We start from the raw sequence: 72,089 nt of genomic DNA on the forward strand, positions 1-72,089 counted from the left end.
CTTGTACTTAAGTCGGCATTGTGGCTTTTGTATTTAATTCCGATGCAATTTCTGTGTTTCATCGTCAATAAGAAGGTCAGTGGGATACAGTAAACCTGAAGTGAAGCATCGGAATCTATAACTAGTGTCACAGAAATGGCTCAAAACATAGTCAGTAAGAAGAGTCAGTCTTCTTGTTGTTAAGTCGGCATTGTGCCTTTTGTATTTAATTCCGATGCAATTTCAGTGATTCATCGTCAATATGAAGGTTCAAGGGATACAGTAAAAATGAAGTGAAGCATCGAAATCTATAACTAGTATCACAGGAATGGTTCAAAACATAGACAAAAGAAGAGTCAGTCTTCTTGTACTTAAGTCGGCATTGTGCCTTTTGTATTTAATTCCTATGCAATTTCTGTGTTTCATCGTCAATAAGAAGGTCCAAGAGATACAGTAAACCTGGAGCGAAGCATCGGAATCTATAACTAGTGTCACAGGGATGGTTCAAAACATAGACATTAAGAAGAGTCAGTATTCTTGTACTTAAGTCGGCATTGTGCCTTTTGTATTTAATTCCGATACAATTTCTGTGTTTCATCTTCAATAAGATGGCCCTAGGGATACAGTAAACCTGAAGTGAAGCATCAGAGTCTATAACTAGTGTCACAGGATTGGTTCGAAACATAGTCGGTAAGAAGAGTCGGTCTTCTTGTACTTAAGTAGGCATTGTGCCTTTTATATTAAATACCGATGCAATTTCTGTGTTTCATCGTCAATAAGAAGGTCCAAGGGATACAGTAAACCTGAAGTGAAGCATCGGAATCTATAACTAGTGTCACAGGAATATTTCAAATCATAGACAGTGGCAAGAGTCAGTGTTCTTGTACTTAAGTCGGCATTGTGCCTTTTATATTTAATTCCGATGCAATTTCTGTGTTTCATCGTCAATAAGAAGGTCCAAGGGATAGAGAACACCTGAAGTGAAGCATCGAAATCTATAACTAGTATCACAGAAATGGTTCAAATCATAGACAGTAATCAGAGTCAGTCTTCTTGTACTTAAGTCGGCATTGTGCCATTTGTATTTAATTCCGATGCAATTTCTGTGTTTCATCGTCAATAAGAGGGGCAGAGGGATACAGTAAAGCTGAAGTGAAGCATCGGAATCTATAACTAGTGTCACAGGAATGGTTCAAAACATAATCAGTAAGAAGAGTCAGTCTTCTTGTACTTAAGTCGCCATTGTGCCTTTTGTATTTAATTCCGATGCAATTTCTGTGTTTCATCGTCAATAAGATGGGCAGAGGGATACAGTAAACCTGAAGTGAAGCATCGGAATTTACAACTAGTGTCACAGGAATGGTTCAAAACATAGACAGCAGGAAGAGTCAGTCTTCTTGTACTTAAGTCGGCATTGTGCATTTTCTATTTAATTCCGAAGCAATATCTGTGTTTCATCGTCAATAAGAAGGACCAAGGGATACAGAAAACCTGAAGTGAAGCATCGATTCCTATAACTAGTATCACAGAAATGGTTCAAAACATAAACAGTAAGCAGAGTCAGCCTTCTTGTTTTTAAGTCGGCATTGTGCCTTTTGTATTTAATTCCGATGCAATTTCTGTGTTTCATCGTCAATACGAAGGTCAAAGGGATACAGTGAACCTGAAGTGAAGCCTCGGAATCTATAACTAGTGTCACAGGAATGGTTCAAAGCATAGTCAGTAAGAAGAGCCAGTCTTCTTCAACTTAAGTCGGCATTGTGCATTTTTTATTTAATTCCGATGCAATTTCTGTGTTTCATCGTAAATAGGAAGATACTAAGGATAGAGTAAACCTGGAGTGAAGCATCGGAATCTGTAACTAGTGTCACAGGAGTGGTTCAAAACATAGTCAGTAAGAAGAGTCAGTCTTCTTGTACTTAAGTCGCCATTGTGCCTTTTGTATTCAATTCCGATGCAATTTCTGTGTTTCATCGTCAATAAGATGGACTAAGGGATACAGTAAACCTGAAGTGAAGCATCAGAATCTATAACTAGTGTCACAGGAATGGTTCAAAACATAGTCAGTAAGAAAAGCCAGTCTTCTTGTACTTAAGACGGCATTGTGCCTTTTGTATTTAATTCGGATGCAATTTCTGTGTTTCATCATCAATAAGAACTTCCAAGGGATACAGTAAACCTGAAGTGCAGCACCGGAATCCATAACTAGTGTCACATGAATGGTTCAAACATAGTCAGTAAGAAGAGTCAGTCTTCTTGTACTTAAGTCGCCATTGTGCATTTTGTATTTAATTCCGATGCAATTTCTGTGTTTCATCGTCAATAAGAAGGTCCGAGGGATACAGTAAACCTGGAGTGAGGCATCAGATCTATAACTCGTGTCACATGAATGGTTCAAAACGTAGACGGTAAGAAGCGTTAGTCTTCTTGTACTTAGTCCGGCATTGTGCCTTTTGTATTTTATTCCGATGCAATTTCTGTGTTTCATCGTCAATAAGAAGGTCTGAGGGATACAGTAAACATGAAGTGAAGCATCGGAATCTATAACTAGTGTCACTGGAATGGTTCAAACCATAGTCAGTAAGAAGAGTCAGTCTTCTTGTACATAAGTCGGCATTGTGCCTTTTGTATTTAATTCCGATGCAATTTCTGTGTTTCATCGTAAATAAGAAGGTCTGTGGGATACAGTAAACCTGAAGGGAAGATTCGAAATCTATAACTAGTGTCACAGGAATGGTTCATAACACAGACAGAAGAAGAGTCAGTCTTCTTGTACTTAAGTCGGCATTGTGCCATTTGTATTTAATTCCGTTGCAATTTCTGTGTTTCATCGTCAATAAGAAGGGCAGAAGGAATCACTAAACCTGAAGTGAAGCATCGGAATCTATAACTAGTGTCACAGGAATGGTTTAAACCATAGACAGTAGGAAGAGTCAGTCCTCTTGTACTTAAGTCGGCATTGTGACTTTTCTATTTATTTCCGATGCAATTTCTGTGTTTCATCGTCAATAAGAAGGTCCAAGGGATACAGTAAACCTTTAGTGAAGCATCGCAATCTTTAACTAGTGTCACAGGAATGGTTCAAGTCATAGACGGTAAGATGAGTCAGTCTTCTTGTACTTATGTCGACATTGTTCCTTTTTTATTTAAACCGATGCAATTTCTGTGTTTCATCGTCAATAAGAAGGACCAAGGGATACAGTAAACCTAGAGTGATGCATTGGAATCTATAACTAGTGTCAAAGGAATGGTTCAAAACATAGACAGTAAGACGAGTCAGTCTTCTTGTACTTAAGTCGCCATTGTGCCTTTTGTATTAAATTCCGATGCAACTTCTGTGTTTCATCGCCAATAAGAAGGTCCACGGGATGCAGTAAACCTGGAGTGAAGCATCGGAATCTATAACTCGTGTCACAGGAATGGTTCAAAACATAGTCAGTAAGAAGAGTCAGTCTTCTTGTCCTTAAGTCGGCATTGTGCCTTTTGTATTTAATTCCGATGCAATTTCAGTGATTCATCGTCAATATGAAGGTTCAAGGGATACAGTAAAAATGAAGTGAAGCATCAAAATCTATAACTAGTGTCACAGGAATGGTTCAAAACATAGACATTAAGAAGAGTCAGTATTCTTGTACTTAAGTAGGCATTGTGCCTTTTATATTAAATACCGATGCAATTTCTGTGTTTCATCGTCAATAAGAAGGTCCAAGGGATACAGTAAACCTGACGTGAAGCATCGGAATCTATAAATAGTGTCACAGGAATGTTTCAAATCATAGACAGTGGCAAGAGTCAGTGTTCTTGTACTTAAGTCGGCATTGTGCCTTATATATTTAATTCCGATGCAATTTCTGTGTTTCATCGTCAATAAGAAGGTCCAAGGGATACAGTAAACCTGGAGTGAGGCATCATATCTATAACTCGTGTCACATGAATGGTTCAAAACATAGACAGTAAGAAGCGTCAGACTTCTTATACTTAATCCGGCATTGTGCCTTTTGTATTTAATGCCGATGCAATTTCTGTGTTTCATCGTCAATAAGAAGGTCAGAGGGATACAGTAAACATGAAGTGAAGCATCGGAATCTATAACTAGTGTCACAGGAATGGTTCAAAACATAGTCAGTAAGAAGAGTCAGTCTTCTTGTACATAAGTCGGCATTGTGCCTTTTGTATTTAATTCCGATGCAATTTCTGTGTTTCATCGTCAATAAGAAGGTCTGTGGGTTACAGTAAACATGAAGTGAAGCATCGAAATCTATAACTAGTGTCACAGGAATGGTTCAAATCATAGACAGTAAGATGAGTCAGTCTTCTTGTACTTAAGTCGACATTGTTCCTTTTTTATTTAAATCCGATGCAATTTCTGTGTTTCATCGTCAATAAGAAGGACAAAGGGATACAGTAAACCTAGAGTGAAGCATAGGAATCTATAACTAGTGTCAAAGGAATGGTTCAAAACATAGACTGTAAGACGAGTCAGTCTTCTTGTACTTAATTCGGCATGTGCCATTTGTATTTAATTCCGACGCAATTTAAGTATTTTATCGTCAATAAGAACGTCAGAGGGATACAGTAAATCTGAAGTGAAGCATCGGAAATTATAACTAGTGTCACAGGAATGGTTCAAACTTTAGACAGCAGGGTTCTTGTACTTAAGTCGGCATTGTGCCTTTCTTATTTAATTCCGATGCAATTTCTGTGTTTCATCGTCAATAAAAAGGTCCACGAGATACAGAAAACCAGGAGTGAAGCATCGGAATCTATAACTAGTGTCACAGGGATGGTTCAAAACATAGACAGTAAGAAGAGTCAGTATTCTTGTACATAAGTCGTCATTGTGCCTTTTGTATTTAATTCCGATGCAATTTCTGTGTTCCATCTTCAATAAGAAGGTCCTAGGGATACAGTAAACCTGAAGTGAAGCATCAGAGTCTATAACTAGTGTCACAGGAATGGTTCAAAACATAGTCAGTAAGAAGAGTCAGTCTCCTTGTACTTAAGTCGGCATTGTGCATTTTGTATTTAATTCCGGTGCAATTTCTGTGTTTCATCGTCAATAAGAAGGTCCAAGAGATAAAGTAAACCTGAAGTGAAGCATCGGAATCTGTAACTAGTGTCACACGAATGGTTCAAAACAGAGTCAGTAAGAAGAGTCAGTCTTCTTGTACTTTAGCCGGCTTTGTGCCTTTTGCATTTAATTCCGAAGCTATTTCTATGTTTCATCGTCAATAAGAAGGTCCAAGGGATACTGTAAACCTGAAGTGAAGCATCGGAATCTATAAGTAGTGTCACAGGAATGGTTCAAAACATAGACAGTAAGAAGAGTCAGTCTTCTTGTACTTAATTCGGCATTGTCCCTTTTGTATTTAATTCCGATGCAATTTCTGTGTTTCATCGTCAATAAGAATGTCAGAGGGATACAGTAAGGCTGAAGTGAGGCATCGGAATATATAACTAGTGTCACAGGAATGGTTCAAAGCATAGTCAGTTAGAAGAGTCAGTCTTCTTGTACTTAAGTCCGCATTGTGCCTTTTGTATTTAATTCCGATGCAATTTCTGTGTTTCATCGTCAATAAGAAGGTCAAAGGGATACAGTAAACCTGGAGTGAAGCATCGGAATCTATAACTAGTGACACAGGGATGGTTCAAAACATAGACAGTAAGAAGAGTCAGTATTCTTGTACTTAAGTCGGCATTGTGCCTTTTGTATTTAATTCCGATGCAATTTCTGTGTTTCATTGTCAATAAGGAGGTCCAAGGGATACAGTAAACCTGGAGTGAAGCATCGGAATCTATAACTACTGACACAGGGATGGTTCAAATCATAGACAGTAAGAAGAGTTAGTCTTCTTGTACTTAAGTCGGCATTGTGACTTTTGTATTTAATTCCGATGCAATTTCAGTGTTTCATCGTCAATAAGAAGGTCCAAGGGATACAGTAAACCTGGAGTGAAGCACTGGAATCTATAACTAGTGTCACAGAAATGGTTCAAAACATAGACAGTAGGAAGAGTCAGTCTTATTGTACTTAAGTCGGCATATTGCCTTTTGTATTTAATTCCGTTGAAATTTCTGTGTTTCATCGTCATTAAGAAGGTCAGAGGGATACAGTAAACCTGGAGTGAGGCATCATTTCTATAACTCGTGTCACATGAATGGTTCAAAACATAGACAGTAAGATGCGTCAGACTTCTTGTACTTAATCCGGCATTGTGCCTTTTGTATTTAATGCCGATGCAATTTCTGTGTTTCATCGTCAATAAGAAGGTCAGAGGGATACAGTAAACATGAAGTGAAGCGTCGGAATCTATAACTAGTCTCACAGGAATGGTTCAAAACATAGTCAGTAAGAAGAGTCAGTCTTCTTGTACATAAGTCGGCATTGTGCCTCTTGTATTTAATTCCGATGCAATTTCTGTGTTTCATCGTCAATATGAAGGTCTGTGGGTTACAGTAAACCTGAAGTGAAGCATCAAAATCCATAACTAGTGTCACAGGAATGGTTCAAAGCATAGACAGAAGAAGAGTCAGTCTTCTTGTACTTAAGTCGGCATTGTGCCATTTGTATTTAATTCCGTTGCAATTTCTGTGTTTCATCGTCAATAAGAATGGCAGAGGGGTACACTAAACCTGAAGTGAAGCATCGGAATCTATAACTAGTGTCACAGGAATGGTTCAAACCATAGACAGTAGGAAGAGTCAGTCTTCTTGTACTTAAGTGGGCTTTGAGCCTTTTTTATTTATTTCCGATGCAATTTCTGTGTTTCATCGTCAATAAGAAGGTCCAAGGGATACAGTAAACATGGAGTGAAGCATCGGAATCTGTAACTAGTGTCACAGGAATGGTTCAAATCATAGACAGTAAGAAAAGCCAGTCTTCTTGTACTTAAGACGTCATTGTACCTTTTGTATTTAATTCTGATGCAATTTCTGTGTTTCATCGTCAATAAGAACTTCCAAGGGATACAGTAAACCTGAAGTGAAGCACCGGATTCTATAGCTAGTGTCACATGAATGGTTCAAACATAGTCAGTAAGAAGAGTCAGTCTTCTTGTACTTAAGTCGCCATTGTGCCGTTTGTATTCAATTCCGATGCAATTTCTGTGTTTCATCGTCAATAAGAAGGTCCAAGGGATACAGTAAACCTGGAGTGAGGCATCTTATCTATAACTCGTGTCACATGAATGGTTCAAAACATAGACAGTAAGAAGCGTCAGACTTCTTATACTTAATCCGGCATTGTGCCTTTTGTATTTAATGCCGATGCAATTTCTGTGTTTCATCGTCAATAAGAAGGTCAGAGGGATACAGTAAACATGAAGTGAAGCATCGGAATCTATAACTAGTGTCACAGGAATGGTTCAAAGCATAGTCAGTAAGAAGAGTCAGTCTTCTTGTACAAAAGTCGGCATTGTGCCTTTTGTATTTAATTCCGATGCCATTTCTGTGTTTCATCGTCAATAAGAAGGTCTGTGGGTTACAGTAAACCTGAAGTGAAGCATCGAAATCTATAACTAGTGTCACAGGAATGGTTCAAATCATAGACAGTAAGATGAGTCAGTCTTCTTGTACTTAAGTCGACATTGTTCCTTTTTTATTTAAATTCGATGCAATTTCTGTGTTTCATCGTCAATAAGAAGGACAAAGGGATACCGTAAACCTAGAGTGAAGCATCGGAATCTATAACTAGTGTCAAAGGAATGGTTCAAAACATAGACTGTAAGACGAGTCAGTCTTCTTGTACTTAATTCGGCATGTGCCATTTGTATTTAATTCCGACGCAATTTCTGTATTTCATCGTCAATAAGAACGTCAGAGGGATACAGTAAATCTGAAGTGAAGCATCGGAAATTATAACTAGTGTCACAGGAATGGTTCAAACTTTAGACAGTGGCAAGAGGCAGGGTTCTTGTACTTAAGTCGGCATTGTGCCTTTCTTATTTAATTCCGATGCAATTTCTGTGTTTCATCGTCAATAAAAAGGTCCTCGAGATACAGAAAACCTGGAGTGAAGCATCGGAATCTATAACTAGTGTCACAGGGGTGGTTCAAAACAGAGTCAGTAAGAAGAGTCAGTCTCCTTGTACTTAAGTCGGCTTTGTGCATTTTGTATTTAATTCCGGTGCAATTTCTGTGTTTCATCGTCAATAAGAAGGTCCAAGAGATAAAGTAAACCTGAAGTGAAGCATCGGAATCTGTAACTAGTGTCACATGAATGGTTCAAAACAGAGTCAGTAAGAAGAGTCAGTCTTCTTGTACTTAAGTCGGCATTGTGCCTTTTGCATTTAATTCCGAAGCAATTGCTATGTTTCATCGTCAATAAGAAGGTCCAAGGGATACTGTAAACCTGAAGTGAAGCATCGGAATCTATAAGTAGTGTCACAGGAATGGTTCAAAACATAGACAGTAAGAAGAGTCAGTCTTCTTGTACTTAATTCGGCATTGTCCCTTTTGTATTTAATTCCGATGCAATTTCTGTGTTTCATCGTCAATAAGAATGTCAGAGGGATACAGTAAAGCTGAAGTGAGGCATCGGAATATATAACTAGTGTCACAGGAATGGTTCAAAGCATAGTCAGTTAGAAGAGTCAGTCTTCTTGTACTTAAGTCCGCATTGTGCCTTTTGTATTTAATTCCGATGCAATTTCTGTGTTTCATCGTCAATAAGAAGGCCAAAGGGATACAGTAAACCTGGAGTGAAGCATCGGAATCTATAACTAGTGACACAGGGATGGTTCAAAACATAGACAGTAAGAAGAGTCAGTATTCTTGTACTTAAGTCGGCATTGTGCCTTTTGTATTTAATTCCGATGCAATTTCTGTGTTTCATTGTCAATAAGGAGGTCCAAGGGATACAGTAAACCTGGAGTGAAGCATCGGAATCTATAACTACTGACACAGGGATGGTTCAAATCATAGACAGTAAGAAGAGTTAGTCTTCTTGTACTTAAGTCGGCATTGTGCCTTTTGTATTTAATTCCGATGCAATTTCAGTGTTTCATCGTCAATAAGAAGGTCCAAGGGATACAGTAAACCTTTAGTGGAGCATTGGAATCTATAACTAGTGTCACAGGAGTGGTTCAAAACATAGACAGTAGGAAGAGTCAGTCTTATTGTACTTAAGTCGGCTTATTGCCTTTTGTATTTAATTCCGTTGATATTTCTGTGTTTCATCGTCATTAAGAAGGTCAGAGGGATACAGTAAACCTGACGTGAAGCATCGGAATCTATAACAAGTGTCACAGGAATGGTTCAAAGCATAGTCAGTAAGAAGAGACAGTGTTCTTGTACTTAAGTCGGCATTGTGCCTTTTGTAATTAATTCCGATGCAATTTCTGTGTTTCATCGTCAATAAGAAGGTCCAAGGGATACAGAAAACCTGCAGTGAAGCATCGGAATCTGTAACTAGTGTCACAGGAATGGTTCAAAACATAGTAAGATGAGTCAGTCTTCTTGTACTTAAGTCGGCATTTTGCCTTTTTTATCTAATTTCGATGCAATTTCTGTGTTTCATCGTCAACAAGAAGGTCCAAGGGATACAGTAAACCTAGAGTGAAGCATCGGAATCTATAACTAGTGTCACAGGAATGGTTCAAAACATAGACAGTAAGAAGAGTCAGTTTTCTTGTACTTAAGTCGGCATTGCGCCTTTTGTATTTAATTCCGATGCAATTTCTGTGTTTCATCGTCAATAAGAAGGTCCAAGGGATACAGTAAACCGGGAGTGAAGCATCGGAATCTATAACTAGTGTCACAGAAATGGTTCAAAGCATAGTCAGTAAGAAGAGTCAGTCTTCGTGTACTTAAGTCGGCATTGTGCCTTTTGTATTAATTTCCGATGCAAATTATGTGTTTCGTCGTCAATAAGAAGGACCAAGGGATACAGTAAACTTTGAGTGAAGCATCGGAATCAATAACTAATGTCACAGGAATGAATCAAAACATAGTCAGTAAGAAGAGTTAGTCTTCTTGTACTAAAGTCGGCATTGTGCCTTTTTTATCTAATTTCGATGCAATTTCTGTGTTTCATCGTCAATAAGTCGGTCCAAGGGATCCAGTAAACCTGAATTGAAGCACCGGAATATATATCGAGTGTCACAGGAATGGTTCAAAGCATAGACAGTAGGAAGAGTCAGTCTTCGTGTACTTAAGTCGGCATTGTGCATTTTCTATTTAATTCCGATGCAATTTCTGTGTTTCATCGTCAATAAGAAGGACTAAGGGATACAGTATACCTGAAGTGAAGCCTCGGAATCTATAACTAGTGTCACAGGAATTGTTCAAAGCATAGTAAGTAAGAAGAGACAGTGTTCTTGTACTTAAGTCGGCATTGTGCCTTTTGTAATTAATTCCGTTGCAATTTCTGTGTTTCATCGTCAATAAGAAGGTCCAAGGGATACAGTAAACCTGCAGTGAAGCATCGGAATCTGTAACTAGTGTCACAGGAATGGTTCAAAACATAGTAAGATGAGTCAGTCTTCTTGTACTTAAGTCGGCATTTTGCCTTTTTTATCTAATTTCGATGCAATTTCTGTGTTTCATCGTCAACAAGAAGGTCCAAGGGATACAGTAAACCTGGAGTGAAGCATCGAAATCTATAACTAGTGTCACAACAATGGTTCAAAGCATAGACAGTAAGAAGAGTCAGTCTTCTTGTACTTAATTTGGCATTGTCCCTTTTGTATTTCATTCCGATGCAATTTCTGTGTTTCATCGTCAATAAGAATGTCAGAGGGATACAGTAAACCTGAAGTGAGGTATCGGAATCTATAACTAGTGTCACAGGAGTGGTTCAAAACATAGTCAGTAAGAAGAGTCAGTCTTCTTGTACTTAAGTCCGCATTCTGCCTTTTGTATTTAATTCCGATGCAATTTCTGTGTTTCATCGTCAATAAGAAGGTCAAAGGGATACAGTAAACCTGGAGCGAAGCATCAGAATCTATACCTAGTAACACAGGTATGGTTCAAAACATAGACAGTAAGAAGAGTCAGTATTCTTTTACTTATGTCGGCATTGTGCCTTTAGTATTTAATTCCGATGCAATTTTTGTGTTTCATCGACAATAAGAAGGTCCAAGGGATACAGTAAACCTGAAGTGAAGCACCGGAATCTATAACTAGTGTTACAGGAATGGTTCAAAACATAGTCAGTAAGAAGAGTCAGTCTACTTGTACTTAAGTCGGCATTTTGCTTTTGTATTTAATTCCGGTGCAATATTTGTGTTTCATCCTCAATACGAAGGTCCAAGGGATACGGTAAACCGGGAGTGAAGCACCGGAATCAATAACTAGTGTCACAGGAATGGTTCAAAACTTAGTCAGTAAGAAGAGTCAGTCTTCTTGTACTTAAGTCGGCATTGTGCCTTTTGTATTTAATTCCGATGCAATTTCTGTGTTTCATCGTCAATAAGAAGGTCCACGGGATACAGTAAACCTGGAGTGATGCATCAGAATCTATAACTAGTGTCACAGGAATGAATCAAAACATAGTCAGTAAGAACAGTCAGTTTTCTTGTACTTCAGTCGTCATTGTGCCTTTTGTATTTAATTATGATGCAATTTCTGTGTTTCATCGTCAACAAGAATGTCCAAGGGACACAATAAACCTTAAGTGAAGTATCGGAATCTATAATTAGTGTCCCAGGAATGGTTCAAAACATAGACAGTAGCAAGAGTCAGTCTTCTTGTACTTAAGTCTGCATTGTGCCTCTTCTATTTAATTCCGATGCAATATCAGTGTATCATCGTCAATAAGAAGGTCCAAGGGATACAGTAATCCGGGAGTGAAGCATCGGAATCTATAACTAGTGTCACAGGAATGGTTCAAAGCATAGTCAGTAAGAAGAGCCAGTCTTCTTGTACTTAAGTCGGCATTGTGCCTTTTGTATTTAATTCCGATGCAATTTCTGTGTTTCATCGTCAACAAAAAGGTCCAAGGGACACAGTAAACCTGGAGTGAAGCATCGGAATCTGTAACTAGTGTCACAGGAGTGGTTCAAAACATAGGCAGCAAGAAAAGTCAGTCTTTTTGTACTTAAGTCGGCATTGTGCCTCTTTTATTTAATTCCGATGCAATTTCTGTGTTTTATCGTCAATAAGAAGGTCAGAGGGATACAGTAAATCTGAAGTGAAGCATCGGAATCTATAACTGGTGTCACAGGAATGGTTCAAAACATAGACAGGAAGAAGAGTCAGTCTTCTTGTACTAAAGTCGACATTGTGCCTTTCGTATCAAATTCCGATGTAATTTCTCTATTTTATCGTCAATAAGAAGGTCAGACTGATACAGTAAACCTGAAGTGAAGCATCGGAACCTATAACTAGTGTCACACTAATGGTTCAAGACATAGTAAGAAGAGTCAGTCTCCTTGTACTTAAGTCGGCATTGTGCCTTTGGATTTAATTCCGATGCAATTTCTGTGTTTCATCGTCAATATAAAGGTCCAAGGGATACAGTAAACCTGGAGTGAAGCATCGGAATCTATAACTAGTGTCACAGGAATGAATCAAAACATAGTCAGTAAGAAGAGTCAGTCTTCTTCTACTTAAGTCGGCATTGTGCCTTTTCTTATTAATTCCTATGCCATATCTGTGTTTCATCGTCAATAAGAAGGTCCAAGGGATATAGTAAACCTGGAGTGAAGCATATGAATCTATAACTAGTGTCACAGGAATGGTTAAAAAAATAGACAGTAAGTTGAGTCAGTCTTCTTGTACTTAATTCGGCATTGCGCTTTTATTTTTAACTCCGATGCAATTTCTGTTTTTCATCGTCAATAAGAAGGTCCAAGGGATACAGTAAATCTGAAGTGAAGCATCGGAATCAATAACTAGTGTCACAGGAATGGTTCAAAACATAGTCAGTAAGAAGAGTCAGTCTTCTTGTACTTAAGTCGGCATTGTGGCTTTTGTATTTAATTCCGATGAAATTTCTATGTTTCATCGTCAATAAGTAGGTCCCAGGGATACAGTAAACCTGAAGTGAAGCATCAGAATCTATAACTGGTGTCACAGGAATGGTTCAAAACGTAGTCAGTAAGAAGAGTCAGTCTTCTTGTACTTAAGTCGGCATAGTGCCTTTTGTATTTATTTCCGATGCAATTTCGGTGTTTCATTGTCAAAAAGAAGGTCCAAGGGATACAGTTAACCTGAAGTGAAGCACCGGAAACTAAAACTAGTGTCACATGAATGGTTTAAAGCATAGTCAGTAAGAAGAGTCAATCTTCTTGTACTTAATTCGGCATTGTGCCTTTTGTATTTAATTCCGATGCAATTTCTGTGTTTCATCGTCAATAAGAAGGTCAAAGGGATACAGTAAACCTGGAGTGAAGCATCGGAATCTATAACTAGTGACACAGGAATGGTTCAAAACGTAGTCAGTAAGAAGAGTCAGTCTTCTTGTACTTAAGTCGCCATTGTGCTTTTTGTATTTAATTCCGATGCAATTTCTGTGTTTCATTGTCAATAAGAAGGTCCAAGCTAGACAGTAAACCTGGAGTGAAGCATCGAAATCTATAACTAGTGTCACATAAATGGTTCAAAACATAGACAGTAAGAAGAGTCAGTCTTCTTGTACTTAATTCGGCATTGTCCCTTTTGTATTTAATTCCGATGCAATTTCTGTGTTTCTTCGTCAATAAGAATGTCAGAGGGATACAGTAAACCTGAAGTGAGGCATCGGAATCTATAACTAGTGTCACAGGAACGGTTCAAAACATAGTCAGTAAGAAGAGTCAGTCTTCTTGTACTTAAGTCCGCATTGTGCCTTTTGTATTTAATTCCGATGCAATTTCTGTGTTTCATCGTCAATAAGAAGGTCAAAGGGATACAGTAAACATGGAGTGAAGCATCGGAAACTATAACTAGTGACACAGGGATGGTTCAAAGCATACACAGTAAGAAGAGTCAGTATTCTTGTACTTAAGTCGGCATTGTGCCTTTTGTATTTAATTCCGATGCAATTTCAGTGTTTTATCGTCAATAAGAAGGTCCAAGGGATACAGTAAACCTGGAGTGAAGCATCAGAATCTATAACTAGTGTCACAGGAATGAATCAAAACATAGTCAGTAAGAAGAGTCAGTTTTCTTGTACTTCAGTCGGCATTGTGCCTTTTGTATTTAATTCCGATGCAATTTCTGTGTTTCATCGTCAATAAGAAAGTCCAAGGGATACAGTAAACCTGACGTGAAGCACCGGAATCTATAACTAGTGTTACAGGAATGGTTCAAAACATAGTCAGTAAGAAGAGTCAGTCTTCTTGTACTTAAGTCGGCATTGTGCCTATTGTACTTAATTCCGATGCAATTTCTGTGTTTCATTGTCAATAAGGAGGTCCAAGGGATTCAGTAAACCAGGAGTGAAGCATCGGAATCTATAACTAGTGTCACAGGAATGGTTCAATCATAGTCAGTAAGCAGAGTCAGTCTTCTTGTACTTAAGTCGGCATTTTGCCTTTTATATTTAATTCCGATGCAATTTTTGTGTTTCATCCTTAATACGAATGTCCAAGGGATACAGTAAACTGGGAGTGATGCATCGGAATCTATAACTAGTGTCACAGGAACGGTTCAAATCTTAGTCAGTAAGAAGAGTCAGTCTTCTTGTACTTAAGTCGGCATTGTGCCTTTTGTATTTAATTCCGATGCAATTTCTATGTTTCATCGTCAACAAGAAGGTCCAAGGGATACAGTAAACGTGAAGTGAAGCATCAGAATCTATAACTGGTGTCACAGGAATGGTTCAAAACGTAGTCAGTAAGAAGAGTCAGTCTTCTTGTACTTAAGTCGCCATTGTGCTTTTTGTATTTAATTCCGATGCAATTTCTGTGTTTCATTGTCAATAAGAAGGTCCAAGCTAGACTGTAAACCTGGAGTGAAACATCGAAATCTATAACTAGTGTCACATAAATGGTTCAAAACATAGACAGTAAGAAGAGTCAGTCTTCTTGTACTTAATTCGGCATTGTCCCTTTTGTATTTAATTCCGATGCAATTTCTGTGTTTCTTCGTCAATAAGAATGTCAGAGGGATACAGTAAACCTGAAGTGAGGCATCGGAATCTATAACTAGTGTCACAGGAACGGTTCAAAACATAGTCAGTAAGAAGAGTCAGTCTTCTTGTACTTAAGTCCGCATTGTGCCTTTTGTATTTAATTCCGATGCAATTTCTGTGTTTCATCGTCAATAAGAAGGTCAAAGGGATACAGTAAACCTGGAGTGAAGCATCGGAAACTATAACTAGTGACACAGGGATGGTTCAAAGCATACACAGTAAGAAGAGTCAGTATTCTTGTACTTAAGTCGGCATTGTGCCTTTTGTATTTAATTCCGATGCAATTTCAGTGTTTTATCGTCAATAAGAAGGTCCAAGGGATACAGTAAACCTGGAGTGAAGCATCAGAATCTATAACTAGTGTCACAGGAATGAATCAAAACATAGTCAGTAAGAAGAGTCAGTTTTCTTGTACTTCAGTCGGCATTGTGCCTTTTGTATTTAATTCCGATGCAATTTCTGTGTTTCATCGTCAACTAGAAGGTCCAAGGGATACAGTAAACCTGAAGTGATGTATCGTTATCTATAACTAGTGTCACAGGAATGGTTCAAAAAATAGACAGTAGGAAGAGTCAGTCTTCTTGTACTTAAGACTGCATTGTGCCTTTTCTATTTAATTCCGATGCAATTTCAGGGTATCATCGTCAATAAGAAGGTCCAAGGGATACAGTAATCCGGGAGTGAAGCATCGGAATCTATAACTAGTGTCACAGGAATGGTTCAAAACATTGACAGTATGAAGAATCAGTTATCTTGTCCTTAAGACGGCATTGTGCCTTTTGTATTTAATTCCGATGCAATTTCTGTGTTTCATCGTCAATAAGAAGGTCAGAGGGATACAGTAGACCTGAAGTGATGCATCGGAATCCATAACTAGTGTCACAGGAATGCTTCAAAACATAGACAGTAGGTAGAGTCAGTCTTATTGTACTTAAGTTGGCATAGTGCCTTTTGTATTTTATTCCGATGCAATTTCTGTGTTTCATCGTCAATAAGAAGGTCTGAGGGAAACAGTAAACCTGAAGTGAAGCATCGGAATCTATAACTAGTGTCACACGAATGGTTCAAAGCATAGTCAGTGAGAAGAGTCAGTGTTCTTGTACTTAAGTCGGCATTGTGCCTTTTGTAATTAATTCCGATGCAATTTCTGTCTTTCATCGTCAATAAGAAGGTCCAAGGGATACAGTAAACCTGCAGTGAAGCATCGGAATCTGTAACTAGTGTCACAGGAATGGTTCAAAACATAGTAAGATGAGTCGGTCTTCTTGTACTTAAGTCGGCATAGTGCCTTTTGTATTTTATTCCGATGCAATTTCTGTGTTTCATCGTCAATAAGAAGGTCTGAGGGAAACAGTAAACCTGAAGAGAAGCATCGGAATCTATAACTAGTGTCACACGAATGGTTCAAAGCATAGTCAGTGAGAAGAGTCAGTGTTCTTGTACTTAAGTCGGCATTGTGCCTTTTGTAATTAATTCCGATGCAATTTCTGTCTTTCATCGTCAATAAGAAGGTCCAAGGGATACAGTAAACTTGCAGTGAAGCATCGGAATCTGTAACTAGTGTCACAGGAATGGTTCAAACATAGACAGTAAGAAGAGTCAGTTTTCTTGTACTTAAGTAGGCATTGTGTCTTTTGTATTTAATTCCGATGAAAATTTTGTGTTTCATCGTCAATAAGAAGGTCAGAGGGATACAGTAAATCTGAAGTGAAGCATCGGAATCTATAACTAGTGTCACAGGAATGGTTCATAACATAGTCAGTAAGAAGAGTCAGTCTTCTTGTACTTAAGTCGGCATTGTGCCTTTTGTGTTTAATTCCGATGCAATTTCTATGTTTCATCGTCAATAAGTAGGTCCAAGGGATACAGTAAACCTGAAGTGAAGCATCAGAATCTATAACTGGTGTCACAGGAATGGTTCAAATCATAGTCAGTAAGAAGAGTCAGTCTTCTTGTACTTAAGTCGACATTGTGCCTTTTGTATTTAATCCCGATGCAATTTCTGTGTTTCATTGTCAATAAGAAGGTCCAAGGGAGACAGTAAACCTGGAGTGAAGCATCGAAATCTGTAACTAGTGTCACATAAATGGTTCAAAACATAGACAGTAAGAAGAGTCAGTCTTCTTTTACTTAATTCGGCATTGTGCCTTTTGTATTTAATTCCGATGCAATTTCTGTGTTTCATCGTCAATAAGAAGGTCAAAGGGATACAGTAAACCTGGAGTGAAGCATCGGAATCTATAACTAGTGACACAGGAATGGTTCAAAACATAGACAGTAAGATGAGTAAGTATTCTTGTACTTATGTCGGCATTGTGCCTTTTGTATTTAATTTCGATGGAATTTTTGTGTTCCATCGTCAATAAGAAGGTCCAAGGGATACAGTAAACCTGAAGTGAAGCACTGGAATCTATAACTAGTGTTACAGGAATGGTTCAAACATAGTCAGTAAGAAGAGTCAGTCTTCTTGTACTTAAAACGGATTTGTGCCTTTTGTATTTAATTCCGATGCAATTTCTGTGTTTCATTGTCAATAAGGAGGTCCAAGGGATACAGTAAACCAGGAGTGAAGCATCGGAATCTCTAACTAGTGTCACAGGAATGGTTCAAACATAGTCAGTAAGAAGAGTCAGTCTTCTTGTACTTAAGACGGCGTTGTGCCTTTTGTATTTAATTCCGATGCAATTTTTGTGTTTCATCCTCTATACGAAGGTCCAAGGGATACAGTAAACAGGGAGTGATGCAGCGGAATCTATAACTAGTGTCACAGGAATGGTTCAAATGTTAGTCAGAAAGAAGAGTCAGTCTTCTTGTACTTATGTCGGCATTGTGCCTTTTGTATTTAATTCCGACGCAATTTCTATGTTTCATCGTCAATAAGAAGGTCCAAGGGATACAGTAAACCTGAAGTGAAGCATCAGAATCTATAACTGGTGGCACAGGAATGGTTCAAAACGTAGTCAGTAAGAAGAGTCAGTCTTCTTGTACTTAAGTCGGCATTGTGCCTTTTGTATTTATTTCCGATGCAATTTCGAAGTTTCATTGTCAAAAAGAAGGTCCAAGGGATGCAGTACACCTGAAGTGAAGCACCGGAATCTATAACTAGTGTCACATGAATGGTTTAACGAATAGTCAGTAAGAAGAGTCAGTCTTCTTGTACTTAAGTCGCCATTGTGCCTTTTGTATTTAATTCCGATGCAATTTCTGTGTTTCATTGTCAATAAGAAGGTCCAAGGGAGACAGTAACCCTGGAGTGAAGCATCGAAATCTATAACTAGTGTCACATAAATGGTTCAAAACATAGACAGTAAGAAGAGTCAGTCATCTTGTACATAATTCGGCATTGTCCCTTTTGTATTTAATTCCGATGCAATTTCTGTGTTTCTTCGTCAATAAGAATGTCGGAGGGATACAGTAAACCCGAAGTGAGGCATCGGAATCTATAACTAGTGTCACAAGAATGGTTCAAAACATAGTCAGTAAGAAGAGTCAGTCTTCTTGTACTTAAGTCCGCATTGTGCCTTTTGTATTTAATTCCGATGCAATTTCTGTGTTTCATCGTCAATAAGAAGGTCCAAGGGATACAGTAAACCTGGAGTGAAGCATCAGAATCTATAACTAGTGTCACAGGAATGAATCAAACATAGTCAGTAAGAAGAGTCAGTTTTCTTGTACTTCAGCCGGCATTGTACCTTTTGTATTTAATTCCGATGCAATTTCTGTATTTCATGGTCAACAAGAAGGTCCAAGGGATACAGTAAACCTGAAGTGAAGTATCGGAATCTATAACTAGTGTCACAGGAATGGTTCAGAGAATAGACAATAGGAAGAGTCAGTCTTCTTGTACTTAAGTCGGCATTGTGCTTTTTGTATTTCATTCCGAAGCAATTTCTGTGTATCATCGTCAATAAGAAGCTCCAAGGGATACAGTAATCCGGGAGTGAAGCATCGGAGTCTATTACTAGTGTCACAGGATTGGTTCACAGACATTGACAGTAGGAAGAGTCAGTTATCTTGTACTTAAGTTGGCAGTGTGCCTTTTGTATTTTATACCGATGCAATTTCTGTGTTTCATCGTCAATAAGAAGGTCTGAGGGAAACAGTAAACCTGAAGTTAAGCATCGGAATCTATAACAAGTGTCACAGGAATGGTTCAAAGCATAGTCAGTAAGAAGAGTCAGTGTTCTTGTACTTAAGTCGGCATTGTGCCTTTTGTAATTAATTCCGATGCAATTTCTGTGTTTCATCGTCAATAAGAAGGTCCAAGGGATACAGTTCAACGGATACAGTAAACCTGCTGTGAAGCATCGGAATCTGTAACTAGTGTCACAGGAATGATACAAAACATAGTAAGATGAGTCAGTCTTCTTGTACTTAAGTCGACATTGTGCCTTTTTTATCTAATTCCGATGCAATTTCTGTGTTTCATCGTCAATAACCAGATCCAAGGGATACAGTAAACCTAGAGTGAAGCATCGGAATCTATTACTATTGTCACAGGAATAGTTCATAACATAGACAGTAAGAAGAGTCATCCTCTTGTACTTAATTCGGCATTGTGCATTTTGTATTTAATTCCGACGCAATTTCTGTGTTTCATCGTCAATAAGAACGTCAGAGGGATACAGTAAATCTCAAGTGAAGCATCGGAATCTATAACTAGTGTCACAGGAATGGTTCAAAACATAGTCAGTAAGAAGAGTCAGTCTTCTTGTACTAAAGTCGGCATTGTGCCTTTTGTATTTAATTCCGATGCAATTTCTGTGTTTCATCGCCAATAAGTAGGTCCAAGGGATAGAATAAACCTGAAGTGAAGCTCCGGAATATATAACGAGTGTCACAGGAATGGTTCAAAACATAGTCAGTAAGAAGAGTCAGTCATCTTGTACTTAAGTCGCCATTGTGCCTTTTGTATTAAATTCCGATGCAATATCTGTGTTTCATCGCAAACAAGAAGGTCCAAGAGATACAGTAAACCTGAAGTGAAGCATAGAAATCTATAACTAGTGTCACAGGAATGGTTCAAAACATAGACAGAAGAAGAGCCAGTCTTCTTGTATCTAAGTCGGCATTGTCCCTTTTGTATTTAATTCCGTTGCAATTTCTGTGTTTCATCGTCAATAAGATGGTCAGAGGGATACAGTAAACCTGAAGAGAAGCATCGGAATCTATAACTAGTGTCACAGGAATAGTAAAAACATGGAAAGTAGGAAGAGTCAGTCTTCTTGTACTTAAGTCGGCATTGTGCCTTCTCTATTTAATTCCGATGCAATTTCTGTGTTTCATCGTAAATAAGGAGGTCAGAGGGATACAGTTTACCTGAAGTGAAACACCGGAATCTATAACTAGTGTCACATGAATGGTTCATAGCATAGTCAGTAAGAAGAGTCAGTCTTCTTGTACTTATGCCGCTATTGTGCCTTTTGTATTTAATTCCGATGCAATTTTTGTGTTACATCGCCAATAAGAAGGTCTAAGAGATACAATAAACCTGGAGTGAAGCATCGGAATCTATAACTAGTGTCACATGAATGGTTCAAAACATAGACAGTAAGAAGAGTCAGTCTTATTGTAATTAATTCGGCATTGTGCCTATTTTATTTAATTCCGATGCAATTTCTATGTTTCATCTTCAATAAGAAGGTCCAAGGGATACAGTAAACCTGAAGTGAAGCTTCAGAATCTATAACTAGTGTCACAGGAATGGTTCAAAACATAGTCGGTAGGAAGAGTCAGTCTTCTTGTACTTAAGTCGGCATTGTGCCCTTTGTATTTATTTCCGATGCAATTTCTGTGCTTCATCGTCAATAAGAAGGTCAGAGGGATACAGTTAACCTGAAGTGAAACACCGGAATCTATAACTAGTGTCACATGAATGGTTCATAGCATAGTCAGTAAGAAGAGTCAGTCTTCTTGTACTTATGCCGCTATTGTGCCTTTTGTATTTAATTCCGATGCAATTTCTGTGTTGCATCGCCAATAAGAAGGTCTAAGAGATACAATAAACCTGGAGTGAAGCATCGGAATCTATAACTAGTGTCACATGAATGGTTCAAAACATAGACAGTAAGAAGAGTCAGTCTTATTGTACTTAATTCGGCATTGTGTCTTTTGTATTTAATTCCGATGCAATTTCTCTGTTTCATCGTCAATAAGAAGGTCAGAGGGATACAGTAAACCTGAAGTGAAGCATCGGAATCTATAACTAGTGTCACAGGATTGGTTCAAAACATAATCAGTAAGAAGAGTCAGTCTTCTTGTACTTAAGTCGGCATTGTGCCTTTTGTATTTATTTCCGATGCAATTTCTGTGTTTCATCGTCAATAAGAAGGTCAGATCGATACAGTAAACCTGAAGTGAAACACCGGAATCTATAACTAGTGTCACATTAAGGGTTCAAAGCATAGTCAGTAAGAAGAGTCAGTCTTTTTGTACTTAAGTCGCCATTGTGCCTTTTGTATTTAATTCCGATGCAATTTCTGTGTTTCATCGTCAATAAGAAGGTGCAAGGGTTACAGTAAACCTGGAGTGTAGCATAGGAATCTGTAACTAGTCTCACATGAATTGTTCAAAACATAGACAGTAAGAAGTGTCAGTCTTCTTGTACTTAATTCGGCATTCTGCCTTTTGTATATAATTCCGATGCAATTTCTGTGTTTCATCGTCAATACGAAGGTCAGAGAGATACAGTAAACCTGAAGTGAAGCATCGGAATCTATTACTAGTGTCACAGGAATGGTTCCAAACATAGTCAGTAAGAAGAGTCAGTCTTCTTGTGCTTAAGTCGGCATTGTGCCTTTTGTATTTAATTCCGATGCAATTTCAGTGTTTTATCGTCAATAAGAAGGTCCAAGGGATACAGTAAACCTGGAGTGAAGCATCAGAATCTATAACTAGTGTCACAGGAATGAATCAAAACATAGTCAGTAAGAAGAGTCAGTTTTCTTGTACTTCAGTCGGCATTGTGCCTTTTGTATTTAATTCCGATGCAATTTCTGTGTTTCATCGTCAACAAGAAGGTCCAAGGGATACAGTAAAGCTGAAGTGATGTATCGTTATCTATAACTAGTGTCACAGGAATGGTTCAAAAAATAGACAGTAGGAAGAGTCAGTCTTCTTGTACTTAAGTCTGCATTGTGCCTTTTCTATTTAATTCCGATGCAATTTCAGGGTATCATCGTCAATAAGAAGGTCCAAGGGATACAGTAATCCGGGAGTGAAGCATCGGAATCTATAACTAGTGTCACAGGAATGGTTCAAAACATTGACAGTATGAAGAATCAGTTATCTTGTCCTTAAGTCGGCATTGTGCCTTTTGTATTTAATTCCGATGCAATTTCTGTGTTTCATCGTCAATAAGAAGGTCAGAGGGATACAGTAGACCTGAAGTGAGGCATCGGAATCTATAACTAGTGTCACAGGAATGGTTCAAAACATAGACAGTAGGTAGAGTCAGTCTTATTGTACTTAAGTTGGCACAGTGCCTTTTGTATTTTATTCCGATGCAATTTCTGTGTTTCATTGTCAATAAGAAGGTCTGAGGGAAACAGTAAACCTGAAGTGAAGCATCGGAATCTATACCTAGTGTCACACGAATGGTTCAAAGCATAGTCAGTGAGAAGAGTCAGTGTTCTTGTACTTAAGTCGGCATTGTGCCTTTTGTAATTAATTCCGATGCAATTTCTGTCTTTCATCGTCAATAAGAAGGTCCAAGGGATACAGTAAACCTGCAGTGAAGCATCGGAATCTGTAACTAGTGTCACAGGAATGGTTCAAAACATAGTAAGATGAGTCAGTCTTCTTGTACTTAAGTCGGCATTGTGCCTTTTTTATCTAATTCCGATGCAATTTCTGCGTTTCATCGTCAATAAGAAGGTCCAAGGGATACAGTAAACCTGGAGTGAAGCATATGAATCTATATCTAGTGTCACAGGAATAGTTCAAAAAATGGACAGTAAGTAGAGTCAGTCTTCTTGTACATAATTCGGCATTGCGCCTTTTATATTTAATTCCGATGCAATTTCTGTGTTTCATCGTCAATAAGAAGGTCCAAGGGATACAGTAAACCTGGAGTGAAGCATCGAAATCCATAACTAGTGTCACAGGAATGGTTCAAAGCATAGACAGTAAGAAGAGTCAGTTTTCTTGCACTTAAGTAGGCATTGTGTCTTTTGTATTTAATTCCGATGAAAATTTTGTGTTTCATCGTCAATAAGAAGGTCAGAGGGATACAGTAAATCTGAAGTGAAGCATCGGAATCTATAACTAGTGTCACAGGAATGGTTCATAACATAGTCAGTAAGAAGAGTCAGTCTTCTTGTACTTAAGTCGGCCTTGTGCCTTTTGTATTTAATTCCGATGCAATTTCTATGTTTCATCGTCAATAAGTAGGTCCAAGGGATACAGTAAACCTGAAGTGAAGCATCAGAATCTATAACTGGTGTCAGAGGAATGGTTCAAACGTAGTCAGTAAGAAGAGTCAGTCTTCTTGTACTTAAGTCGGCATTGTGCCTTTTGTATTTACTTCCGATGCAATTTCGGTGTTTCATTGTCAAAAATAAGGTCCAAGGGATACTGTAAACCTGAAGTGAAACACCGGAATCTATAACTAGTGTCACATGAATGGTTTAAAGAATAGTCAGTAAGAAGAGTCAGTCTTCTTGTACTTAAGTCGCCATTGTGCCTTTTGTATTTAATTCCGATGCAATTTCTGTATTTCATCGTCAACAAGAAGGTCCAAGGGATAAAGTAAACCTGGAGTGAAGCATCAGAATCTATAACTAGTGTCACAGGAATGAATCAAAACATAGTCAGTAAGAAGAGTCAGTTTTCTTGTACTTCAGCCGGCATTGTGCCTTTTGTATTTAATTCCGATGCAATTTCTGTATTTCATCGTCAACAAGAAGGTCCAAGGGATCAAGTAAACCTGAAGTGAAGTATCGGAATCTATAACTAGTGTCACAGGAATGGTTCAAAAAATAGACAATAGGAAGAGTCAGTCTTCTTGTACTTAAGTCGGCATTGTGCCTTTTGTATTTAATTCCGATGCAATTTCTGTGTTTCATCGTCAATAAGAAGGTCAGAGGGATACAGTAAAAATGAAGTGAAGCATCGGAATCTAAAACTAGTGTCACAGGAATGGTTCAAATCATAGACAGTGGGAAGAGTCAGTCTTCTTGTACTTAAGTCGGCATATTGCTTTTTGTATTTAATTCCGTTGCAATTTCTGTGTTTTATCGTCATTGAGAAGGTCATAGGGATACAGTTAACCTGACGTGAAGCATCGGAATCTATAACAAGGGTCACAGGAATGGTTCAAAGCATAGTCAGTAAGAAGAGTCAGTGTTCTTGTACTTAAGTCGGCATTGTGCCTTTTGTAATTAATTCCGATGCAATTTCTGTGTTTCGTCGTCAATAAGAAGGTCCAAGGGATACAGTTCAACGGATACAGTAAACCTGCAGTGAAGCATCGGAATCTGTAACTAGTGTCACAGGAATGATACAAAACATAGTAAGATGAGTCAGTCTTCTTGTACTTAAGTCGACATTGTGCCTTTTTTATCTAATTCCGATGCAATTTCTGTGTTTCATCGTCAATAAGCAGATCCAAGGGATACAGTAAACCTAGAGTGAAGCATCGGAATCTATTACTAGTGTCACAGGAATAGTTCATAACATAGACAGTAAGAAGAGTCATCCTCTTCTACTTAATTCGGCATTGTGCAATTTGTATTTAATTCCGTCGCAATTTCTGTGTTTCATCGTCAATAAGAACGTCAGAGGGATACAGTAAATCTCAAGTGAAGCATCGGAATCTATAACTAGTGTAACAGGAATGGTTCAAAACATAGTCAGTAATAAGAGTCAGTCTTCTAGTACTAAAGTCGGCATTGTGCCGTTTGTATTTAATTCCGATGCAATTTCTGTGTTTCATCGTCAATAAGAAGGTCCAAGGGATACAGTAAACCGGGAGTGAAGCATCGGAATCTATAACTAGTGTCACAGAAATGGTTCAAAACATAGTCAGTAAGAAGAGTCAGTCTTCTTGTACTTAAGTCGGCATTGTGACTTTTGTATTAATTTCCGATGCAATTTCTGTGTTTCGTCGTCAATAAGAAGAACCAAGGGATACAGTAAACCTGGAGTGAAGCATCGGAATCAATAACTAATGTCACAGGAATGAATCAAAACATAGTCAGTAAGAAGAGTTAGTCTTCTTGTGCTAATGTTGGCATTGTGCCTTTTGTATTTAATTCCGATGCAATTTCTGTGTTTCATCGTCAATAAGAAGGTCCAAGGGATACAGTAATCCTAGAGTGAAGCATCGGAATCTATTACTAGTGACAGAGGAATGGTTCAAAACATAGACAGTAAGAAGAGGCAGTCTTCTTGTACTTAATTCGGCATTGTGCAATCTGTATTTAATTCCGACGCAATTTCTGTGTTTCGTCGTCAATAAGAACGTCAGAGGGATACAGTAAATCTGAAGTGAAGCATCGGAATCTATAACTAGTGTCACAGGAATGGTTCAAAACATAGTCAGTAAGAAGAGTCAGTCTTCTTGTACTAAAGTCGGCATTGTGCCTTTTGTATTTAATTCCGATGCAATTTCTGTGTTTCATCGCCATTAAGTAGGTCCAAGGGATAGAGTAAACCTGAAGTGAAGCTCCGGACTATATAACGAGTGTCACAGGAATGGTTCAAAACATAGTCAGTAAGAAGAGTCAGTCATCTTGTACTTAAGTCGCCATTGTGCCTTTTGTATTAAATTCCGATGCAATATCTGTGTCTCATCGCAAACAAGAAGGTCCAAGAGATACAGTAAACCTGAAGTGAAGCATAGAAATCTATAACTAGTGTCACAGGAATAGTTCAAAACATAGACAGAAGAAGAGCCAGTCTTCTTGTATCTAAGTCGGCATTGTCCCTTTTGTATTTAATTCCGTTGCAATTTCTGTGTTTCATCGTCAATAAGACGGTCAGAGGGATACAGTAAACCTGAAGAGAAGCATCGGAATCTATAACTAGTGTCACAGGAATAGTAAAAACGTGGAAAGTAGGAAGAGTCAGTCTTCTTGTACTTAAGTCGGCATTGTGCCTTCTCTATTTAATTCCGATGCAATTTCTGTGTTTCATCGTAAATAAGGAGGTCCAAGGGATACAGTAAACCTGGAGGGAAGCATCGGAATCTATAACTAGTGTCACAGGAATGGTTCAAAACATAGTCAGTAAGAAGAATCAGTCTTCTTGTACTTAAGTCGGCATTGTGCCTTTTGTATATAATTCCGATGCAATTTCTGTGTTTCATCGTCAATAAGAAGGTCCAAGGGATACAGTAAACCTGGAGTGAAGCATCGGAATCTATAACTAGTGTCACAGGAATGGTTCAAAGCAAAGACAGTAAGAAGAGTCAGTTTTCTTGTACTTAAGTGGGCATTGTGTCTTTTGTATTTAATTCCGATGAAATTTCTGTGTTTCATCGTCAATAAGAAGATCAGAGGGATACAGTAAATCTGAAGTGAAGCATCGGAATCTATAACTAGTGTCACAGGAATGGTTCAAAGCATTGTCAGCAAGAAGGGTCAGTCTTCTTGTACTTAAGTCGGCATTGTGCCCATTTTATTTAATTCCGATGCAATTTCTATGTTTCATCGTCAATAAGAAGGTCCAAGGGATACAGTAAACCTGAAGTGAAGCTTCAGAATCTATAACTAGTGTCACAGGAATGGTTCAAAACATAGTCGGTAGGAAGAGTCAGTCTTCTTGTACTTAAGTCGGCATTGTGCCCTTTGTAATTATTTCCGATGCAATTTCTGTGTTTCATCGTCAATAAGAAGGTCAGAGGGATACAGTTAACCTGAAGTGAAACACCGGAATCTATAACTAGTGTCACATGAATGGTTCATAGCATAGTCAGTAAGAAGAGTCAGTCTTCTTGTACTTATGCCGCTATTGTGCCTTTTGTATTTAATTCCGATGCAATTTCTGTGTTGCGTCGCCAATAAGAAGGTCTAAGAGATACAATAAACCTGGAGTGAAGCATCGGAATCTATAACTAGTGTCACATGAATGGTTCAAAACATAGACAGTAAGAAGAGTCAGTCTTATTGTAATTAATTCGGCATTGTGCCTATTTTATTTAATTCCGATGCAATTTCTATGTTTCATCGTCAATAAGAAGGTCCAAGGGATACAGTAAACCTAAAGTGAAGCTTCAGAATCTATAACTAGTGTCACAGGAATGGTTCAAAACATAGTCGGTAAGAAGAGTCAGTCTTCTTGTACTTAAGTCGGCATTGTGCCCTTTGTATTTATTTCCGATGCAATTTCTGTGTTTCATCGTCAATAAGAAGGTCAGAGGGATACAGTAAACCTGAAGTGAAACACCGGAATCTATAACTAGTGTCACATGAATGTTTCAAAGCATAGTCAGTAAAAAGAGTCAGTCTTCTTGGACTTATGTCGCTATTGTGCCTTTTGCATTTAATTCCGGTGCAATTTCTATGTTGCATCGTCAATAATAAGTTCTAAGAGATACAATAAACCTGGAGTGAAGCATCGGAATCTATAACTAGTGTCACATGAATGGTTCAAAACATAGACAGTAAGAAGAGTCAGTCTTATTGTACTTAATTCGGCATTGTGTCTTTTGTATTTAATTCCGATGCAATTTCTGTGTTTCATCGTCAATAAGAAGGTCAGAGGGATATAGTAAACCTGAAGTGAAGCATCGGAATCTATAACTAGTGTCACAAGATTGGTTCAAAACATAGTCAGTAAGAAGAGTCAGTCTTCTTGTACTTAAGTCGGCATTGTGCATTTTGTATTTATTTCCGATGCAATTTCTGTGTTTCATCGTCAATAAGAAGGTCAGATCGATACAGTAAACCTGAAGTGAAACACCGGAATCTATAACTAGTGTCACATTAAGGGTTCAAAGCATAGTCAGTAAGAAGAGACAGTCTTTTTGTACTTAAGTCGCCATTGTGCCTTTTGTATTTAATTCCGATGCAATTTCTGTGTTTCATCGTCAATAAGAAGGTGCAAGGGGTACAGTAAACCTGGAGTGTAGCATAGGAATCTGTAACTAGTCTCACATGAATTGTTCAAAACATAGACAGTAAGAAGTGTCAGTCTTCTTGTACTTAATTCGGCATTCTGCCTTTTGTATATAATTCCGATGCAATTTCTGTGTTTCATCGTCAATACGAAGGTCAGAGAGATACAGTAAACCTGAAGTGAAGCATCGGAATCTTTTACTAGTGTCACAGGAATGGTTCCAAACATAGTCAGTAAGAAGAGTCAGTCTTCTTGTACTTAAGTCATCATTGTGCCTTTTGTATTTATTCCTGATGCAATTTCTGTGTTTCATCGTCAAGAAGACGGTCCAAGGGATACAGTAAACCTGAAGTGAAGTATCGGAATCTATAACTAGTGCCTCAGGAGTGGTTCAAAACATAGACAGTAGGAAGAGTCAGTCTTCTTGCACTTAAGTCTGCATTGTGCCTTTTCTATTTAATTCCGATGCAATTTCTGTGTTTCATCGTCAATAGGAAGGTCCAAGGGATACAGTAAACCGGGAGTGAAGCATCGGAATCTATAACTAGTGACACAGGAATGGTTCAAATCATAGACAGTAGATAGAGTCAGTCTTCTTGTACATTGGTCGGCATTGTGCTTTTTGTATTTTATTCCGATGCAATTTCTGTGTTTCATCGTCAATAAGAAGGTCTGAGGGATAGAGTAAACATGAAGCGAAGCATCGGAATCTATAACTAGTGTCACAGGAATGATAAAAACATAGAAAGCAGGAAGAATCAGTCTTCTTGTACTTACGTCGGCATTGTGCCTTCTCTATTTAATTGCTATTCAATTGCTGTGTTTCATCGTCAATAAGAAAGTCCTAGGGATACATTAAACCTCCAGTGAAGCAATGGAATCTATAACTAGTGTCACAGGAATGGTTCAAAACATAGTCTGTAAGAAGAGTCAGTCTTCTTCTATTTAGGTCGGAATTGTGCCTTTTGTATTTAATTCCGATGCAATTTCTGTGTTTCATCGTCAATAAGAAGGTCCAAGGGATACAGTAAACCTGCATAGAAGCATCGGAATCTATAACTAGTGTCACAGGAATGGTTCAAAACATAGACAGTAAGAAGAGTCAGTCTTTTTGTACTTATGTCGGCATTGTGCATTTGTATTAATTTCCGATGCAATTTCTGTGTTTCGTCGTCAATAAGAAGAACCAAGGGATACAGTAAACCTGGAGTGAAGCATCGGAATCAATAACTAGTGTCACAGGAATGGTTCAAAGCATAGTCAGCAAGAAGGGTCAGTCTTCTTGTACTTAAGTCGGCATTGTGCCTATTTTATTTAACTCCGTTGCAATTTCTATGTTTCATCGTCAATAAGAAGGTCCAAGGGATACAGTAAACCCGAAGTGAAGCTTCAGAATCTATAACTAGTGTCACAGGAATGGTTCAAATCATAGTCGGTAGGAAGAGTCAGTCTTCTTGTACTTAAGTCGGCATTGTGCCTTTTGTATTTAATTCCGATGCAATTTCTGTGTTTCATCGTCAATAAGTAGGTCCAAGGGATAGAGTAAACCTGAAGTGAAGCTCCGGAATATATAACGAGTGTCACAGGAATGGTTCAAAACATAGTCAGTAAGAAGAGTCAGTCATCTTGTACTTAAGTCGCCATTGTGCCTTTTGTATTAAATTCCGATGCAATATCTGTGTTTCATCGCAAACAAGAAGGTCCAAGAGATACAGTAAACCTGAAGTGAAGCATAGAAATCTGTAACTAGTTTCACAGGAATGGTTCAAAACATAGACAGAAGAAGAGCCAGTCTTCTTGTATCTAAGTCGGCATTGTACCTTTTGTATTTAATTCCGTTGCAATTTCTGTGTTTCATCGTCAATAAGATGGTCAGAGGGATACAGTAAACCTGAAGAGAAGCATCGGAATCTATAACTAGTGTCACAGTAATAGTAAAAACATGGAAAGTAGGAAGAGTCAGTCTTCTTGTACTTAAGTCGGCATTGTGCCTTCTCTATTTAATTCCGATGCAATTTCTGTGTATCATCGTAAATCAGGAGGTCCAAGGGATACAGTAAACCTGGAGTGAAGCATCGGAATCTATAACTAGTGTCACAGGAATGGTTCAAAACATAGTCAGTAAGAAGAATCAGTCTTCTTGTACTTAAGTCGGCATTGTGCCTTTTGTATATAATTCCGATGCAATTTCTGTGTTTCATCGTCAATAAGAAGGTCCAAGGGATACAGTAAATCTGAAGTGAAGCATCGGAATCTATAACTAGTGTCACAGGAATGGTTCAAAGCATAGTCAGCAAGAAGGGTCAGTCTTCTTGTACTTAAGTCGGCATTGTGCCTATTTTATTTAACTCCGTTGCAATTTCTATGTTTCATCGTCAATAAGAAGGTCCAAGGGATACAGTAAACCCGAAGGGAAGCTTCAGAATCTATAACTAGTGTCACAGGAATGGTTCAAAACATAGTCGGTAGGAAGAGTCAGTCTTCTTGTACTTAAGTCGGCATTGTGCCCTTTGTATTTATTTCCGATGCAATTTCTGTGTTTCATCGTTAATAAGAAGGTCAGAGGGATACAGTTAACCTGAAGTGAAACACCGGAATCTATAACTAGTGTCACATGAATGGTTCATAACATAGTCAGTAAGAAGAGTCAGTCTTCGTGTACTTATGCCGCTATTGTGCCTTTTGTATTTAATTCCGATGCAATTTCTGTGTTGCATCGCCAATAAGAAGGTCTAAGAGATACAATAAACCTGGAGTGAAGCATCGGAATCTATAATTAGTGTCACATGAATGGTTCAAAACATAGACAGTAAGAAGAGTCAGTCTTATTGTAATTAATTCGGCATTGTGCCTATTTTATTTAATTCCGATGCAATTTCTATGTTTCATCGTCAATAAGAAGGTCCAAGGGATACAGTAAACCTGAAGTGAAGCTTCAGAATCTACAACTGGTGTCACAGGAATGGTTCAAAACATAGTCGGTAAGAAGAGTCAGTCTTCTTGTACTTAAGTCGGCATTGTGCCCTTTGTATTTATTTCCGATGCAATTTCTGTGTTTCATCGTCAATAAGAAGGTTAGAGGGATACAGTAAACCTGAAGTGAAACACCGGAATCTATAACTAGTGTCACATGAATGTTTCAAAGCATAGTCAGTAAAAAGAGTCAGTCTTCTTGGACTTATGTCGTTATTGTGCCTTTGCATTTAATTCCGATGCAATTTCTATGTTGCATCGTCAATAATAAGTTCTAAGAGATACAATGAACCTGGAGTGAAGCATCGGAATCTATAGCTAGTGTCACAAGAATGGTTCAAAACATAGACAGTAAGAAGAGTCAGTCTTATTGTACTTAATTCGGCATTGTGTCTTTTGTATTTAATTCCGATGCAATTTCTGTGTTTCATCGTCAATAAGAAGGTCAGGGGGATACAGTAAACCTGAAGTGAAGCATCGGAATCTATAACTAGTGTCACAGGATTGGTTCAAAACATAGTCAGTAAGAAGAGTCAGTCTTCTTGTACTTAAGTCGGCATTGTGCCTTTTGTATTTATTTCCGATGCAATTTCTGTGTTTCATCGTCAATAAGAAGGTCAGAGGGATACAGTAAACCTGAAGTGAAACACCGGAATCTACAACTAGTGTCACATTAAGGGTTCAAAGCATAGTCAGTAAGAAGAGTCAGTCTTCTTGTACTTAAGTCATCATTGTGCCTTTTGTATTTAATTCCGATGCAATTTCTGTGTTTCATCGTCAATAAGAAGGTGCAAGGGGTACAGTAAACCTGGAGTGTAGCATAGGAATCTGTAACTAGTCTCACATGAATTGTTCAAAACATAGACAGTAAGAAGTGTCAGTCTTCTTGTACTTAATTCGGCATTCTGCCTTTTGTATATAATTCCGATGCAATTTCTGTGTTTCATCGTCAATACGAAGGTCAGAGAGATACAGTAAACCTGAAGTGAAGCATCGGAATCTTTTACTAGTGTCACAGGAATGGTTCCAAACATAGTCAGTAAGAAGAGTCAGTCTTCTTGTACTTAAGTCATCATTGTGCCTTTTGTATTTATTCCTGATGCAATTTCTGTGTTTCATCGTCAAGAAGACGGTCCAAGGGATACAGTAAACCTGAAGTGAAGTATCGGAATCTATAACTAGTGCCTCAGGAGTGGTTCAAAACATAGACAGTAGGAAGAGTCAGTCTTCTTGCACTTAAGTCTGCATTGTGCCTTTTCTATTTAATTCCGATGCAATTTCTGTGTTTCATCGTCAATAGGAAGGTCCAAGGGATACAGTAAACCGGGAGTGAAGCATCGGAATCTATAACTAGTGACACAGGAATGGTTCAAATCATAGACAGTTGATAGAGTCAGTCTTCTTGTACATTGGTCGGCATTGTGCTTTTTGTATTTTATTCCGATGCAATTTCTGTGTTTCATCGTCAATAAGAAGGTCTGAGGGATAGAGTAAACATGAAGCGAAGCATCGGAATCTATAACTAGTGTCACAGGAATGATAAAAACATAGAAAGCAGGAAGAATCAGTCTTCTTGTTCTTACGTCGGCATTGTGCCTTCTCTATTTAATTGCTATGCAATTGCTGTGTTTCATCGTCAATAAGAAAGTCCTAGGGATACATTAAACCTCCAGTGAAGCAATGGAATCTATAACTAGTGTCACAGGAATGGTTCAAAACATAGTCTGTAAGAAGAGTCAGTCTTCTTCTATTTAGGTCGGAATTGTGCCTTTTGTATTTAATTCCGATGCAATTTCTGTGTTTCATCGTCAATAAGAAGGTCCAAGGGATACAGTAAACCTGCATAGAAGCATCGGAATCTATAACTAGTGTCACAGGAATGGTTCAAAACATAGACAGTAAGAAGAGTCAGTCTTTTTGTACTTATGTCGGCATTGTGCATTTGTATTAATTTCCGATGCAATTTCTGTGTTTCGTCGTCAATAAGAAGAACCAAGGGATACAGAAAACCTGGAGTGAAGCATCGGAATCAATAACTAATGTCACAGGAATGGTTCAAAACATAGTCAGTAAGAAGAATCAGTCTTCTTGTACTTAAGTCGGCATTGTGCCTTTTGTATATAATTCCGATGCAATTTCTGTGTTTCATCGTCAATAAGAAGGTCCAAGGGATACAGTAAATCTGAAGTGAAGCATCGGAATCTATAACTAGTGTCACAGGAATGGTTCAAAGCATAGTCAGCAAGAAGGGTCAGTCTTCTTGTACTTAAGTCGGCATTGTGCCTATTTTATTTAACTCCGTTGCAATTTCTATGTTTCATCGTCAATAAGAAGGTCCAAGGGATACAGTAAACCCGAAGTGAAGCTTCAGAATCTATAACTAGTGTCACAGGAATGGTTCAAATCATAGTCGGTAGGAAGAGTCAGTCTTCTTGTACTTAAGTCGGCATTGTGCCTTTTGTATTTAATTCCGATGCAATTTCTGTGTTTCATCGTCAATAAGTAGGTCCAAGGGATAGAGTAAACCTGAAGTGAAGCTCCGGAATATATAACGAGTGTCACAGGAATGGTTCAAAACATAGTCAGTAAGAAGAGTCAGTCATCTTGTACTTAAGTCGCCATTGTGCCTTTTGTATTAAATTCCGATGCAATATCTGTGTTTCATCGCAAACAAGAAGGTCCAAGAGATACAGTAAACCTGAAGTGAAGCATAGAAATCTGTAACTAGTTTCACAGGAATGGTTCAAAACATAGACAGAAGAAGAGCCAGTCTTCTTGTATCTAAGTCGGCATTGTCCCTTTTGTATTTAATTCCGTTGCAATTTCTGTGTTTCATCGTCAATAAGATGGTCAGAGGGATACAGTAAACCTGAAGAGAAGCATCGGAATCTATAACTAGTGTCACAGTAATAGTAAAAACATGGAAAGTAGGAAGAGTCAGTCTTCTTGTACTTAAGTCGGCATTGTGCCTTCTCTATTTAATTCCGATGCAATTTCTGTGTTTCATCGTAAATCAGGAGGTCCAAGGGATACAGTAAACCTGGAGTGAAGCATCGGAATCTATAACTAGTGTCACAGGAATGGTTCAAAACATAGTCAGTAAGAAGAATCAGTCTTCTTGTACTTAAGTCGGCATTGTGCCTTTTGTATATAATTCCGATGCAATTTCTGTGTTTCATCGTCAATAAGAAGGTCCAAGGGATACAGTAAATCTGAAGTGAAGCATCGGAATCTATAACTAGTGTCACAGGAATGGTTCAAAGCATAGTCAGCAAGAAGGGTCAGTCTTCTTGTACTTAAGTCGGCATTGTGCCTATTTTATTTAACTCCGTTGCAATTTCTATGTTTCATCGTCAATACGAAGGTCCAAGGGATACAGTAAACCCGAAGTGAAGCTTCAGAATCTATAACTAGTGTCACAGGAATGGTTCAAAACATAGTCGGTAGGAAGAGTCAGTCTTCTTGTACTTAAGTCGGCATTGTGCCCTTTGTATTTATTTCCGATGCAATTTCTGTGTTTCATCGTTAATAAGAAGGTCAGAGGGATACAGTTAACCTGAAGTGAAACACCGGAATCTATAACTAGTGTCACATGAATGGTTCATAACATAGTCAGTAAGAAGAGTCAGTCTTCGTGTACTTATGCCGCTATTGTGCCTTTTGTATTTAATTCCGATGCAATTTCTGTGTTGCATCGCCAATAAGAAGGTCTAAGAGATACAATAAACCTGGAGTGAAGCATCGGAATCTATAATTAGTGTCACATGAATGGTTCAAAACATAGACAGTAAGAAGAGTCAGTCTTATTGTAATTAATTCGGCATTGTGCCTATTTTATTTAATTCCGATGCAATTTCTATGTTTCATCGTCAATAAGAAGGTCCAAGGGATACAGTAAACCTGAAGTGAAGCTTCAGAATCTACAACTGGTGTCACTGGAATGGTTCAAAACATAGTCGGTAAGAAGAGTCAGTCTTCTTGTACTTAAGTCGGCATTGTGCCCTTTGTATTTATTTCCGATGCAATTTCTGTGTTTCATCGTCAATAAGAAGGTCAGAGGGATACAGTAAACCTGAAGTGAAACACCGGAATCTATAACTAGTGTCACATGAATGTTTCAAAGCATAGTCAGTAAAAAGAGTTAGTCTTCTTGGACTTATGTCGTTATTGTGCCTTTGCATTTAATTCCGATGCAATTTCTATGTTGCATCGTCAATAATAAGTTCTAAGAGATACAATAAACCTGGAGTGAAGCATCGGAATCTATAGCTAGTGTCACAAGAATGGTTCAAAACATAGACAGTAAGAAGAGTCAGTCTTATTGTACTTAATTCGGCATTGTGTCTTTTGTATTTAATTCCGATGCAATTTCTGTGTTTCATCGTCAATAAGAAGGTCAGGGGGATACAGTAAACCTGAAGTGAAGCATCGGAATCTATAACTAGTGTCACAGGATTGGTTCAAAACATAGTCAGTAAGAAGAGTCAGTCTTCTTGTACTTAAGTCGGCATTGTGCCTTTTGTATTTATTTCCGATGCAATTTCTGTGTTTCATCGTCAATAAGAAGGTCAGAGGGATACAGTAAACCTGAAGTGAAACACCGGAATCTACAACTAGTGTCACATTAAGGGTTCAAAGCATAGTCAGTAAGAAGAGTCAGTCTTCTTGTACTTAAGTCATCATTGTGCCTTTTGTATTTGTTCCTGATGCAATTTCTGTGTTTCATCGTCAAGAAGACGGTCCAAGGGATACAGTAAACCTGAAGTGAAGTATCGGAATCTATAACTAGTGCCTCAGGAGTGGTTCAAAACATAGACAGTAGGAAGAGTCAGTCTTCTTGTACTTAAGTCTGCATTGTGCCTTTTCTATTTAATTCCGAAGCAATTTCTGTGTTTCATCGTCAATAGGAAGGTCCAAGGGATACAGTAAACCGGGAGTGAAGCATCGGATTCTATAACTAGTGACACAGGAATGGTTCAAATCATAGACAGTAAGAAGAGTCAGTCTTATTGTAATTAATTCGGCATTGTGCCTATTTTATTTAATTCCGATACAATTTCTGTGTTTCATCGTAAATAAGGAGGTCCAAGGGATACTGTAAACCTGGAGTGAAGCATCGGAATCTGTAACTAGTGTCACAGGAATGATACAAAACATAGTAAAATGGGTCAGTCTTCTTGTACTTAAGTCGGCATTGTGCCTTCTCTATTTAATTCCGATGCAATTTCTGTGTTTCATCGTAAATAAGGAGGTCGAAGGGATACAATAAACCTGGAGTGAAGCATCGGAATCTATAACTAGTGTCACAGGAATGGTTCAAAACATAGTCAGTAAGAAGAATCAGTCTTCTTGTACTTAAGTCGGCATTGTGCCTTTTGTATATAATTCCGATGCAATTTCTGTGTTTCATCGTCAATAAGAAGGTCCAAGGGATACAGTAAACCTGGAGTGAAGCATCGGAATCTATAACTAGTGTCACAGGAATGGTTCAAAGCAAAGACAGTAGGAAGAGTCAGTTTTCTTGTACTTAAGTGGGCATTGTGTCTTTTGTATTTAATTCCGATGAAATTTCTGTGTTTCATCGTCAATAAGAAGGTCAGAGGGATACAGTAAATCTGAAGTGAAGCATCGGAATCTATAACTAGTGTCACAGGAATGGTTCAAAACATAGTCAGTAAGAAGAGTCAGTCTTCTAGTACTAAAGTCGGCATTGTGCCGTTTGTATTTAATTCCGATGCAATTTCTGTGTTTCATCGTCAATAAGAAGGTCCAAGGGATACAGTAAACCGGGAGTGAAGCATCGGAATCTATAACTAGTGTCACAGAAATGGTTCAAAACATAGTCAGTAAGAAGAGTCAGTCTTCTTGTATTTAAGTCGGCTTTGTGCGTTTTGTATTAATTTCCGATGCAATTTCTGTGTTTCGTCGTCAATAAGAAGAACCAAGGGATACAGTAAACCTCGAGTGAAGCATCGAAATCAATAACTAATGTCACAGGAATGAATCAAAACATAGTCAGTAAGAAGAGTCAGTCTTCTTGTACTAATGTTGGCATTGTGCCTTTTGTATTTAATTCCGATGCAATTTCTGTGTATCATCGTCAATAAGAAGGTCTAAGGGATACAGTAAACCTAGAGGGAAGTATCGAAATCTATTACTAGTGACACAGGAATGGTTCAAAACATAGACAGTAAGAAGAGGCAGTCTTCTTGTACTTAATTCGGCATTATGCAATTTGTATTTAATTCCGACGCAATTTCTGTGTTTCGTCGTCAATAAGAACGTCAGAGGGATACAGTAAATCTGAAGTGAAGCATCGGAATCTATAACTAGTGTCACAGGAATGGTTCAAAACATAGTCAGTAAGAAGAGTCAGTCTTCTTGTACTAAAGTCGGCGTTGTGCCTTTTGTATTTAATTCCGATGCAATTTCTGTGTTTCATCGTCAATAAGTAGGTCCAAGGGATAGAGTAAACCTGAAATGAACCTCCGGAATATATAACGAGTGTCACAGGAATGGTTCAAAACATAGTCAGTAAGAAGAGTCAGTCATCTTTTACTTAAGTCGCCATTGTGCCTTTTGTATTAAATTCCGATGCAATATCTGTGTTTCATCGCAAACAAGAAGGTCGAAGAGATACAGTAAACCTGAAGTGAAGCATAGAAATCTATAACTAGTGTCACAGGAATGGTTCAAAACATAGACAGAAGAAGAGCCAGTCTTCTTGTATCTAAGTCGGCATTGTCCCTTTTGTATTTAATTCCGTTGCAATTTCTGTGTTTCATCGTCAATAAGATGGTCAGAGGGATACAGTAAACCTGAAGAGAAGCATCGGAATCTATAACTAGAGTCACAGGAATAGTAAAAACATAGAAAGTAGGAAGAGTCAGTCTTCTTGTACTTAAGTCGGCATTGTGCCATCTCTATTTAATTCCGATGCAATTTCTGTGTTTCATCGTAAATAAGGAGGTCCAAGGGATACAGTAAACCTGGAGTGAAGCATCGGAATCTATAACTAGTGTCACAGGAATGGTTCAAAACATAGTCAGTAAGAAGAATCAGTCTTCTTGTACTTAAGTCGGCATTGTGCCTTTTGTATATAATTCCGATGCAATTTCTGTGTTTCATCGTCAATAAGAAGGTCCAAGGGATACAGTAAACCTGGAGTGAAGCATCGGAATCTATAACTAGTGTCACAGGAATGGTTCAAAGCAAAGACAGTAGGAAGAGTCAGTTTTCTTGTACTTAAGTGGGCATTGTGTCTTTTGTATTTAATTCCGATGAAATTTCTGTGTTTCATCGTCAATAAGAAGGTCAGAGGGATACAGTAAATCTGAAGTGAAGCATCGGAATCTATAACTAGTGTCACAGGAATGGTTCAAAGCATAGTCAGCAAGAAGGGTCAGTCTTCTTGTACTTAAGTCGGCATTGTGCCTATTTTATTTAATTCCGATGCAATTTCTATGTTTCATCGTCAATAAGAAGGTCCAAGGGATACAGTAAACCTGAAGTGAAGCTTCAGAATCTATAATTAGTGTCACAGGAATGGTTCAAAACATAGTCGGTAGGAAGAGTCAGTCTTCTTGTACGTAAGTCGGCATTGTGCCCTTTGTATTTATTTCCGATGCAATTTCTGTGTTTCATCGTCAATAAGAAGGTCAGAGGGATACAGTTAACCTGAAGTGAAACACCGGAATCTATAACTAGTGTCACATGAATGGTTCATAGCATAGTCAGTAAGAAGAGTCAGTCTTCTTGTACTTATGCCGCTATTGTGCCTTTTGTATTTAATTCCGATGCAATTTCTGTGTTGCATCGCCAATAAGAAGGTCTAAGAGATACAATAAACCTGGAGTGAAGCATCGGAATCTATAACTAGTGTCACATGAATGGTTCAAAACATAGACAGTAAGAAGAGTCAGTCTTATTGTAATTAGTTCGGCATTGTGCCTATTTTATTTAATTCCGATGCAATTTCTATGTTTCATCGTCAATAAGAAGGTCCAAGGGATACAGTAAACCTGAAGTGAAGCTTCAGAATCTATAACTAGTGTCACAGGAATGGTTCAAAACATAGTCGGTAAGAATGTACTTAAGTCGGCATTGTGCCCTTTGTATTTATTTCCGATGCAATTTCTGTGTTTCATCGTCAATAAGAAGGTCAGAGGGATACAGTAAACCTGAAGTGAAACACCGGAATCCATAACTAGTGTCATATGAATGTTTCAAAGCATAGTCAGTAAGAAGAGTCAGTCTTCTTGGACTTATGTCGCTATTGTGCCTTTTGCATTTAATTCCGATGCAATTTCTATGTTGCATCGTCTATAATAAGTTCTAAGAGATACAATAAACCTGGAGTGAAGCATCGGAATCTATAACTAGTGTCACATGAATGGTTCAAAACATAGACAGTAAGAAGAGTCAGTCTTATTGTACTTAATTCGGCATTGTGCCTTTTGTATTTATTTCCGTTGCAATTTCTGTGTTTCATCGTCAATAAGAAGGTCAGATCGATACAGTAAACCTGAAGTGAAACACCGGAATCTATAACTAGTGTCACATTAAGGGTTCAAAACATAGTCAGTAAGAAGAGTCAGTCTTTTTGTACTTAAGTCGCCATTGTGCCTTTTGTATTTAATTCCGATGCAATTTCTGTGTTTCATCGTCAATAAGAAGGTCCAAGGGGTACAGTAAACCTGGAGTGTAGCATAGGAATCTGTAACTAGTCTCACATGAATTGTTCAAAACATAGACAGTAAGAAGTGTCAGTCTTCTTGTACTTAATTCGGCATTCTGCCTTTTGTATATAATTCCGATGCAATTTCTGTGTTTCATCGTCAATAAGAAGGTCAGAGAGATACAGTAAACCAGAAGTGAAGCATCGGAATCTATTACTAGTGTCACAGGAATGGTTCCAAACATAGTCAGTAAGAAGAGTCAGTCTTCTTGTACTTAAGTCATCATTGTGCCTTTTGTATTTATTCCTGATGCAATTTCTGTGTTTCATCGTCAAGAAGACGGTCCAAGGGATACAGTAAACCTGAAGTGAAGTATTGGAATCTATAACTACTGCCTCAGGAGTGGTTCAAATCATAGACAGTAGGAAGAGTCAGTCTTCTTGCACTTAAGTCTGCATTGTGCCTTTTCTATTTAATTCCGATGCAATTTCTGTGTTTCATCGTCAATAGGAAGGTCCAAGGGATACAGTAAACCGGGAGTGAAGCATCGGAATCTATAACTAGTGACAAAGGAATGGTTCAAATCATAGACAGTAGAAAGAGTCAGTCTTCTTGTACATAAGTCGGCATTGTGCTTTTTGTATTTTATTCCGATGCAATTTCTGTGTTTCATCGTCACTAAGAAGGTCTGAGGGATACAGTAAACATGAAGCGAAGCATCGGAATCTATAACTAGCGTCACAGGAATGGTAAAAACATAGAAAGTAGGAAGAATCAGTCTTCTTGTACTTAAGTCGGCATTGTGCCTTCTCTATTTAATTCCTATGCAATTGCTGTGTTTCATCGTCAATAAGAAAGTCCTAGGGATACATTAAACCTCCAGTGAAGCAATGGAATCTATAACTAGTGTCACAGGAATGGTTCAAAACATAGTCTGTAAGAAGAGTCAGTCTTCTTCTATTTAGGTCGGAATTGTGCCTTTTGTATTTAATTCCGATGCAATTTCTGTGTTTCATCGTCAATAAGAAGGTCCAAGGGATACAGTAAACCTGCATAGAAGCATCGGAATCTGTGACTAGTGTCACAGGAATGGATCAAAACATAGACAGTAAGATGAGTCAGTCTTCTTGTACTTAAGTCGGCATTGTGCCTTTTTTATTTAATTCCGATGCAATTTCTGTGTTTCGTCGTCAATAAGAAGGTCCAAGGGATACAGTAAACCTGGAGTTCATCATCGGAATCTATAACTAGTGTCAGAGGAATGGTTCAAATCATAGACTGTAAGAAGAGTCAGTCTTCTTGTACTTAAGTCGGCATTGTACATTTTGTATTTAATTCCGTTGCAATTACTGTGTTTCATCGTCAATAAGAAGGTCAGAGGGATACAGTACACCTGAAGTGAAGCATCGGAATCTATAACTAGTGTCACAGGAATGGTAATAACATAGAAAGTAGGAAGAGTCAGTTTTCTTGTACTTAAGTCGGCATTGTGCCTTCTCTATTTAATTCCGATGCAATTGCTGTGTTTCATTGTCAATAAGAAGGTCCAAGGGATACAGTAAACCTGAAGTGAAGCATCGGAATCTATAACTAGTGTCACAGGAATGGTTCAAATCATAGTCAGTAAGAAGAATCAGTCTTCTTGTACTTAAGTCGGCATTGTGCTATTTGTATATAATTCCGATGCAATTTCTGTGTTTCCTCGTCAATAAGAAGGTCCAAGGGATACAGCAAACCTGGAGTGAAGCATCGGAATCTATAAGTAGTGTCACAGGAATGGTTCAAAGCATAGTCAGTAAGAAGGGTCAGTCTTCTTGTACTTAAGTCGGCATTGTGCCTATTTTATTTAATTCCGATGCAATTTCTATGTTTAATCGTCAATAAGAAGGTCCAAGGGATACAGTAAACATGAAGTGAAGCTTCAGAATCTATAACTAGTGTCACAGGAATGGTTCAAAACATAGTCGGTAGGAAGAGACAGTCTTCATGTACTTAAGTCGGCATTGTGCCGTTTGTATTTATTTCCGATGCAATTTCTGTGTTTCATCGTCAATAAGAAAGTCAGAGGGATACAGTAAACCTGAAGTGAGACACCGGAATCTATAACTAGTGTCACATGAATGGTTCAAAGCATAGTCAGTAAGAAGAGTCAGTCTTCTTGGACTTATGTCGCTATTGTGCCTTTTGTATTTAATTCCGATGCAATTTCTATGTTGCATCGTCAATAAGAAGGTCTAAGAGATACATTAAACCTGGAGTGAAGCATCGGAATCTATAACTAGTGTCACATGAATGGTTCATAACATAGACAGTAAGAAGAGTCAGTCTTATTGTACTTAATTCGGCATTGTGTCATTTGTATTTAATTCCGATGCAATTTCTGTGTTTCATCGTGAATAAGAAGGTCAGAGAGATACAGTAAACCTGAAGTGAAGCATCGGAATCTATAACTAGTGTCACAGGATTGGTTCAAAACATAGTCAGTAAGAAGAGTCAGTCTTCTTGTACTTAAGTCGGCATTGTGCCTTTTGTATTTATTTCCGATGCAATTTCTGTGTTTCATCGTCAATAAGAAGGTCAGAGGGATACAGTAAACCTGAAGTGAAACACCGGAATCTATAACTAGTGTCACATTAAGGGTTCAAAGCATAGTCAGTAAGAAGGGTCAGTCTTCTTGTACTTAGGTCGCCATTTTGCCTTTTGTATTTAATTCCGATGCAATTTCTGTGTTTCATCGTCAATAAGAAGGTCCAAGGGATACATTAAACCTGGAGTGTAGCATAGGAATCTGTAACTAGTCTCACATGAATTGTTCAAAACATAGACAGTAAGAAGTGTCAGCCTTCTTGTACTTAATTCGGCAATCTGCCTTTTGTATATAATTCCGATGCAATTTCTGTGTTTCATCGTCAAGAAGACGGTCCAAGGGATACAGTAAACCTGAAGTGAAGTATCGGATTCTATAACTAGTGCCACAGGAGTGGTTCAAAACATAGACAGTAGGAAGAGTCAGTCTTCTTGTACTTAAGTCTGCATTGTGCCTTTTCTATTTAATTCCGATGCAATTTCTGTGTTTCATCGTCAATAGGAAGGTATAAGGGATACAGTAAACCGGGAGTGAAGCATCGGAATCTGTAACTAGTGACACAGGAATGGTTCAAATCATAGACAGTAGAAAGAGTCAGTCTTCTTGTACATAAGTCGGCATTGTGCCTTTTGTATTTTATTCCGATGCAATTTCTGTGTTTCATCGTCAATAAGAAGGTCTGAGGGATACAGTAAACCTGAAGTGAAGCATCGGATTCTATAACAAGTGTCACAGGAATGGTAAAAACATAGAAAGAAGGAAAGTAGTCTTCCTGTACTTAAGTCGGCATTGTGCCTTCTCTATTTAATTCCTATGCAATTGCTGTGTTTCATTGTCAATAAGAAAGTCCTAGGGATACATTAAACCTCCAGTGAAGCAATGGATTCTATAACTAGTGTCACAGGAATGGTTCAAAACATAGTCTGTAAGAAGAGTTAGTCTTCTTGTACTTAAGTCGGAATTGTGCCTTTTGTATTTAATTCCGATGCAATTTCTGTGTTTCATCGTCAATAAGAAGGTCCAAGGGATACAGTAAACCTGCATACAAGCGTCGGAATCTGTGACTAGTGTCACAGGAATGGTTCAAAACATAGACAGTAAGATGAGTCAGTATTCCTGTACTTAAGTCGGCATTGTGCCTTTTTTATTTAATTCCGATGCAATTTCTGTGTTTCGTCGTCAATAAGAAGGTCCAAGGGATACAGTAAACCTGGAGTGAATCATCGGAATCTATAACTAGTGTCACAGGAATGGTTCAAATCATAGACAGTGAGATGAGTCAGTCTTCTTGTACTTAAGTCGGCATTGTACCTTTTGTATTTAATTCCGTTGCAATTACTGTGTTTCATCGTCAATAAGAAGGTCAGAGGGATACAGTACACCTGAAGTGAAGCATCGGAATCTATAACTAGTGTCACAGGAATGGTAAAAACATAGAAAGTATGAAGAGTCAGTCTTCTTGTACTTAAGTCGGCATTGTGCCTTCTCTATTTAATTCCGATGCAATTGCTGTGTTTCATTGTCAATAAGAAGGTCCAAGGGATACAGTAAACCTGAAGTGAAGCATCGGAATCTATAACTAGTGTCACAGGAATGCTACAAATCATACACAGTAAGAAGAGTCAGTCTTCTTCAACTTAATTCGGCACTGTGCATTCGGATTTAATTCCGAAGCAATTTCTGTGTTTCATCGTTAATCAGAAGGTCAGAGTAATGCAGTAAACCTGGAGTGAAGCATTGGAATCTATAACTAGTGTCACAGGAATGGTTCAAAACATAGTCAGTAAGAAGAGTCAGTCTTCTTGTACTTAAGTCGGCATTGTGCCTTTTGTATATAATTCCGATGCCATTTCTGTGTTTCATCGTCAATAAGAAGGTCCAAGAGATACAGTAAACCTGAAGTGAAGCATCGAAATCTTTAACTAGTGTCACAGGAATGGTTCAAAACATAGACAGAAGAAGAGTCAGTCTCCTTGTACTGAAGTCGGCATTGTCCCTTTTGTATTTAATTCCGTTGCCATTTCTGTGTTTCATCGTCAATAAGAATGTCAGAGGGATACAGTAAACCTGAAGTGAAGCATAGGAATCTATAACTAGTGTCACAGGAATGGTTCAAATCATAGACAGTAAGAAGTGTCAGTCTTCTTCGACTTATTTCGGCACTGTGCCTTTTGGATTTAATTTTGATGCAATTTCTGTGTTTCATCGTTAATAAGAAGGTCAGAGGGATACAGTAAACGTGAAGTGAAACATCGGAATCTATAACTAGTGTCACAGGAATGGTTCAAAACATAGTCAGTAAGAAGAATCAGTCTTCTTGTACTTAAGTCGGCATTGTGCCTTTTGTATTTATTTCCGATGCAAATTCTGTGTTTCATCGTCAATAAGAAGGTCAGAGGGATACAGTAAACCTGAAGTGAAACACCGGAAACTATAACTAGTGTCACATTAAGGGTTCAAAGCATAGTCAGTAAGAAGGCTCAGTCTTCTTGTACTTAAGTCGGCATTGTGCCTATTTTATTTAATTCCGATGCAATCTCTATGTTTCATCGTCAATAAGAAGGTCCAAGGGATACAGTAAACCTGAAGTGAAGCTTCAGAATCTATAACTAGTGTCACAGGATTAGTTCAAAACATAGTCGGTAAGAAGATTCAGTCTTCTTGTACTTAAGTCGGCATTGTGCCCTTTGTATTTATTTCCGATGCAATTTCTGTGTTTCATCGTCAATAAGAAGGTCAGAGGGATACAGTAAACCTGAAGTGAAACACCGGAATCTATAACTAGTGTCACATGAATGGTTCAAAGCATAGTCAGTAAGAAGAGTCAGTCTTCTTGGACTTATGTCGCTATTGTGCCTTTTGCATTTAATTCCGATGCAATTTCTATGTTGCATCGTCAATAAGAAGTTCTAAGAGATACAATAAACCTGGAGTGAAGCATCGGAATCTATAACTAGTGTCACATGAATGGTTCAAAACATAGACAGTAAGAAGTGTCAGTCTTCTTGTACTTAATTCGGCATTCTGCCTTTTGTATATAATTCCGATGCAATTTCTGTGTTTCATCGTCAATAAGAAGGTCAGAGAGATACAGTAAACCTGAAGTGAAGCATCGGAATCTATTACTAGTGTCACAGGAATGGTTCAAAACATAGTCAGTAAGAAGAGTCAGTCTTCTTGTACTTAAGTCGGCATTGTGCCTTTTGTATTTATTTCCGATGCAATTTCTGTGTTTCATCGTCAAGAAGACGGTCCAAGGGATACAGTAAACATGAAGTGAAGTATCGGAATCTATAACTAGTGCCACAGGAGTGGTTCAAAACATAGACAGTAGCAAGAGTCAGTCTTCTTGTACTTAAGTCTGCATTGTGCCTTTTCTATTTAATTCCGATGCAATTTCTGTGTTTCATCGTCAATAGGAAGGTCCAAGGGATACAGTAAACCGGGAGTGAAGCATCGGATTCTATAACTAGTGACACAGGAATGGTTCAAATCATAGACAGTAGAAAGAGTCAGTCTTCTTGTACATAAGTCGGCATTGTGCCTTTTGTATTTTATTCCGATGCAATTTCTGTGTTTCATCGTGAATAAGAAGGTCTGAGGGATACAGTAAACATGAAGCGAAGCATCGGAATCTATAACTAGTGTCACAGGAATGGTAAAAACATAGAAAGTAGGAAGAGTCAGTCTTCTTGTACTTAAGTCGGCATTGTGCCTTCTCTATTTAATTCCTATGCAATTGCTGTGTTTCATCGTCAATAATAAAGTCCTAGGGATACATTAAACCTCCAGTGAAGCAATGGAATCTATAACTAGTGTCACAGGAATGGTTCAAAACATAGTCTGTAAAAAGAGTCAGTCTTCTTGTACTTAAGTCGGAATTGTGCCTTTTGTATTTAATTCCGATGCAATTTCTGTGTTTCATCGTCAATAAGAAGGTCCAAGGGATACAGTAAACCTGCATAGAAGCATCGGAATCTGTGACTAGTGACACAGGAATGGATCAAAACATAGACAGTAAGATGAGTCAGTCTTCCTGTACTTAAGTCGGCATTGTGCCTTTTGTATATAATTCCGATGCCATTTCTGTGTTTCATCGTCAATAAGAAGGTCCAAGAGATACAGTAAACCTGAAGTGAAGCATCGAAATCTTTAACTAGTGTCACAGGAATGGTTCAAAACATAGACAGAAGAAGAGTCAGTCTTCTTGTACTGAAGTCGGCATTGTCCCTTTTGTATTTAATTCCGTTGCCATTTCTGTGTTTCATCGTCAATACGAAGGTCAGAGGGATACAGTAAACCTGAAGTGAAGCGTAGGAATCTATAACTAGTGTCACAGGAATGGTAAAAACATAGAAAGTAAGAAGAGTCAGTCTTCTTGTACTTAAGTCGGCATTGTGCCTTCTCTATTTAATTCCGATGCAATTTCTGTGGTTCATCGTAAATAAGAAGGTCCAAGAGATACAGTAAACCTGGAGTGAAGCATCGGAATCTATAACTAGTGTCACAGGAATGGTTCAAATCATAGACAGTAAGAAGAGTCAGTCTTCTTGTACTTATTTCGGCACTGTGCCTTTTGGATTTAATTTTGATGCAATTTCTGTGTTTCATCGTTAATAAGAAGGTCAGAGGGGTACAGTAAACCTGCAGTGAAGCATCGGAATCTGTAACTAGTGTCACAGGAATGGTTCAAAACATAGACAGTAAGATGAGTCAGTCTTCTTGTACTTAGGTCGGCATTGTGAATTTTTTATTTAATTCCGATGCAATTTCTGTGTTTCATCGTCAATAAGAAGGTCCAAGGGATACAGTAACCCTAGAGTGAAGCATCGGAAACAATTACTAGAGTCACAGAAATGGTTCAAACATAGACAGTAAGAAGAGTCAGTCTTCTTGTACTTAATTCGGCATTGTGCATTTTGTATTTAATTCGGACGCAATTTCTGTGTTTCATCGTCAATAAGAACGTCAGAGGGATACAGTAAATCTGAAGTGAAGCATCGGAATCTATAACTAGTGTCACAGGAATGGTTCAAAACATAGTCAGTAAGAGCAGTCAGTCTTCTTGTACTAAAGTCGGCATTGTGCCTTTTTTATTTAATTACGATGCAATTTCTGTGTTTCATCGTCAATAAGAAGGTCCAAGGGATACAGTAAACTGGGAGTGAAGCATCGGAATCTATAACTAGTGTCACAGAAATGGTTCAAATCATAGTCAGTAAAAAGAGTCAGTCTTCTTGCACTTAAGTTGGCATTGTGGCTTTTGTATTTAATTCCGATGCAATTTCTGTGTTTCATCGTCATTAAGAAGGTCCAAGGGATACAGTAAACTTGGTGTGAAGCATCGGAATCTATAACTAGTGTCACAGGAATGGTTCAAAGCATAGTCAGTAAGAGCAGTCAGTCTTCTTGTACTAAAGTCGGCATTGTGCCTTTTGTATTTAATTCCGATGCAATTTCTGTGTTTCATCGTCATTAAGAGGGTCCAAGGGATACAGTTAACCAAGAGTGATGCATCGGAATCTATTAGTAGCGTCACATTAATAGTTCAAAACATAGACAGTAAGAAGAGTCAGTCTTCTTGCACTTATTTCGGCACTGTGCCTTTTGTATTTAATTCCGTTGCAATTTCTGTGTTTCATCGTCAATAAGAAGGTCAGAGGGATACAGTAAACCTGAAGTGAAGCATCGGAATCTATGACTAGTGTCACAGGAATGGTAAAAACATAGAAAGTCGGAAGAGTCAGTCTTCTTGAACTTAAGTCGGCATTGTGCCTTCTCTAATTAATTCCCATGCAATTGCTGTCTTTCATCGTCAATAAGAAGGTCCAAGGGATACAGTAAACCTGAAGTGAAGCATCGAATTCTATAACTAGTATCACAGGAATGGTTCAAAACATAGACAGAAGAAGAGTCAGTCTTCTTGTACTTAAGTCGGCATTGTCCCTTTTGTATTTAATTCCGTTGCAATTTCTGTGTTTCATCGTCAATAAGAAGGTCAGAGGGATACAGTAAACCTGAAGTGAAGCATCGGAATCTATAAATAGTGTCACAGGAATGGTAAAAACATAGAAAGTAGGAAGAGTCAGTCTTCTTGTACTTAAGTCGTCATTGTGCCTTCTCTAATTAATTCCGATGCAATTGCTGTGTTTCATCGTCAATAAGACGGTCCAAGGGATACAGTAAACCTGAAGAGAAGCATCGGAATCTATAACTAGTGTCACAGGAATGGTTAAAAGCATAGTCAGTAAGAAGAGTCAGTGTTCATGTACTTAAGTCGGCATTGTGCCTTTTGTATTTTATTCCGATGCAATTTCTGTGTTTCATCGTCAATAAGAAGGTCACAGGGATACAGTAAACCTGCTGTGAAGCATCGGAAACTGTAACTAGTGTCACAGGAATGGTTCAAAACAGAGACAGTAAGATGAGTCAGTCTTCTTGTACTTAAGTCGGCATTGTGCCTTTTTTATTTAATTCCGATGCATTTTCTGTGTTTTATCGTCAATAAGAAGGTCCAAGGGATACAGGAAACCTAGAGTGAAGCATCGGAATCTATTACTAGTGTCACAGGAATGGTTCAAAACATAGACAGTAAGTACAGTCAGTCATCTTGTACTAAAGTGGGCATTGTGCCTTTTGTATTTAATTTCGATGCAATTTCTGTGTATCATCGTCAATAAGAAGGTCCAACTGATACAGTAAACCGGGAGTGAAGCATTGGAATCCATAACTAGTGTCACAGAAATGGTTCAAAACATAGTCAGTAAGAACATTCAGTCTTCTTGTACTTAAGTCGGCATTGTGCCTTTTGTATTTAATTCCGATCCAATTTCTGTGTTTCATCGTCAATAAGAAGGTCCAAGGGATACAGTAAACCTGGTGTGAAGCATCGGAATCTATAACTAGTGTCACAGGAATGAATCAAATCATAGTCAGTAAGAAGAGTCAGTCTTCTTGTACCAAAGTCGGCAATGTGCCTTATGTATTTAATTCCGATGCAATTTCTGTGTTTCATCGTCATTAAGAGGGTCCAAGGGATACAGTAAACCAAGAGTGAAGCATCGGAATCTATTACTAGTGTCACAGGAATGGTTCAAAACATAGACAGTAAGAAGAGTCAGTCTTCTTGTACTTAAGTCGGCATTGTGCCTTTTGTATTTAATTTCGATGCAATTTCTGTGTTTCATCGCCAATAAGAAGGTCACAGGGATACAGTAAACCTGCAGTGAAGCATCGGAATCTGTAACTAGTGTCACAGGAATGGTTCAAAGCATAGACATTAAGATGCGTCAGTCTTCTTGTACTTAAGTCGGCATTGTGCCTATTTTATTTAATTCCGATGCAATTTCTGTGTTTCATCGTCAATAATAGGGTCCAAGGGATACAGTAAACCTAGAGTGAAGCATCGGAATCTAATACTAGTGTCACAGGAATGGTTCAACACATAGACAGTAAGTACAGTCAGTCTTCTTGTACATAATTCGGCATTGTGCATTTTGTATTTAAATCCAACGCAATTTCTGTGTTTCATCGTCAATAAGAACGTCAGAGGGATACAGTAAATCGGAAGTGAAGCATCGGAATCTATAACTAGTGTCACAGGAATGGTTCAAAACATAGTCAGTAAGAGCAGTCAGTCTTCTTGTACTAAAGTCGGCATTGTGCCTTTTGTATATAATTACGTTGCAATTTCTGTGTTTCATCGTCATTAAGAAGGTCCAAGGGATACAGTAAACTGGGAGTGAAGCATCGGAATCTATAACTAGTTTCACAGAAATGGTTCAAATCATAGTCAGTAAAAAGAGTCAGTCTTCTTGTACTTAAGTTGGCATTGTGGCTTTTGTATTTAATTCCGATGCAATTTCTGTGTTTCATCGTCAATAAGAAAGTCCAAGGGATACAGTAAACTTGGTGTGAAGCATCGGAATCTATAACTAGTGTCACAGGAATGGTTCAAAGCATAGTCAGTAAGAGCAGTCAGTCTTCTTGTACTAAAGTCGGCATTGTGCCTTTTGTATTTAATTCCGATGCAATTTCTGTGTTTCATCGTCATTAAGAGGGTCCAAGGGATACAGTAAACCAAGAGTGATGCATCGGAATCTATTAGTAGCGTCACATTAATAGTTCAAAACATAGACAGTAAGAAGAGTCAGTCTTCTTGTACTTATTTCGGCACTGTGCCTTTTGTATTTAATTCCGTTGCAATTTCTGTGTTTCATCGTCATTAAGAAGGTCAGAGGGATACAGTAAACCTGAAGTGAAGCATCGGAATCTATGACTAGTGTCACAGGAATGGTAAAAACATAGAAAGTCGGAAGAGTCAGTCTTCTTGAACTTAAGTCGGCATTGTGCCTTCTCTAATTAATTCCCATGCAATTGCTGTCTTTCATCGTCAATAAGAAGGTCCAAGGGATACAGTAAACCTGAAGTGAAGCATCGGAATCTATAACTAGTGTCACAGGAATGGTTCAAATCATAGACAGAAGAAGAGTCAGTCTTCTTGTACTGAAGTCGGCATTGTCCCTTTTGTATTTAATTCCGTTGCCATTTCTGTGTTTCATCGTCAATAAGAAGGTCAGAGGGATACAGTAAACCTGAAGTGAAACGTAGGAAACTATAACTAGTGTCACAGGAATGGTAAAAACATAGAAAGTCGGAAGAGTCAGTCTTCTTGAACTTAAGTCGGCATTGTGCCTTCTCTAATTAATTCCCATGCAATTGCTGTCTTTCATCGTCAATAAGAAGGTCCAAGGGATACAGTAAACCTGAAGTGAAGCATCGGAATCTATAACTAGTGTCACAGGAATGGTTTAAAGCATAGTCAGTAAGAAGAGTCAGTGTTTTTGTACTTAAGTCACCATTGTGCCTTTTTTATTATATTCCGATGCAATTTCTGTGTTTCATCGTCAATAAGAAGGTCCAAGGGATACAGTAAACCTAGAGTGAAGTATCGGAATCTATAATTAGTGCCACAGGAATGAATCAAAACATAGTCAGTAAGAAGAGTCAGTCTTCTTATACCAAAGTCGGCAATGTGCCTTTTGTATTTAACTCCGATGCAATTTCTGTGTTTCATCGTCATTAAGAGGGTCCAAGAGATACAGTAAACCAAGAGTGAAGCATCGGAATCTATTACTAGTGTCAAAGGAATGGTTCAAAACACAGACAATAAGAAGAGTCAGTCTTCTTGTACTTAATTCGGCATTGTGCATTTTGTATTTAATTCCGACACAATTTCTGTGTTTCATAGTCAATAAGAACGTCCGCAGGATACAGTACATCTATAGTGAAGCATCGGAATCTATAACTAGTGTCCCAGGAATGGTTCAAAACATAGTCAGTAACAACAGTAAGTCTTCTTGTACTAAAGTCGGCATTGTGCCTTTTGTATTTAATTCCGATGCAATTTCTGTGTTTCATCGTCGATTAGAAGGTCCAAGGGATACAGTAAACCGGGAGTGAAGCATCGGAATCTATAACTAGTGTCACAGAAATGGTTCAAAACATAGTCAGTAAGAAGAGTCAATCTTCTTGTACTTAAGTCGGCATTATGACTTTTGTATTTAATTCCGATGCAATTTCTGTGTTTCATCGCCAATAAGAAGGTCACAGGGATACAGTAAACCTGCAGTGAAGCATCGGAATCTGTAACTAGTGTCACAGGAATGGTTCAAAGCATAGACATTAAGATGCGTCAGTCTTCTTGTACTTTAGTCGGCATTGTGCCTATTTTATTTAATTCCGATGCAATTTCTGTGTTTCATCGTCAATAATAGGGTCCAAGGGATACAGTAAACCTAGAGTGAAGTATCGGAATCTAATACTAGTGTCACAGGAATGGTTCAACACATAGACAGTAAGTACAGTCAGTCTTCTTGTACATAATTCGGCATTGTGCATTTTGTATTTAAATCCAACGCAATTTCTGTGTTTCATCGTCAATAAGAACGTCAGAGGGATACAGTAAATCGGAAGTGAAGCATCGGAATCTATAACTAGTGTCACAGGAATGGTTCAAAACATAGTCAGTAAGAGCAGTCAGTCTTCTTGTACTAAAGTCGGCATTGTGCCTTTTGTATTTAATTACGTTGCAATTTCTGTGTTTCGTCGTCAATAAGAAGGTCCAAGGGATACAGTAAACTGGGAGTGAAGCATCGGAATTTATAACTAGTGTCACAGAAATGGTTCAAATCATACTCAGTAAAAAGAGTCAGTCTTCTTGTACTTAAGTTGGCATTGTGGCTTTTGTATTTAATTCCGATGCAATTTCTGTGTTTCATCGTCAATAAGAAGGTCCAAGGGATACAGTAAACTTGTTGTGAAGCATCGGAATCTATAACTAGTGTCACGGGAATGGTTCAAAGGATAGTCAGTAAGAGCAGTCAGTCTTCTTGTACTAAAGTCGGCATTGTGCCTTTTGTATTTAATTCCGATGCAATTTCTGTGTTTCATCGTCATTAAGAGGGTCCAAGGGATACAGTAAACCAAGAGTGAAGCATCGGAATCTATTAGTAGCGTCACATTAATAGTTCAAAACATAGACAGTAAGAAGAGTCAGCCTTCTTGTACTTATTTCGGCACTGTGCCTTTTGTATTTAATTCCGTTGCAATTTCTGTGTTTCATCGTCAATAAGAAGGTCAGAGGGATACAGTAAACCTGAAGTGAAGCATCGGAATCTATGACTAGTGTCACAGGAATGGTAAAAACATAGAAAGTCGGAAGAGTCAGTCTTCTTGAACTTAAGTCGGCATTGTGCCTTCTCTAATTAATTCCCATGCAATTGCTGTCTTTCATCGTCAATAAGAAGGTCCAAGGGATACAGTAAACCTGAAGTGAAGCATCGGAATCTATAACTAGTGTCACAGGAATGGTTCAAATCATAGACAGAAGAAGAGTCAGTCTTCTTGTACTGAAGTCGGCATTGTCCCTTTTGTATTTAATTCCGTTGCCATTTCTGTGTTTCATCGTCAATAAGAAGGTCAGAGGGATACAGTAAACCTGAAGTGAAGCGTAGGAATCTATAACTAGTGTCACAGGAATGGTAAAAACATAGAAAGTCGGAAGAGTCAGTCTTCTTGAACTTAAGTCGGCATTGTGCCTTCTCTAATTAATTCCCATGCAATTGCTGTCTTTCATCGTCAATAAGAAGGTCCAAGGGATACAGTAAACCTGAAGTGAAGCATCGGAATCTATAACTAGTGTCACAGGAATGGTTTAAAGCATAGTCAGTAAGAAGAGTCAGTGTTTTTGTACTTAAGTCGCCATTGTGCCTTTTTTATTAAATTCCGATGCAATTTCTGTGTTTCATCGTCAATAAGAAGGTCCAAGGGATACAGTAAACCTAGAGTGAAGTATCGGAATCTATAACTAGTGCCACAGGAATGAATCAAAACATAGTCAGTAAGAAGAGTCAGTCTTCTTATACCAAAGTCGGCAATGTGCCTTTTGTATTTAACTCCGATGCAATTTCTGTGTTTCATCGTCATTAAGAGGGTCCAAGAGATACAGTAAACCAAGAGTGAAGCATCGGAATCTATTACTAGTGTCAAAGGAATGGTTCAAAACACAGACAATAAGAAGAGTCAGTCTTCTTGTACTTAATTCGGCATTGTGCATTTTGTATTTAATTCCGACACAATTTCTGTGTTTCATAGTCAATAAGAACGTCAGAAGGAAACAGTACATCTATAGTGAAGCATCGGAATCTATAACTAGTGTCCCAGGAATGGTTCAAAACATAGTCAGTAACAACAGTCAGTCTTCTTGTACTAAAGTCGGCATTGTGCCTTTTGTATTTAATTCCGATGCAATTTCTGTGTTTCATCGTCGATTAGAAGGTCCAAGGGATACAGTAAACCGGGAGTGAAGCATCGGAATCTATAACTAGTGTCACAGAAATGGTTCAAAACATAGTCAGTAAGAAGAGTCAATCTTCTTGTACTTAAGTCGGCATTATGCCTTTTGTATGTAATTCCGATGCAATTTCTGTGTTTCATTGTCAATAAGAAGGTCCAAGGGATACAGTAAGCCTGGTGTGAAGCATCGTAATCTATAACAAGTGTCACAAGAATGAATTAAATCATAGTCAGTAAGAAGAGTCAGTCTTCTTGTACCAAAGTCGGCAATGTGCCTTTTGTATTTAATTCCGATGCAATTTCTGAGTTTCATCGTCATTAAGAGGGTCCAAGGGATACAGTAAACCAAGAGTGAAGCATCGGAATCTATTACTAGTGTCACAGGAATGGTTCAAAACATAGACAGTAAGAAGAGTCAGTCTTCTTGTACTTAATTCGGCATTGTGCATTTTGTATTTAATTCCGACGCAGTTTCTGTGTTTCATCGTCAATAAGAACGTCAGAGGGATACAGTACATCTGAAGTGAAGCATCGGAATCCATAACTAGTGTCACAGGAATGGTTCATAACATAGTCAGTAAGAAGAGTCCGTCTTCTTGTTCTTCAGTCGGCATTGTGCCTTTTGCATTTAATTCCGATGCAATTTCTGTGGTTCATCGTCAATAAGAAGGTTAGAGGGATACAGTAAACCAGAAGTGAAGCATCGAATTCTATAACTAGTATCACAGGAATGGTTCAAAGCATAGACAGAAGAAGAGTCAGTCTTCTTGTACTTAAGTCGGCATTGTCCCTTTTGTATTTAATTCCGTTGCAATTTCTGTGTTTCATCGTCAATAAGAAGGTTAGAGGGATACAGTAAACCTGCTGTGAAGCATCGGAAACTGTAACTAGTGTCACAGGAATGGTTCAAAACAGAGACAGTAAGATGAGTCAGTCTTCTTGTACTTAAGTCGGCATTGTGCCTTTTTTATTTAATTCCGATGAATTTTTTGTGTTTCATCGTCAATAAGAAGGTCCAAGGGATACAGTAAACCTAGAGTGAAGCATCGGAATCTATTACTAGTGTCACAGGAATGGTACAAAACATAGACAGTAAGTACAGTCAGTCATCTTGTACTAAAGTCGGCATTGTGCCTTTTGTATTTAATTCCGATGCAATTTCTGTGTATCATCGTCAATAAGAAGGTCCAACTGATACAGTAAACCGGGAGTGAAGCATTGGAATCCATAACTAGTGTCACAGAAATGGTTCAAAACATAGTCAGTAAGAACAGTCAGTCTTCTTGTACTTAAGTCGGCATTGTGCCTTTTGTATTTAATTCCGATCCAATTTCTGTGTTTCATCGTCAATAAGAAGGTCCAAGGGATACAGTAAACCTGGTGTGAAGCATCGGAATCTATAACTAGTGTCCACAGGAATGAATCAAAACATAGTCAGTAAGAAGAGTCAGTCTTCTTGTACCAAAGTCGGCAATGTGCCTTTTGTATTTAATTCCGATGCAATTTCTGTGTTTCATCGTCAATAAGAAGGTTCAAGGGATACAGTAAACCTGGAGTGAAGCATCGGAATCTATAACTAGTGTCACAGGAATGAATCAAAACATAGTCAGTAAGAAGAGTCAGTCTTCTTGTACTTATGTCGGCATTGTGCCTTTTGTATTTAAGTCCGATGCAAATTCTGTCTTTCATCGTCAATAAGAAGGTAAGAGGGATACAGTAAACCTGAAGTGAAGCATCGGAATCTATAACTAGTGTCACAGGAATGGTTCAAAACATAGACAGTAGGAAGAGTCAGTCTTCTTGTACTTAAGTCGGCATTGTGCCTTTTGTATTTAATTTCGATGCAATTTCTGTGTTTCATCGTCAAAAAGAAGGTCACAGGGATACAGTAAACCTGCAGTGAAGCATCGGAATCTGTAACTAGTGTCACAGGAATGGTTCAAAACATAGACATTAAGATGCGTCAGTCTTCTTGTACTTAAGTCGGCATTGTGCTTATTTTATTTAATTCCGATGCAATTTCTGTGTTTCATCGTCAATAATAGGGTCCAAGGGATACAGTATACCTAGAGTGAAGCATCGGAATCTAATACTAGTGTCACAGGAATGGTTCAAAACATAGACAGTAAGGACAGTCAGTCTTCTTGTACATAATTCGGCATTGTGCATTTTGTATTTAAATCCAACGCAATTTCTGTGTTTCATCGTCAATAAGAACGTCAGAGGGATACAGTAAATCTGAAGTGAAGCATCGGAATCCATAACTAGTGTCACAGGAATGGTTCATAACATAGTCAGTAAGATGAGTCAGTCTTCTTGTACATAAGTCGCCATTGTGCCTTTTGTATTTAATTCCGATGCAATTTCTGTGTTTCATCGTCAATAAGAAGGTCCAAGGCATACAGTAAACCTGGAGTGAAGCATCAGAATCTATAACTAGTGTCACAGGAATGAATCAAAACATAGTCAGTAAGAAGAGTCAGTCTTCCTGTACTTATGTCGGCATTGTGCCTTTTGTATTTAAGTCCGATGCAAATTCTGTGTTTCATCGTCAATAAGAAGGTAAGAGGGATACAGTAAACCTAAAGTGAAGCATCGGAATCAATAACTAGTGTCACAGGAATGTTTCAAAACATAGACAGTAGGAAGAGGTCAGTCTTCTTGTACTTAAGTCGGCCTTGTGCCTTCTCTATGTAATTCCTATGCAATTTCTGCGTTTCATCGTCAATAAGAAGGTCCAAGGGATATAGTAAACCTGGAGTGAAGCTTCGGAATCTATAACTAGTGTCACAGGAATGGTTCCAACATAGACAGTAAGTAGAGTCAGTCTTCTTGTACTTAAGTCGGCATTGTGCCTTTTTTATTTAATTGCGATGCAATTTTTGTGTGTCATCGTCAATAAGAAGGTCCAAGGGATACTGTAAACCTGGAGTGAAGCATCGGAATCTATTACTAGTGTCACAAAAATGGTTCAAAGCATTGACGGTAAGAAGAGTCAGTTTTCTTGTACTTAAGTGGGCATTGTGTCTTTTGTATTTAACTCCGATGAAATTTCTGTGTTTCATCGTCAATAAGAAGGTCAGAGGGATACAGTAAACGCGAAGTGAAGCACCGGAATCTATAACTAATGTAACATGAATGGTTCAAAGCATAGTCAGTAAGAAGAGTCAGTCTTCTTGTACTTAATTCGCCATTGTGCCTTTTGTATTTAATTCCGATGCAATTTCTGTGTTTCATCGTCAATAAGAAGGTCCAAGGGATACAGTAAACGAGGACTGAAGCATCGGAATCTATAACTAGTGTCACAGGAATGAATTAAACCATAGTCAGTAAGAAGAGTCAGTCTTCTTGTACCAAAGTCGGCATTGTGCCTTTTGTATTTAATTTCGATGCAATTTCTGTGTTTCATCGTCAATAAGAGGGGTCACAGGGATACAGTAAACCTGCAGTGAAGCATCGGAATCTGTAAGTAGTGTCACAAGAATGGTTCAAAACATAGACAGTAAGATGAGTCGGTCTTCTTGTACTTAAGTCGGCATTGTGCCTTTTTTATTTAATTCCGATGCAATTTCTGTGATTCATCGTCAATAAGAAGGTCCAAGGGACACAGTAAACCTAGAGTGAAGCATCGGAATCTGTTACTAGTGTCACAGGAATGGTTCAAAACATAGACAGTAAGGAGAGTCAGTCTTCTTGTACTTAATTCGGCGTTGTGGATTTTGTATTTAATTCCGACGCAATTTCTGTGTTTCATAGTCAATAAGAACGTCAGAAGGATACAGTACATCTATAGTAAAGCATCGGAATCTATAACTAGTGTCACAGGAATGGTTCAAAACATAGTCAGTAAGTACAGTCAGTCTTCTTGTACTGAAGTCGGCATTGTGCCTTTTGTGTTTAATTCCGAAGCAATTTGTGTGTTTCATCGTCAATAAAAAGGTCCGAGGGATACAGTATACCGGAAGTGAAGCATCGGAATCTATAACTAGTGTCACAGAAATGGTACAAAACATAGTCAGTAAGAAGAGTCAATCTTCTTGTACTTAAGTCGGCATTATGCCTTTGGTATTTAATTCCGATGCAATTTCTGTGTTTCATCGTCAACAAGAAGGTCCAAGGGATACAGTAAACCTGGTGTGAAGCATCGCAATCTATAACAAGTGTCACAGGAATGAATTAAACCATAGTCAGTAAGAAGAGTCAGTCTTCTTGTACCAAAGTCGGCATTGTGCCTTTTGTATTTAATTTCGATGCAATTTCTGTGTTTCATCGTCAATAAGAGGGGTCACAGGGATACAGTAAACCTGCAGTGAAGCATCGGAATCTGTAACTAGTGTCACAGGAATGGTACAAAACATAGACAGTAAGATGAGTCAGTCTTCTTGTACTTAAGTCGGCATTGTGCCTATTTTATTTAATTCCGATGCAATTTCTGTGTTTCATCGTCAATAAGAAGGTCCAAGGGATACAGTAAACCTAGAGTGAAGCATCGGAATCTATTACTAGTGTCACAGGAATGTTTCAAACATAGACAGTAAGTACAGTCAGTCTTCTTGTACTAAAGTAGGCATTGTGCCTTTTGTATTTAATTCCCATGCAATTTCTGTGTTTCATCGTCAATAAGAAGGTCCAAGGGATACAGTAAACCAGGAGTGAAGCATCGGAATCTATAACTAGTGTCACAGAAATGGTTCAAAACATAGTCAGTTATAAGAGTCAGTCTTCTTGTACTTAAGTCGGCATTGTGCCTTTTGTATTTAATTCCGATGCAATTTCTGTGTTTCATCGTCAATAAGAATGTCCAAGGGATACAGTAAACCTGGTGTGAAGCATCGGAATCTATAACTAGTGTCACAGCAATGAATCAAACATAGTCAGTAAGAAGAGTCAGTCTTCTTGTACCAAAGTCGGCAATGTGCCTTTTGTATTTAATTCCGGTGCAATTTCTGTGTTTCATCGTCATTAAGAGGGTCCAAGGGATACAGTAAACCAAGAGTGAAGCATCGGAATCTACTACTAGCGTCACAGGAATGGTTCAAAACATAGACAGTAAGAAGAGTCAGTCTTCTTGTACATAATTCGGCATTGTGCATTTTGTATTTAAATCCCACGCAATTTCTGTGGTTCATCGTCAATAAGAACGTCAGAGGGATACAGTAAATCTGAAGTGAAGCATCGGAATCCATAACTAGTGTCACAGGAATGGTTCAAAACATAGTCAGTAAGAAGAGTCAGTCTTCTTGTACATAAGTCGCCATTGTGCCTTTTGTATTTATTTCCGATGCAATTTCTGTGTTTCATCGTCAATAAGAAGGTTCAAGGGATACAGTAAACCTGGAGTGAAGCATCGGAATCTATAACTAGTGTCACAGGAATGAATCAAAGCATAGTCAGTAAGAAGAGTCAGTCTTCTTGCACTTATGTCGGCATTGTGCCTTTTGTATTTAAGTCCGATGCAAATTCTGTGTTACATCGTCAATAAGAAGGTAAGAGGGATACAGTAAACCTAAAGTGAAGCATCGGAATCTATAACTAGTGTCACAGGAATGGTTCAAAACATAGACAGTAGGAAGAGTCAGTCTTCTTGTACTTAAGTTGGCATTGTGCCTTTTGTATTTAATTTCGATGCAATTTCTGTGTTTCATCGTCAATAAGAAGGTCACAGGGATACAGTAAACCTGCAGTGAAGCATCGGAATCTGTAACTAGTGTCACAGGAATGGTTCAAAACATAGACATTAAGATGCGTCAGTCTTCTTGTACTTAAGTCGGCATTGTGCCTATTTTATTTAATTCCGATGCAATTTCTGTGTTTCATCGTCAATAATAGGGTCCAAGGGATACAGTAAACCTAGAGTGAAGCATCCGAATCTAATACTAGTGTCACAGGAATGGTTCAAAACATAGACAGTAAGTACAGTCAGTCTTCTTGTACATAATTCGGCATTGTGCATTTTGCTTTTAAATCCAACGCAATTTCTGTGTTTCATCGTCAATAAGAACGTCAGAGGGATACAGTAAATCTGAAGTGAAGCATCGGAATCCATAACTAGTGTCACAGGAATGGTTCATAACATAGTCAGTAAGATGAGTCAGTCTTCTTGTACATAAGTCGCCATTGTGCCTTTTGTATTTAATTCCGATGCAATTTCTGTGTTTCATCGTCAATAAGAAGGTCCAAGGGATACAGTAAACTTGGAGTGAAGCATCGGAATCCATAACTAGTGTCACAGGAATGAATCAAAACATAGTCAGTAAGAAGAGTCAGTCTTCCTGTACTTATGTCGGCATTGTGCCTTTTGTATTTAAGTCCGATGCAAATTCTGTGTTTCATCGTCAATAAGAAGGTAAGAGGGATACAGTAAACCTAAAGTGAAGCATCGGAATCAATAACTAGTGTCACAGGAATGTTTCAAAACATAGACAGTAGGAAGAGTCAATCTTCTTGTACTTAAGTCGGCCTTGTGCCTTTTCTATTTAATTCCTATGCAATTTCTGTGTTTCATCGTCAATAAGAAGGTCCAAGGGATATAGTAAACCTGGAGTGAAGCTTCGGAATCTATAACTAGTGTCACAGGAATGGTTTCAACATAGACAGTAGGTAGAGTCAGTCTTCTTGTACTTAAGTCGGCATTGTGCCTTTTTTATTTAATTGCGATGCAATTTTTGTGTGTCATCGTCAATAAGAAGGTCCAAGGGATACTGTAAACCTGGAGTGAAGCATCGGAATCTATTACTAGTGTCACAGAAATGGTTCAAAGCATTGACGGTAAGAAGAGTCAGTTTTCTTGTACTTAAGTGGGCATTGTGTCTTTTGTATTTAACTCCGATGAAATTTCTGTGTTTCATCGTCAATGAGAAGGTCAGAGGGATACAGTAAATCTGAAGTGAAGCATCGGAATCTATAACTAGTGTCACAGGAATGGTTCAAAACATAGTCAGTAAGAAGAGTCAGTCTTCTTGTACTTAAGTCGGCATTGTGCCTTTTGTATTTGATTCCGATGCAATTTCTATGTTTCATCGTCAATAAGAAGGTCCAAGGGATACACTAAACCTGAAGTGAAGCATCAGAATCTATAACTAGTGTCAAAGGAATGGCTCAAAACATAGTCAGTAAGAAGAGTCAGTCTTCTTGTACTTAAGTCGGCATTGTGCCTTTTGTATTTATTTCCGATGCAATTTCTGTGTTTCATCGTCAATAAGAAGGTCCGAGGGATACAGTAAACCTGAAGTGAAGCACCGGAATCTATAACTAATGTAACATGAATGGTTCAAAGCATAGTCAGTAAGAAGAGTCAGTCTTCTTGTACTTAAGTCGGCATTGTGTCTTTTGTATTTGATTCCGATGCAATTTCTATGTTTCATCGTCAATAAGAAGGTCCAAGGGATACAGTAAACGTGAAGTGAAGCATCGGAATCTGTAAGTAGTGTCACAAGAATGGTTCAAAACATAGACAGTAAGATGAGTCAGTCTTCTTGTACTTAAGTCGGCATTGTGCCTTTTTTATTTAATTCCGATGCAATTTCTGTGATTCATCGTCAATAAGAAGGTCCAAGGGATACAGTAAACCTAGAGTGAAGCATCGGAATCTATTACTAGTGTAACAGGAATGGTTCAAAACATAGACAGTAAGGAGAGTCAGTCTTCTTGTACTTAATTCGGCGTTGTGGATTTTGTATTTAATTCCGACGCAATTTCTGTGTTTCATAGTCAATAAGAACGTCAGAAGGATACAGTACATCTATAATAAAGCATCGGAATCTATAACTAGTGTCACAGGAATGGTTCAAAACATAGTCAGTAAGAACAGTCAGTCTTCTTGTACTAAAGTCGGCATTGTGCCTTTTTTATTTAATTCCGATGCAATTTGTGTGTTTCATCGTCAATAAAAAGGTCCAAGGGATACAGTATACCGGGAGTGAAGCATCGCAATCTATAACAAGTTTCACAGGAATGAATTAAAACATAGTCAGTAAGAAGAGTCAGTCTTCTTGTACCAAAGTCGGCATTGTGCCTTTTGTATTTAATTTCGATGCAATTTCTGTCTTTCATCGTCAATAAGAGGGGTCACAGGGATACAGTAATCCTGCAGTGAAGCATCGGAATCTGTAACTAGTGTCACAGGGATGGTTCAAAACATAGACAGTAAGATGAGTCAGTCTTCTTGTACTTAAGTCGGCATTGTGCCTTTTGTATTTAATTCCGATGCAATTTCTGTGTTTCATCGTCAATAAGAAGGTCCAAGGGATACAGTAAACCTGGTGTGAAGCATCGGAATCTATAACTAGTGTCACAGGAATGAATCAAACATAGTCAGTAAGAAGAGTCAGTCATCTTGTACCAAAGTCGGCAATGTGCCTTTTGTATTTAATTCCGGTGCAATTTCTGTGTTTCATCGTCATTAAGAGGGTCCAAGGGATACAGTAAACCAAGAGTGAAGCATCGGAATCTATTACTAGTGTCACAGGAATGGTTCAAAACATAGACAGTAAGAAGAGTCAGTCTTCTTGTACATAATTCGGCATTGTGCATTTTGTATTTAAATCCAACGCAATTTCTGTGTTTCACCGTCAATAAGAACGTCAGAGGGATACAGTAAATCTGAAGTGAAGCATCGGAATCCATAACTAGTGTCGTAGGAACGGTTCAAAGCATAGACAGTAGGAAGAGTCAGTCTTCTTGTACTTAAGTCGGCCTTGTGCCCTTTCTATTTAATTCCTATGCAATTTCTGTGTTTCATCGTCAATAAGAAGGGCCAAGGGATATAGTAAACCTTGAGTGAAGCATCGGAATCTATAACTAATGTAACATGAATGGTTCAAAGCATAGTCAGTAAGAAGAGTCAGTCTTCTTGTACTTTAGTCGCCAGTGTGCCTTTTGTATTTGATTTCGATGCAATTTCTATGTTTCATCGTCAATAAGAAGGTCCAAGGGATACAGTAAACCTGAAGTGAAGCATCAGAATCTATAACTAGTGTCACAGGAATGGTTCAAAAAATAGTCAGTAAGAAGAGTCAGTCTTCTTGTACTTAAGTCGCCATTGTGCCTTTTTTATTTGATTCCGATGCAATTTCTATGTTTCATCGTCGATAAGAGGGTCCAAGGGATACAGTAAACCTGAAGTGAAGCATCAGAATCCATAACTAGTGTCACAGGAATGGTTCAAAACATAGTCAGTAAGAAGAGTCAGTCTTCTTGTACTTAAGTCGGCATTGTGCCTTTTGTATTTATTTCCGATGCAATTTCTGTGTTTCATCGTCAATAAGAAGGTCCGAGGGATACAGTAAACCTGAAGTGAAGCACCGGAATCTATAACTAATGTAACATGAATGGTTCAAACATAGTCAGTAAGAAGAGTCAGTCTTCTTGTACTTAAGTCGCCATTGTGCCTTTTGTATTTAATTCCGATGCAATTTCTGTGTTTCATCGTCAATAAGAAGGTCCAAGGGATACAGTAAACCTGGACTGAAGCATCGGAATCTATAACTAGTGTCACAGGAATGGTTCAAGGCATAGTCAGTAAGAAGAGTCAGTCTTCTTGTACTTAAGTCGGCATTGTGTCTTTTGTATTTGATTCCGATGCAATTTCTATGTTTCATCGTCAATACGAAGGTCCAAGGTATACAGTAAACGTGAAGTGAAGCATCGGAAACTGTAACTAGTGTCACAGGAATGGTTCAAAACTTAGACAGTAAGATGAGTCAGTCTTCTTGTACTTCAGTCGGCATTGTGCCTTTTTTATTTAATTCCGATGCAATTTCTGTGATTCATCGTCAATAAGAAGGTCCAAGGGATACAGTAAACCTAGAGTGAAGCATCGGAATCTATTACTAGTGTCACAGGAATGGTTCAAAACATAGACAGTAAGAAGAGTCAGTGTTCTTGTACTTAATTCGGCATTGTGCATTTTGTATTTAATTCCGACGCAATTTCTGTGTTTCATAGTCAATAAGAACGTCAGAAGGATACAGTACATCTATAGTGAAGCATCGGAATCTATAACTAGTGTCACAGGAATGGTTCAAAACATAGTCAGTAAGAACAGTCAGTCTTCTTGTACTAAAGTCGGCATTGTGCCTTTTGTATTTAATTCCGATGCAATTTCTGTGTTTCATCGTCAATAAGAAGGTCCAAGCGATACAGTAAACCGGGAGTGATGCATCGGAATCTACAACTAGTGTCACAGAAATGGTTCAAAACATAGTCAGTAAGAAGAGTCAATCTTCTTGTACTTAAGTCGGCATTATGCCTTTGGTATTTAATTTCGATGCAATTTCTGTGTTTCATCGCCAATAAGAAGGTCCAAGGGATACAGTAAACCTGGTGTGAAACATCGGAATCTATAACAAGTGTCACAGGAATAAATTAAAGCATTGTCAGTAAGAAGAGTCAGTCTTCTTGTACCAAAGTCGGCAATGTGCCTTTTGTATTTAATTCCGATGCAATTTCTGTGTTTCATCGTCATTAAGAGGGTCCAAGGGATACATTAAACCAAGAGTGAAGCATCGGAATCTGTTACTAGTGTCACAGGAATGGTTCAAATCATAGACAGTAAGAAGAGTCAGTCTTCTTGTTCTTAAGTCGGCATTGTGCCTTTTGCATTTAATTCCGATGCAATTTCTGTGATTCATCGTCAATAAGAAGGTCCAAGGGATACAGTAAACCTAGAGTGAAGCATCGGAATCTATTACTAGTGTCACAGGAATGGTTCAAAACATAGACAGTAAGAAGAGTCAGTGTTCTTGTACTTAATTCGGCATTGTGCATTTTGTATTTAATTCCGACGCAATTTCTGTGTTTCATCGTCAATATGAACGTCAGAGGGATACAGTACATCTGAAGTGAAGCATCGGAATCCATAACTAGTGTCACAGGAATGGTTCATAACATAGTCAGTAAGAAGAGTCAGTCTTCTTGTTCTTAAGTCGGCATTGTGCCTTTTGCATTTAATTCCAATGCAATTTCTGTGGTTCATCCTCAATAAGAAGGTTAGAGGGATACAGTAAACCTGAAGTGAAGCATCGAAATCTACAACTAGTGTCACAGGAATGGTTCAAAGCATAGACAGAAGAAGAGTCAGTCTTCTTGTACTTAAGTCGGCATTGTCCCTTTTGTATTTAATTCCGTTGCAATTTCTGTGTTTCATCGTCAATAAGAAGGTCAGAGGGATACAGTAAACCTGAAGTGAAGCATCGGAATCTATAACTAGTGTCACAGGAATGGTAAAAACATAGAAAGTAGGAAGAGTCAGTCTACTTGTACTTAAGTCGGCATTGCGCCTTCTCTAATTAATTCCGATGCAATTGCTGTGTTTCATCGTCAATAAGACGGTCCAAGGGATACAGTAAACCTGAAGTGAAGCATCGGAATCTATAACTAGTGTCACAGGAATGGTTAAAAGCATAGTCAGTAAGAAGAGTCAGTGTTCTTGTACATAAGTCGGCATTGTTCCCTTTGTATTTAATTCCGATGCAATTTCTGTGTTTCATCGTCAATAAGAAGGTCACAGGGATACAGTAAATCTGCAGTGAAGCATTGGAATCTATTACTAGTGTCACTGGAATGGTTCAAAACATAGACAGTAAGATGAGTCAAACTTCTTGTACTTAAGTCGGCATTGTGCCTTTTTTATTTAATTCCGATGCAATTTCTGTTTTTCACCGTCAATAAGAAGGTCCAAGGGATACAGTAAACCTAGAGTGAAGCATCGGAATCTATTACTAGTGTCACAGGAATAGTTCAAAACATAGACAGTAAGTACAGTCAGTCTTCTTGTACTATAGTCGGCATTGTGCCTTTTGTATTTCATTCCGATGCAATTTCTGTTTTTCACCGTCAATAAGAAGGTCCAAGGGATACAGTAAACCTAGAGTGAAGCATCGGAATATATTACTAGTGTCACAGGTATAGTTCAAAACATAGACAGTAAGTACAGTCAGTCTTCTTGTACTATAGTCGGCATTGTGCCTTTTGTATTTAATTCCGATGCAATTTCTGTGTTTCATCGTCAATATGAAGGTCCAAGGGATACAGTAAACCGGGAGTGAAGCATCGGAATGCATAACTAGTGTCACAGAAATGGTTCAAAACATAGTCAGTAAGAAGAGTCAGTCTTCTTGTACTTAAGTCGGCATTGTGCCTTTTGTATTTAATTCCGATCCAATTTCTGTGTTTCATCGTCAATAAGAAGGTCCAAGGGACACAGTAAACCTGGTGTGAAGCATCGGAATCTATAACTAGTGTCACAGGAATGAATCAAAACATAGTCAGTAAGAAGAGTCAGTCTTCTTGTACCGAAGACGGCAATGTGCCTTTTGTATTTAGTTCCGCTGCAATTTCTGTGTTTCATCGTCATTAAGAGGGTCCAAGGGATACAGTAAACCAAGAGTGAAGCATCAGAATCTATTACTAGTGTCACAGGAATGGTTCAAAACATAGACAGTAAGAAGAGTCAGTCTTCTTGTACATAATTCGGCATTGTGCATTTTGTATTTAAATCCGACGCAATTTCTGTGGTTCATCGTCAATAAGAACGTCAGAGGGATACAGTAAATTTGAAGTGAAGCATCGGAATCCATAACAAGTGTCACAGAAATGGTTCAAAACATAGTCAGTAAGAAGAGTCAGTCTTCTTGTACTTAAGTCGGCATTGTCCCTTTTGTATTTAATTCCGTTGCAATTTCTGTGTTTCATCGTCAATAAGAAGGTCAGAGGGATACAGTAAACCTGAAGTGAAGCATCGGAATCTATAACTAGTGTCACAGGAATGGTAAAAACATAGAAAGTAGGAAGAGTCAGTCTACTTGTACTTAAGTCGGCATTGCGCCTTCTCTAATTAATTCCGATGCAATTGCTGTGTTTCATCGTCAATAAGACGGTCCAAGGGATACAGTAAACCTGAAGTGAAGCATCGGAATCTATAACTAGTGTCACAGGAATGGTTAAAAGCATAGTCAGTAAGAAGAGTCAGTGTTCTTGTACATAAGTCGGCATTGTTCCCTTTGTATTTAATTCCGATGCAATTTCTGTGTTTCATCGTCAATAAGAAGGTCACAGGGATACAGTAAATCTGCAGTGAAGCATTGGAATCTATTACTAGTGTCACTGGAATGGTTCAAAACATAGACATTAAGATGAGTCAAACTTCTTGTACTTAAGTCGGCATTGTGCCTTTTTTATTTAATTCCGATGCAATTTCTGTTTTTCACCGTCAATAAGAAGGGCCAAGGGATACAGTAAACCTAGAGTGAAGCATCGGAATCTATTACTAGTGTCACAGGAATAGTTCAAAACATAGACAGTAAGTACAGTCAGTCTTCTTGTACTATAGTCGGCATTGTGCCTTTTGTATTTCATTCCGATGCAATTTCTGTTTTTCACCGTCAATAAGAAGGTCCAAGGGATACAGTAAACCTAGAGTGAAGCATCGGAATATATTACTAGTGTCACAGGTATAGTTCAAAACATAGACAGTAAGTACAGTCAGTCTTCTTGTACTATAGTCGGCATTGTGCCTTTTGTATTTAATTCCGATGCAATTTCTGTGTTTCATCGTCAATATGAAGGTCCAAGGGATACAGTAAACCGGGAGTGAAGCATCGGAATGCATAACTAGTGTCACAGAAATGGTTCAAAACATAGTCAGTAAGAAGAGTCAGTCTTCTTGTACTTAAGTCGGCATTGTGCCTTTTGTATTTAATTCCGATCCAATTTCTGTGTTTCATCGTCAATAAGAAGGTCCAAGGGACACAGTAAACCTGGTGTGAAGCATCGGAATCTATAACTAGTGTCACAGGAATGAATCAAAACATAGTCAGTAAGAAGAGTCAGTCTTCTTGTACCGAAGTCGGCAATGTGCCTTTTGTATTTAGTTCCGCTGCAATTTCTGTGTTTCATCGTCATTAAGAGGGTCCAAGGGATACAGTAAACCAAGAGTGAAGCATCAGAATCTATTACTAGTGTCACAGGAATGGTTCAAAACATAGACAGTAAGAAGAGTCAGTCTTCTTGTACATAATTCGGCATTGTGCATTTTGTATTTAAATCCGACGCAATTTCTGTGGTTCATCGTCAATAAGAACGTCAGAGGGATACAGTAAATTTGAAGTGAAGCATCGGAATCCATAACAAGTGTCACAGAAATGGTTCAAAACATAGTCAGTAAGAAGAGTCAGTCTTCTTGTACATAAGTCGCCATTGTGCCTTTTGTATTTAATTGCGATGCAATTTCTGTGTTTCATCGTCAATAAGAAGGTCCAAGGGATACAGTAAACCTGGAGTGAAGCATCGGAATCTATAACTAGTGTCACAGGAATGAATCAAAACATAGTCAGTAAGAAGAGTCAGTCTACTTGTACTTATGTCGGCATTGTGCCTTGTATTTAAGTCCGATGCAAATTCTGTGTTTCATCGTCAATAAGAAGGTAAGAGGGATACAGTAAACCTAAAGTGAAGCATCGGAATCTATGACTAGTGTCACAGGAATGGTTTAAAACATAGACAGTAGGAAGAGTCAGTCTTCTTGTACTTAAGTCGGCATTGTGCCTTTTGTATTTAATTCCGATGCAATTTCTGTGTTTCATCGTCAATAACAAGGTCACAGGGATACAGTAAACCTGCAGTGAAGCATCGGAATCTATAACTAGTGTCACAGGAATGGTTCAAATCATAGACAGTAAGATGAGTCAGTCTTCTTGTACTTAAGTCGGCATTGTGCCTATTTTTTTTAATTCCGATGCAATTTCTGTGTTTCATCGTCAATAAGAAGGGCCAAGGGATACAGTAAACCTAGAGTGAAGCATCGGAATCTATTACTAGTGTCACAGGAATGGTTCAAAGCATAGACAGTAAGTAAAGTGAGTCTTCTTGTACGAAAGTCGGCATTGTGCCTTTTGTATTTAATTCCGATGCAATTTCTGTGTTTCATCGTCAATAAGAAGGTCCGAGAGATACAGTAAACCGGGAGTGAAGCATCGGAATCTATAACTAGTGTCACAGAAATGGTTCAAAACATAGTCAGTAAGAAGAGTCAGTCTTCTTGTACTTAAGTCAACATTGTGCCTTTTGTATTTAATTCCGATGCAATTTCTGTCTTTCATCGTCAATAAGAAGGTCCAAGGGATACAGTAAACCTGGTGTGAAGCATCGGAATCTATAACTAGTGTCACAGGAATGAATCAAACGTAGTCAGTAAGAAGAGTCAGTCTTCTTGTACCAGAGTCGGCAATGTGCCTTTTGTATTTATTTCCGATGCAATTTCTGTGTTTCATGGTCATTAAGAGGGTCCAAGGGATACAGAAAACCAAGAGTGAAGCATCGGAATCTATTATTAGTGTCACAGGAATGGTTCAAAATATAGACAGTAAGAAGAGTCAGTCTTCTTGCACATACTTCGGCATTGTGCATTTTGTATTTAAATCTACCGCAATTTCTGTGTTTCATCGTCAATAAGAACGTCAGAGGGATACAGTAAATGTGAAGTGAAGCATCGGAATCCATAACTAGTGTCACAGGAATGGTTCAAAACATAGTCAGTAAGAAGAGTCAGTCTTCTTGTCCATAAGTCGCCATTGTGCCTTTTGTATTTAATTCCGATGCAATTTCTGTGTTTCATCGTCAATAAGAAGGTCCAAGGGATACAGTAAACCTGGAGTAAAGCATCGGAATCTATAACTAGTGTCACAGGAATGATTCAAATCATAGTCAGTAAGAAGAGTCAGTCTTCTTGTACTTATGTCGGCATTGTGCCTTTTGTATTTAAGTCCGATGCAAATTCTGTGTTTCATCGTCAATAAGAAGGTAAGAGGGATACAGTAAACCTAAAGTGAAGCGTCGGAATCTATAACTAGTATCACAGGAATGGTTCAAAACATAGACAGTAGAAAGAGTCAGTCTTCTTGTACTTAAGTCGTCCTTGTGCCTTTTCTATTTAATTCCTATGCAATTTCTGTGTTTCATCGTCAATAAGAAGGTCCATGGGATATAGTAAACCTGGAGTGAAGCATCGGAATCTATAACCAGTGTCACAGGAATGGTTCCAACATACACAGTAAGTAGTGTCAGTCTTCTTGTACTTAAGTCGGCATTGTGCTTTTTTATTTAATTGCGATGCAATTTTTGTGTTTCATCGTCAATAAGAAGGTCCAAGGGATACTGTAAACCGGGAGTGAAGCAACGGAATCTATAACTAGTGTCACAGGAATGGTTCAAAGCTTTGACGGTAAGAAGAGTCAGTTTTCTTGTACTTAAGTGGGCATTGTGTCTTTAGTATTTAATTCCGATGAAATTTCTGTGTTTCATCATCAATAAGAAGGTCAGAGGGATACACTAAATGTGGAGTGAAGCATCGGTATCTATAACTAGTGTCACAGGAATGGTTCAAACATAGTCAGTAAGAAGAGTCAGTCTTCTTGTACTTAAGTCGGCATTGTGCCTTTTGTATTTGATTCCGATGCAATTTCTATGTTTCATCGTCAATAAGAAGGTCCAAGGGATACAGTAAACCTGAAGTGAAGCATCAGAATCTATAACTAGTGTCACACGAATGGTTCAAAACATAGTCAGTAAGAAGAGTCAGTCTTCTTGTACTTAAGTCGCCATTGTGCCTTTTGTATTTAATTACGATGCAATTTCTGTGTTTCATCGTCAATAAGAAGGTCCATGGTATACAGTAAACGTGAAGTGAAGCATCGGAAACTGTAACTAGTGTCACAGGAATGGTTCAAAACTTAGACAGTAAGATGAGTCAGTCTGCTTGTACTTAAGTCGGCATTGTGCCTTTTTTATTTAATTCCGATGCAATTTCTGTGATTCATCGTCAATAAGAAGGTCCAAGGGATACAGTAAACCTAGAGTGAAGCATCGGAATCTATTACTAGTGTCACAGGAATGGTTCAAAACATAGACAGTAAGAAGAGTCAGTGTTCTTGTACTTAATTCGGCATTGTGCATTTTGTATTTAATTCCGACGCAATTTCTGTGTTTCATAGTCAATAAGAACGTCAGAAGGATACAGTACATCTATAGTGAAGCATCGGAATTTATAACTAGTGTCACAGGAATGGTTCAAAACATAGTCAGTAAGAACAGTCAGTCTTCTTGTACTAAAGTCGGCATTGTGCCTTTTGTATTTAATTCCGATGCAATTTCTGTGTTTCATCGTCAATAAGAAGGTCCAAGCGATACAGTAAACCGGGAGTGAAGCATCGGAATCTATAACTAGTGTCACAGAAATGGTTCAAAACATAGTCAGTAAGAAGAGTCAATCTTCTTGTACTTAAGTCGGCATTATGCCTTTGGTATTTAATTCCGATGCAATTTCTGTGTTTCATCGCCAATAAGAAGGTCCAAGGGAAACAGTAAACCTGGTGTGAAGCATCGGAATCTATTACAAGTGTCACAGGAATAAATTAAAGCATTTTCAGTAAGAAGAGTCAGTCTTCTTGTACCAAAGTCGGCAATGTGCCTTTTGTATTTAATTCCGATGCAATTTCTGTGTTTCATCGTCATTAAGAGGGTCCAAGGGATACATTAAACCAAGAGTGAAGCATCGGAATCTATTACTAGTGTCACAGGAATGGTTCAAAACATAGACAGTAAGAAGAGTCAGTCTTCTTGTACTTAATTCGGCATTGTGCATTTTGTATTTAATTCCGACGCAATTTCTGTGTTCCATCGTCAATATGAACGTCAGAGGGATACAGTACATCTGAAGTGAAGCATCGGAATCCATAACTAGTGTCACAGGAATGGTTCATAACATAGTCAGTAAGAAGAGTCAGTCTTCTTGTTCTTAAGTCGGCATTGTGCCTTTTGCATTTAATTCCGATGCAATTTCTGTGGTTCATCCTCAATAAGAAGGTTAGAGGGATACAGTAAACCTGAAGTGAAGCATCGAAATCTA

This window comes from Schistocerca piceifrons, unplaced genomic scaffold, assembly GCF_021461385.2.
Source record: "Schistocerca piceifrons isolate TAMUIC-IGC-003096 unplaced genomic scaffold, iqSchPice1.1 HiC_scaffold_1544, whole genome shotgun sequence".
In the NCBI taxonomy this organism is placed as follows: domain Eukaryota; kingdom Metazoa; phylum Arthropoda; class Insecta; order Orthoptera; family Acrididae; genus Schistocerca; species Schistocerca piceifrons.